Source organism: Pararge aegeria, chromosome 10 (assembly GCF_905163445.1).
Source record: "Pararge aegeria chromosome 10, ilParAegt1.1, whole genome shotgun sequence".
Lineage (NCBI taxonomy): Eukaryota > Metazoa > Arthropoda > Insecta > Lepidoptera > Nymphalidae > Pararge > Pararge aegeria.
The window spans coordinates 15849143-15921231 of record NC_053189.1 but is presented as its reverse complement, the minus strand read 5'-3'; the positions used below and the strand labels follow the sequence as shown (position 1 = coordinate 15921231).

Sequence of the window (72089 nt, the reverse complement as noted above, 5' to 3'; positions counted from 1 at the left end):
AAACAGTCATCGTAGAGTATTCCAAGTGAAAGGATTGGACCATGGGTTTAATACATAGTATCCAATAAGTTCTGTATTACTCCGACATGACAGTGCTTCAATCCTCGCAAACTATAAACGATTATTTAAATACAAATCTTATAAAAACACAGTGGCATAGAGATAATGCACAGGGTATGCAGATGATATAAAATGAAGAAAATCTCCAGTACGAGTTATAAAAAGTTTAAGACTAGGCATTGTAAGAGTTATAAAAAGCTACCCTTAAGTATTTATAACTCGTACGGGAGATTTTCGTATTTTTATACCATCCGCATACTCTGTGCATACCCTCTATGTATGCCTCTGTAAAAAGATAACATCATTAGCCTATATCACCACTGCTGGATTAAATGCCTCTCCTAATGGGAGACATTGTCCATAAACACCACGCTGAGCAGACGGGTTCATGATCGCAGCAGCTGGTAGAAGAAGCACAAAGCTCGCTGCGGCCCTTTATCCGTTCTATTCCCTTCGCCTTGAACGAAACCTGCTGTATAGTAAATATGTAAGCTTTATAAATAAATATATACTACGACAATACACAAATCGCCATCCAACCCTAAGGTAAGCGTAGATTGTGTTATGGGTACTAAGATGGCTGATGAATATCTTTATAAACAATACACATAAATACTTCTAATATATAGATAAACAACCAGACATTGTCATGTTCATCACACAAACATTCTCCAGTTGTGGAGAATCTAACCCACGGCCATGGACTCAAACAGGGTCGCTGCCCACTGCGACCGCTTTCGTCGGCGATTTTCGGATGGACACTTACCGATAACCACCTGAGGGGTTGCTACGGCGTCACCGGGTGAGTGGGGCGAGCGCGAAAGCTCGCCATGAGAAGAGCCCCTGGGCTCGACGACACGGTAACCCCGAATAAAAAAAGGCCTCGCTAAGGCGTCCATTCGTGTGAGTTTGCTGTTTTGCACGTTTGTTTGATTCCTATTTTTTAACCAACAAATAGTATTTGTGCAGCTAAAAACAGTTAGTTCGCTAATAGTAGCTTAGTTAGAGTTAGCGTTAATAGTAGCTCGCGAGCCTTGTACCGCCTCGACTGTAAAATGCAATATAATATTACACGTTTCATAATATACTATTGTGTGAATGAAATAACGACTCTCGACCGGAGTCGAGTCCAATGATGACTCACTCAATTTGACTGTGATATTTATTGAAATTTAGTTTAGTTATAGCTTGCAAGTTGCAACCAAGTAACATTATCTCCCCCTATATGAACATTTAACGATGTAGCCATTTGCCAGTGATAATGATAAGATCTGACTGCTATATTTACGAAGAGCAGAGAGAAACTAATTCCCTCTCTCATTTCTCTCCCCCTCATTGAGAGATGGGGCCAGTACCTAGCAGTAGGACATTAATACAACGACGATGATAATGATGTTTTTAACTGTTTATCCAGAACAGTGTTTGTTCGATAACTAATTGATTACCCCTAATATGTAACCTTTCATTTGCTACATCAAGAAATTTTATTCAGCAGCTCAGATCTTAAATACTTCGAAAGGGGGTCAGGTGTTGCTACTGGAAGGGCATCGATTCCACAGGGAATACGGAAGAGTGGGACGGAGTTACTGGCGCTGTACTAAGAGACTGATGTACTCTTGTAAGTGTACTGTGAGGATCATTAATGGACAAATCTTCCCTTTGGGTGAACACAGTCATGAATAAATATTTCTCTTAATCTTAAGTGTTGATAGATTTATAAATAAATATTTCTGCACAATTATGTAAATATTTATTTCTTTTATCTTATTAAATTTAATGTGATGTTATCTTATGTTGAAATTATTGTGTTGTATATTAATACAGATTGAAGTCATCAGCATTTAGATAACAGCAGTGGCTTGCACAGGGTATTAGGGGGTAGGGGTTGCTGCCATAAAGCTGGTACATGGCATAAAATGGAAAAAATCCACTCCAATACCGAGTTATATAAAATAATTTGGGTAGGCAGTGCTTTTGTGCATACATACCGTGCACGCCACTGGTTAACATTTAACGGTTTAGTGTATTAATTAAATTAAAATATGATATTCAATTTAAACTTTTACTCCGGTACATATAATTACTGTCAATTACATTTGATAAAATTATAACATTCCAAATATACATTATGTTTCTAGTGAAGTTTTTTTTTGCAAAGCTTTTAAATAAAGTTAAACTTAATTGAAAGGTTCTGCCAACATTAATCATTGTGATCTACGTCATCATCTTCACGCGATCCTCTTAAGCGCGACCTTCCATTTCTCTTGTAAGGTCTGATTTTAATAATGCTACTGTTTATATCTTGATATTATTCTACTAAAAGTAAGTTTGCTGGCAATCTCATTTGTTGGTTACTTATGATGCAGTTTGAGATGTTATCGAGCTAACCTTTTAAATGTACCTATAGCAGTTGCATTAAACCTAAACCCCTAATTCTACGTATTGCATCGTACCGGAACGCTACATCAATTTACGGCACGTCTTTGTGGGTAGGGTCACTGCATTTGCCATTTCACTAAGTCAGTGAGAATTCGAGTGATCAGCTTAGTCATCCATGCTTTAACATTAGGTTATATAACTGCACACGTTAATAAAAGGTAATTAAAATGTTTATATTATAGATTATATGTATTAGATTATAAGAAGTTGAAGATAGATTTACTGGTAAGTGAACCGCCAAGGGGTCCGTTCCTTTTCACCCTGATTGCTATATTGCTATATGGGTAATATACAAAAAGATTATCTTACGTCCTGGTAGTAAAGCATATGCCCCAATTTGCGCTTTTATAGCAAATCATATCACATCTATCTATTTTTAGAACCCTCCCATTAGCATTTCGGGTAAAGTCCAGTTTCGGGATCATTTGGATGGCAAGGCTTATTTAGCATCAAAACTTGAGGTGCTCAATATATCTTAGCGGTACTCTACGCCAAAGCACAAGCTGGGCTCCTCAATATCAACAACCTTATATACGATTGGTTACAAAATCTGGAAGCACATCTTGTCAATTCTGGACTAACCAGTAAGCTCTGGTCCATACGATGGTCTAGAGCTTGCTTGATGCTCTCTGCGTCTTCTATTGCCTATATAATGCCTATATAATAGGGCGAGTATTATGATCTTACCATGCGTCACCGAAAGAAATTTCATCCACAACCCCTGGATAGTTGGTATTTCTCGACAGTCCTGTGTTGTCTGCCCACATGTACGCTGGAGATCGCATTAACGCCTAAAGATCGTATTAGTCTGGTAATTAAAAAAAAAGTATAAATATCAAGTCCAAATAATGAAGCAAAGTTTCTTGCAGATTTAAAATCTACTGAAATATTTGTCGACGCATTAAGTGACGGAAGTTTGCCACCGAAGTCTAGGGAAAAATATGTTGCAGTTTACGAGAATTTCACTATCTGGAAAAACACAGAAGATATCAAAACGCTCTCTGAGCACGTATTTTTGGCATACTTCGAAGAACTTGCGAAAAAATATAAGCCTTCTACGCTATGGTGTATCTACTCCATGTTGAAGGCCACTGTTAAGGCGAGAGATGACGTTGACATTAAGAACTACACCAATTTGGTTGATTATTTGAAGAGATTATCAATAGGTTTTACGAAAGCTAAAGTCAAAGTTCTGTCGGCTGAACATATTCAACAGTTTCTACGTGAAGCTCCAGACATCCATTATTTAGTGACAAAGGTTAGTGATACTATGTATTGCTCTATTTTAAAAAAAATCCAGCGTTCTTTTTAATAAAAAATCAATGAATGTAAATTGCAACTTTGTTCTCAGGTCGTCCTAATATTCAGTATTGCTGGTGCGTGTAAAAGTCTAGAACTAACTGAAATTACTACAAAAGACATTGAAGATCACGGTGAAATGTTTCTCGTGAAAATTACTGATAAGAATAACAAAACTGTACGAACGTTTACAATACATGGCCAGTTATACAAAATAGTAAAAAAATATGAAGAACTACGTACGCCCAAGGCTAAACACGACCGATTCTTTCAAAATTACCAAAAAGGCAAATGTACATGTCAACCCATTGGTAGAAACAAATTCGGTTCTATGGCAGTGGATATCGCTACATACCTTGGACTGCCAGAACCGAGCTCTTACACAGGTCACAGCTTAAGAAGAACTTCCGCCACACTGCTGACAGATGATAAAAGAGCCCAAATATTGTATAATTGTTAAAAAGTATATTTTTATTATTAAACTACTACAAATTCTAGCAATTAATGTGTAAGAATTTATTTCGGACTAGCGTGTAACCGTGACTATTTATAGATTATTTTATTATTACAATTTTTTTATTTTAGAGCTTTGTTTGTTATAAAGCTCTAAAATAGGGACAAAAAATAATTGTAACATTATTTCAGATCAATAATCCATACTAATATTGATTTCGGTTTGTTTGTGATAACTTATTTTCAGCTTATAAGAGCATACATGTAAAGTCTGTGGTCTACATACACATATATGCCGTAAACCTTATCAACGCCATATAGTATTTCCATAAGTCTGTTAAACAAATAAAAGTAAACATAACAAGTTCCAATACTGAAGCAATGTTTGTTGCAGATTTACAATCGGAGGGAATCTTTGCTGAGGCTTTAAATGAGGGAAAGTTGCCACCAAAGTCTAGGGAGAGATATGTTACAGTTTACGAGAATTTCACTATCTGGAAAAACACAGCAAATATCAAATCATTCTCTGAGCACGTGTTTTTGGCATACTTCGAAGAACTTGCGAAAAAATATAAGGCGTCTACTCTCTGGTGCATATATTCAATGTTGAAGGCCACTGTTAAGGCAAGAGATGGCGTTGATATTAAAAACTACTCCATTTTGGTGAATTATATAAAGAAATTATCACTTGGATTTACAAAAACTAAAGTCAAAACTCTGTCGGTTGAGCAAATTCAAAAGTTTTTGCGTGAAGCTCCAGACCTTCAATATTTGGTGACAAAGGTTGGTTAAACTATAAATCCATTTTGCTCAAATTTTGCAAGTTTTCGTTTTAGTTCAGGAATCGATGAATATAAATTCGCATTTGATTTTCAGGTTGTTCTAATATTCATTATTACTGGTCGATGTAGAACTCTAGATCTAACTGAAATTACTACAAAGGACATTGAAGATCGCGGTGACCTGTTTCTTGTTAGAATTACTAACAAGGATAACAAAAATTTGCGAACATTTACAATACATGGTCTTTTATACAAAATAGTAAAAAAATATGAAGAACTACGTACACCCAAGGCTAAACACGATCGATTCTTTCAAAATTACCAAAAAGGCAAATGTACATGTCAACCCATTGGTATAAATAAATTTGGATCTATGGCAGTGGATATCGCTACCTACCTTGAATTGCCGGACCCTAGCTCCTACAAAGGGCACAGCTTAAGAAGAACTTCCGTCAGTCTGCTGACAGATTACAGAAGCGCCCAAATGCTTTATAATTGTTAAAAACTTCATCTTATTATCAAACTAACACAAATTCTAGCAATTAATGTGTGTTTTGTACTAGTGGGCAAAAGAGACGATCGTGTCTTGCTACTTGTAGACAATTATGAATATATTTATATTTATTTGAGAGGCTATGTAGCAATTATGCAAAAAATAATTGTAACCGAATTTCAGATCAATATCAATCAATAATCCATGCTACTATTTTAATAGCGAAGGTGTGTCTCTTTGTTGTTTATAGTCAGCACCGAGCTTGATCAAATTTGGCGGATATATAGCTGCATCCTGAGATGTACATGGTAGGTACTTTTATGAATGGATAATTAAATTAATTAATCAAAATAAACGGTTTGGTTAGATCATCGCTGAATTTTTATACTTTAAATGATTCTTCTTCACTTTGATTTATTTATGCTGAATGAGCTATGTGGATTAGGAGTATCAGACTCGTTGAAGTAAAGCAAGGCCTCATACATGTACAGTCATATATGCCATTCAACTTATTAAGACAACTATTTACTAACATAGGTCTGGTAGTTTAAAAAAAAGTAAACATATCAAGTTCAAATAATGAAACAGAGTTTCTTGCAGATTTACAAACTCCCGAAATCTTTGTTAAGACTTTAAGTGATGGAAATTTGCCACCGACATCTAAGGAAAGATATGTTAGAATTTACGACAATTTCACTAACTGGAAAAACTCCGAAGATATAAAATCACTCTCTGAGCACGTGTTTTTGGCATACTTCGAAGAACTCGCAAAAAAATATAAGCCTTCTACGCTCTGGTGTATCTACTCCATGTTGAAGGCCACCGTTAAGGCAAGACATGACGTTGACTTAAAAAGCTATAACAATTTGTTTAAATATTTAAAGAGATTATCAATCGGTTTTACACAAACTAAAGTCAAAATCTTATCGCCCGAGCACATTGAACAATTTTTGCATGAAGCTCCGGACCTTCATTATTTGGTGACAAAGGTTGGTTAAACTACTATATTCGACTCTAGTTATCAATTTTTCCATTTTTCCTTTTAATCAAGGAATCGATGAGTATAAAGTTGAACTTTGTTTCCAGGTTGTTCTAATATTCACTATTACTGGTGCAGTTAAAACTTTAGAACTGACTGAAATTACTACAAAGGATATTAAAGATCACGGTGATATGTATATTGTTAAAATTACTAATAGAAATAACAAAACTGTACGAACATTTACAATACATGGCCAGTTATACAAAATAGTAAAAAAATATGAATTACTACGTACTCCGAAAGCAAAGAACGACAGATTCTTTCAAAAGTATCAAAAAGGTAAATGTTCGTGTCAACCCATTGGTAAAAACAAATTTGGTTCTATGGCAGTGGACATTGCTACATACCTTGGCTTACCGGATCCTGGCTCTTACACTAGTCACAGCTTAAGAAGAAAGAAGACATTTAAATTTAGTGTACAATGATTATTGGTGTTTTATATTCGTGACTTGTAATTTCAACAAAGTAGGTATATACGTGTAACTGTAAGATTATTATTATTAACTAACTTAAATTCTTAAAATATACACTTGGTAACTATACTATAACTATAAATGTAAATACATAGCAAGGTAATCGAGTAGACAGTTTCAGTCTGTCATAAGCCGGGATTAAAAATATTAGAAAATAATCGCAACTCACTAGGTACAACGATCGCAAGCGCAACGAATAAACGACAATGCGATCAATTATTTATCAAATATCAATATTTAACAAATATTGACATTTGGCATAGAGTATGACACATTGTTAAACACGTAAACGTGTTCCGTTTTATGCATAATTCTTATTTTTATGAAGAGATAATTATATTTATTGTAAAGATATGAATAAAGACAGTTTCGTTAGGAATAAAATGTTCCTAATAAGAGTATTAGTGATCTATTTGCGTAGTATATTCGAGGAATTTTTCTCTATGGTCCAGTAATACTTTATCTTAAATCAGTAATATTTTAAAATATAAACACAATTTTAGAGAGGTTAAAAATAATTCATTTTACTATTTTTAACACATATTTTCTATGCTCCATGGCATAGAAAATATGTGTTAAAAAAATATAATATAATAAATGTACTTTTTGGACAGGTCCTTTCTCCACATTATTGGCTGATAATAAACGATCTCAAAAATAATTGTATGATGGTTAAAGATATTATTTGCAATTCAAAACCACATGTATACTAACCAAGCAATAAAGTATCTCTAACCAAACAGTCTTGTTAAAGAATTATAATTTATGTTAGATTTAATTAGGAAAATAATTTATTATTTTATTATAAAATTATTCGACTGGTTCTGATTATACGGATAGTATTAATGTATAAAATACATTTTCTTTGTGTTAATGATACAGTTTAATTAAATCAAGAGATAAATTATTAATAAAATGTTCTGGCATACGACCATTTACAATTGTTATGAAGGCAAATGTACAGTCAACCCATTAGTAGAAACAAATTTGCTTCTATCGCAGTGGATCTCACTGCATACCTTGGAATGCCGGACAAAAGGTGCCGGTTGCCGGACCTTGAGACGACCTTCCGCCACACTGCTGTCGGGAGAAAAAAGAGCCGTAGTGTTGCAGAATTGTTACAAACTTTATTTTTATTATTACACTTCTAAGAATTCTAACAATTAATGTGTAAGCATTCATTTCTTCGTGATCACGATTGTGTCTGCTTACTGTTTCTAGATGAAAATAAAATGTATCAAGGAGATTAAAAATTAAAAAATACAACAAACTGATAAATTAACATAATTTCAGATCAATACCAATCCATACTAAAATTGTTTATTTATTAGTATGTTACTGTTACACACACACATAGAAAGCTGCATCCTTGGGATGAACACAGGGTGGGCTCCCTAAATCAAGGCGTATAGATACCTTGTAGCTTTAGTTTTAAGTTTACAAACGTAATTATTGCTTGAACACAATTTGTATATAATGCACGAATAAAGAAATATTTAATTTTGACGTTGACTTTGACTTCGTTAAACTGGTTTTTAAAATTTACCGTTATTTCAAATCAGTGCTAGCGTAGATTTTGCCATATCCTGCTGATATACGATGGATATGTCGTTAAAGTTGTTTAGTGTACAATAAGTTTGTTACTCTTGAAAATCAAGTTACTAGTAATTTAGAAGACTTAATTACAGATTTACAGCACCCTTAAGTCATCGTTGAGGATGATTCTTTAAATGACCCTCTTACCATGCCAAAAAATAAATATTAGTTTACGATAACTATGCTAAATGGAAAATAGAGAAAATAACTGAAGGTGCTTTATTGGCATACTTCGAAGAAATGGCGAAAAAATATAAACGTTCCACGCTTAGGTCCCAATACTACATGTTAAAAGCCACTGTTAAAGCTAGAGATGTCATTGATATGAAAGACTACACGAATTTGGCGGATTATTTGAAGAGTGCAGCAATGAGTTTTACAAGTACTAAACCTAAAGAGCAGGAAACATTAAACTGTTTTGGACAAACCACCAGACGTTCATTATTTGGTAACAAAGGTAAGTTGCTTTTCTTTTTCTCTAGTTTTTAAAATACTCCAGTATCTTCAACTTTTTTACATAAGAATTAATTAATGTTGACCTATGTTTTAGGTCGTGCTGATATTCGGTGTTACTGGTGCATGTAGAGTACACGAACTAACGAAAATGACTGCAATTTTGTTTGAAGATCACGGTGAAATTTTTCTCGTAAGATTACTGTTAAAAAAAACAGAATCGTACGAACGTAGCCTTCTAATTCACGGCCAGTTATGCCAAATAGTGAAGAAATATGAAGATCCACGTACGCTGAAAGCAAAAAACAACCGCTTCTTTTTAACCTACAACAAAGGTAAATGTACGGGCCAACCCATTGGTAAAGACAAATTCGGTTCTATGGCAGTGGACATTGCCAAATACCTTCGCTTCCCGGACCCTGGCTCCTACACAAGTCACAGCTTAAGAAGAAATTTCTCCACATTGATGGCTGATGATAAAATTCTCAATTATTGTATGACGGTTAAAGATGTTTTTTTTATTATTAAACTACGTTTACTTCAACACAAAATAACGATAGATTTTTTCAAAATCATCAAAAGGGAAAATGTACAAGTCAACCCATTGGTGTTAACAAATTAGGTTCTATGGCAAAGGAAATTGCTACATACCTAAGACTGCTGGATCCTGACTGACACTGGTCAGAAGAAGAACTTCTTAAATTTATCCAATTACTGTATGATTTAAAAAAAAAAGGTTCCAATCATCATACAGTAATGATTTAAATTTGTATAACGAATGCTTGCTACATTTCCGGGCTAAACTGCAAAGCGAATGTTTGAATTATAAATAAGCCAGCTCTCTTATCAACTAAAAATACCTTAACGCATGTAATATCCATTTACCTTTATTTAGTGTGGATAAATTCGTAGTAAAGATACAGGAAATGTGAAGAAATATTAGCATATTAATAACTTAGATCTTCCTGAATTTACTAGATATTCATTATTTATTTTTAATTATTTAGACTAACTTCCTATTTTTTATTTATATTCAAGCCAAACCTATTTTTCAGTCCTCGATGTTTAAAGAAAATTGTATAATTTCAGATAACAATTTTCTGGACATGAAAGTTATTGTTGACCGCGATGCAGTCTTAGACAACGCGTCTGATGACGATGTAATTGAAGTCGTAAGAGATGAAGCACCAATTGAAATATTATCGGATGATGAAGAAATGGAAGTTGAAAAAGCGAGTAATCTGTGTTCAAATGATAAAACCTTTAATTTCACGGCACCTAATACACCGAACGAAGTTGACAAAGACCTATCGAATGAGCTAGAAGACCCTCTCAAAAGTTGTTTTGGTGAAATAGAGAATTTTTTTTCAATTTCCGAACAAGAACACGCAATTGCAGTGCCAACCATAATGCACACTATGTGTTTAGAGAGTGACCCCAAAATAGATGACAAAACCAACCACGACAGTAGTGGAGAAAATTGCTTTGTTAATGTTACTGATTTTGGAAATAGTTCCGAAAATGATGCAGAACAGTTAAAACAAAAGGTACAAGAAGAGAATGAGTCAAAAGGCGGAGGGGATTTAACTTTAAATTCTGTTAATGTTCCTAATGATAAAAAAATTGTAGATAATGAAGCGAACGCCGTAAATTTATCACAATAGTATAGAATAATTTTGGGTGGACTTTTATTCAAATAGTTTGTTAAACGAGAGTTGTCTTTTTGACAAAACTGAATGAAAAAAGATTTTAGTAAATTACAATATTTAAACCAAATGTAGTTGCAGTAGAAAAAGTTGCCTCTTTAGAGATGTATACATATTTGCACCACAACAAATGAGATTGAGCCTATTTTAGATCTTATTGTTAAAATCACGATAGGTCCATATAGGTCCTGGTCTTATTGCATTTTAAAACATTTTTATTTCTTAATTAGTTCATTTTTCTACCGTTTACTTAAGCACCTTTGGTCCTGATTATGTATGACATTAAAACCTTAAATATAGTTGTTACTGGGCCTTCTTAAAGTTCTTGTTGGTAGACCTGTCTAATTTGACATCGCGTCGCAAAGTCTAATAAGCCCAGCCACCATTGTTCGTGTATTCCAAGCGCGTGCAGTGCGTTGTATGTCAGATAAAGCAAATGCAATAATAGTCATATCTATTGACATACAATCTTTAACCTCTGCGATTTTAATGTAATAGAAAAAAGGGCCTAACACTAAAAGTCACTAAGATATTTGTAAGCTTATGTTATTTAGAACATTCTCAGCTTTGTCAAGCTAGCAGAATACTTATTTAGTTATCAATAAATTAAATTGTTTATTGGATTTGTTTGTTTGTTTTTATACTCTCGAGTACACTAATTTAACATTTTCATATATCAATCCTTACCAGCCCGCTACCAGGCACTGGTCTCCTCCCACAATGAGAAGGGGTTAAGGCCGTAGACCACCTCGCTGGCCCAGTGCGGATTGGTGGACAATTTTAACATCGTCTACTATTAAATTAAGAGTTATTAATGTTTTTAGATTTAAGGTAGTTTGTGATATATGAATGGTGATTTTACATATGATATATAAATACCAGTTTATGAAAATGTACTTTATTAGGTTACAACAGATAAGTCGTCTATAATCTAAATAAAGACATAGTGCTAAGAACCGTAGAAACGTAACTCAAAGGTTCTATATTTTAAGTATAAGATTTTTATAATAAATCTGAAACGTCAAAATAAAATGGAAATTAGGGACCTAGCTTTAAAACTCATATTCATAGACAAGCAAGCAAGCAAGCGTTCTTGGCAGAATAGTTAACCGGATTACAGAATTTGAACTCTCAAATGAGTAGCATTAGGTCATTTTGCTTTGACGTTACAGTGTTTCGTTAACTCCATGACGCAACGGTGTGCGCTGTGAATTTAGTTGTTGTCTACTAGGCGCCAGATGAGAGCAGTCGCAAACAGATCTTTGGAAAAAAAATTGCAAATTAAGCTATTAAACAAAAATACATGCAATTACAGGTGCTTATTCTACAAATGTATTGTAGAATAAGCACCTGCAATTAGTCAGAGAATGTACCAAAACTGCATCGGTCTATTGATTCTTTAACCTATGTGCCCTGTCCGTTATCACTCCAAATTTTAGACTCTGACTAGGGTTTTGACGGTAAAGCTTTTAACCAGTGTTACCGACAAAGCCCAACGTGTCTGATCTCATTTTATCACTTGATTAAGTAGAGATACTTCGAGCGTAGGTCTTTCTGTCGCTCGCTGAATAACTCCTGAGCTCTCAATTATATTTCGTGGAGCCATAATTCACCACTGGCAACATACTTTGTTCGAAAACTTTGTCATTCACGCACTTAGGGTTTCTTGAAGAAAAGATGTCACAAAGTTTTCCGAATGTGAATCTTAGTTTGATTCAGTGGTTCACCTCGTTCCCTTTCTAAGAATAGGTTTACTTATTATTATAGTGGCGGAATTAACGTTTTCCTAAATTTCAGCGGACATTGGGGCCCGCTACGCCACCATGAACGGTCGCAGGGTTTTGATGATCGGCAACTATCGGTTCATGAAGCATTACGACAGCAGGACTGGTAGAACAAGATGGCGGTGCTGCAAGGCCTTCAACAAGTGCAAAGCGATAGTCATCACCTACGGCGACGTCATCAGAAAACTTAAGAACTTGCACAATCATTGATCACCTTATGCGGTGCGGTTTAATTAGGACATGTAATAATTTACACCTTCTTAGTTTCCTTCTTCTTTTTAAGTTTAGAAAATTTAAAAAGAAGGAATTTGTCTATCATTTTTTACCTTTACTGGCGGATATTGATTCGTGATTCTATTAAGGTTTATTGCTTTATTAGAAAAAATTAACTTTGGGCATGCGTTTAAAGGGTTTTGTAAATACTAAATCAATAGGTATTTTACAATGACATAAATATTACAACAATGGATTATGGTTATTATATAGTTCTAGACTAGAAATTAACTTTTACTATTACTTATGTTTATGAATGCGGAATAGAGTAACTAAGTGATTTAAAACTATGGTTTATTCTTTTCTCAGTTACCTTCCAAGTTTGACAGTAATAAACCATAGTTTATATATGTTGCTATTCTGCAAGTAAAAGATTATTAAAGGTTATCCAAACTTGTATAACCTTTTTGTTAATTTTTTGAATACTATTAACTACTTATCTGTTACTAAAACTTAATTTTATCTACTAGTTATTGGAGACCATAGAGCAAAGTAATTCGAATAGTTATTAAGGCAAATAGAATAACACATAATATTTATACGTTAATAATATATGTAATTATTTAAATATTTAATGACTAAAATTATACTAACACTAAATTATAACATGAATATTAAAGTTGTAACTAAGAAACAATTCCGCTTTACTTACTTTATTTTTTGGCGTTTTTTGTTGTTCTAGTGACGCGCCCAAACTGCGGGCAGCGCAGGCGGTATTTAAAAATAACAATACGCAGAATTGTTTAAACTATAGTTCCCAATACGAAGTAGTTTTGTCTACTATTACGTAGTGTTGCTTTTATTGATAGTTAGCGTCTATGGTAAATAGATAGTTAAATGGTAAATAACTAGTTAGTTGGGCACTAAACAGACAAAAGCCGGGGCGGAATCTCCGGATCTTAAGCGGTCGTGAGCGTCTTCTAGGCTAGCTCCCGACGGTATTCGGTTTCATATGAAACTTAAATAGACAAAAAAAATCCGATGCCGGCTCCAGCGTGTATAGTGCTTTTCTAGTATACATTCACTAACCGTTAATACTTCTTGATGACTTTATTAAAGTTCATAATGAATGAGTTTTATTTGTTTACCACCTATTTATTTAAGGAATGCCCTTCCAGCTTCCATTTTCCCCAGTACTTCCAATATGAGTACCTTCAAATCAAGAGTGAATAGGTATCTAGGCAAGCACGCCTCAACTTAGGCTGCATCATCGCTTACCATCAGGTGTGATTGCAGTCAAGCGCTCGTCTATAAACATTAAAAAAAAAAAGTCCGTAAGAAACTTCTGATATCTGGTAAGATCGAAGGCGAGATTACCGGTCGTCGTGAAAAAAGCATTCGTTTTATATGCATGGCTTAGCCGCTTCTTGAAATTTTGTAATAAATAGTTGATATTTATCCCGGGAAACTAAACGGGATTTCTAAAACCCAAAACAAACGCAACAGCTAGTGTTTTATATGTTGTGTTTCTGTTCCAGAAATGGAAGTTATGCATACCAAGGGTGGCTACCCGAAGCTAATGTACTGCGGTTTCATGTACAGACCGCATAACGCTTACAGACACAGGAGACTGCAGCTCTGGTACTGTAAATACAGGAATACAAGGCAGTGCAGGGCGATCGTAAGGACAATGGACGGACAGATAATTCAGAACGCAGAGAATCTGTATCACACCTGCATGTTTCCTAAGCGTCGCAAATGACCGCCTAAATATGTTCTTAGATAATGTGCTGCGTTCTACACTCTACTTTTTCTAACTTGTCTAATAATGAGTACAAAGTCAAAGTCAAAGTCAAAAATATCTTTATTCAAGTAGGTCTATAGGTGGCACTTTTGATGCGTACATAAGAATTACACGGTAGTGAGATGACGGCAATAACCACAATTTTTTTTTATTACCAAACAAACTTTACTACTAAAAATTAGTAAAGTTTGTTTGAAAAAAACACATATCAACTCAAAACCGGTCCACTACAAGCAGTAGCACTGGATTTCTTACCAGGGTGTGCATACAGCAGAAAAATTGCATAAAACAGCAAAAAATCTCTTCCTATGTGAGTTATATATAGCAATTTTAGGGTAGGCAATGCTTTTGTGCATGTATGAAGTGCACGCCACTGACTACAGGACAGGGTTAAGGCCGTTGTCTACCACGCTGACCCAGTGTGGATTGGTGGAGAACAAATGTGGTAAAATAAATAAAAACGAACGAAAGACATTTTCTTTATGTTCATGTGTTTTTATTATTTTCTTGACAATTTGAAAGTAAACTAAGTAGTAACATAAAGATATTTTACATTATAAGACAGGTAAGAAGAAATAGACTATAGAGATGACGATAGGAAAGCTGTTGCGCTACGTTTTGCTTCGACAGAAAAAGTTATTGTGTGCCACCAATAATATAAGACCCACCCGTTTAGCAAAACGAAGCCCAGAACGCCGCGCCGCGTCTAACCTGCGTCCTTATGCGTCAGAGTTCGCGTCCTGCGACCGATCGATCACTCTTGCTCAAACTGACGCTTCTTGGCGCTTGTCATTGACTTAAATGAGGTGTCTTGGGTCAGCGAACGTAACACCTTGGCATCACTTTGGCGTCCAACCTATATCCATCTCATCGTTCAAGCGCACACTTCGAACGGTCTGCCTCGAACCTCGAACGTCCTGTGTGCGTCCAATTACTACACGCACAATTTGAGCAAGAGTTTTGATTTGGTTCGGTTAATATGGATTTCATTTTGCAAGCGATTTAGCGTTCTCGTACAATGTCGCGTAAAACAGATTGGAGTATGGGATTAATGTAACGAGTATAACTTAACAGGTTGGCCCGTTCCTATTTAAGACTGCATTATCACTTACCACCAGGTGAGATTTCAGTAAGCTAACTTGTAGTGGAACAAGTGTGGCCGGCAGCGCAGTGTGGCCTCCGCTTTAGTGAAATAAATAATTTTCTCCGGCACGGAATGCTTTGAACAGTGTAGCTTTTGCTTGTCTTTCTGACACTTATTTAGAAAGGAGAATGCCGGAACACGGTTTCGTTTGGTGCTTCATTCAAATTGGTATCAAAAATTAAGTTTTTATTTTTTTTAAAAACCTTTCAAATCCCAAGCCTTAACTTCGACGGTTTAAAAATCTTTTAATGAAATAGATTAGTGGTTCTAATATATTGTGAACAGTAGGTACAATAATAGCATGTGTCAAAAATAACCTTAATTCACGAACTTCATTTGCATGTAACTCTGAAATCCGGTGAACTAGAGTTTTAATGTTTTTGGTAATGTATTGTAATTATTAAACCCTTCAAAATGAGATAAATTCCAAGAACTATGCGAAACCAAGTCCCATACTACATCCGGCATTCTCCTTTCCTACAAATGTCATCATCATCATATCAACCCATATGGCCCACTACAGGGCACGGGTCTCCTCCACAATTAGAAGGGGTTAAGGCCGTAGTCCATCACGCTGGCCCAGTGCAGATTGTTGGACTCCCACACACCTTAGGGAGTATTATGTAGAACTCTCAGGCATGCAGGTTACCTCACGATGTTTTCCTTAAGCAAATGATATTTTAATTCCTTAAAAAAACCAACATAACTTAGAAAAGTTAGATGTGTGGGATTCGAACTCGGCCCCCGAATGTGTAGTCGAAGTCTTACCCACTGGGCTGTACCCGCTTATGTAGGTAATTCAAGTAATGAAATACATCAAACACACAACTGTTGTATTTGTGTATAGGTACGTACTTAGTTTAGGAATATTATTGCAATTGCGCAATATATCTTGCCATACTTATAATTTTGTTACCAAAATTATTCATCATTTCAATATTAGGGATGAAGATTAGTAGCAAGTTGTAGTAGAGTAGTAATTTTTTTTTTTTTTAATTCATTGTGCCATAATTTTTCTTCATTTTACCAAAATTATTAGAAGATGGATATCAATATACAATGTGTAACGGAATTACGTTATACTGTTGAAGGGTGCATAAGAATATTTCATAGAAGTCAAAGTCAAAAATATCTTTATTCAAGTACCCAAGTGGTGTGATGCGAGGACGATAGCGAGGTCCCTAAACGCGTCCTGGTCTAAGAAAAAGCCCACAAAAAACTTAGCCAGGTGTTTTTTTTTATCACCATCTCACATCGAAACATTCCAGTAAAAATATTAAATCAAAAGAAGCATATTCATTTTTCCATACAAACTAATTCAAAAATTCTCACTCTTTACTTATGACAACCCTATTGATGATAAAAGACCAACACATGCATAGCACCTACGCTACGCGACGCGTACCTTATAAAGTGACAGGAGACACTTGATGTCTTGTCTTGTGACAGTAAATAATGTAAGCCTCTGAAGTATTATTTCGGTTTTCATTTACACGTTGTATAAATGTGAATAATTATACTTATTTTCTTATGAATACATATAGATGACAGCTTTTCCACCACTACAGGGCATGGTGACCTGTGTGGCCCTTTTTTATATTAACAGCGGGAAAACGAGCAAGTGTGTCCTGATGTTAAGTGATCACCGCGACCCATCTGCGGCACCAGAAAACCGATGCGTTGCCAGCTGTTAAGGAAATTTGTTTATCCGCCCCTTGAATAACGAGAAGAGTTTAGGGCGCAGTCCACCACGCTGGCTTTATGCGGATCTGCTAAAGCAAGTGTTATTTAATTGCTTAAAAAGTTGAGGCCGAACTCGGTCCCCCTAAAGGGAAGTCGAAGTCCTAACCACTAGGCTATCACCGCTTCAGTTTAGTAAGTGTAGTTAACTAGAAATCACATCTTGCTGACAACTAACTAGGTAAAGCCTGGCAGATACATATATCTCGGAAAGCAATAAATACACACTTGTGATAAATTTAGACAATATTTATTTTAAACATATTTTAAACACTTAATCAAAATGCCTATGCGGAAACAAGTACAAATATATAAATTACAATATATTCGGGAGAATTACTTACAAAATACCCTTAATAACGAGTAAGTAAAAGGCACGTCAACGGTCACTATCAAACTCTCATACACCAAATAATCCATCAGTCCAGGGGATTAAAGTTAAGTGTATTTCTTTTAAATTTGAACCCCCTTAACCAAATTTCAAAGAGTACCTTCCGTACCTTATATTATGAGATTTACAAATCGTTTACATATTTTGGCTTCCGCTTCGTATGTTCGGGAAGCTATCCTAATATAAATCTGTATATAAGAAATTATCTCGGCATTAAAAATCAACATGATTTTTCATTTATCCCACTATACATTTGATTTGGTGAGATTTTACCGGAACCCCCGCCATTTTAAACTAACTTAATACATTTCATTCATGCACATTTCAGTTGGTTGTTTTTACCCTATTCCTTCGTAACCTTAGTAGTGCTCGAAATCCGTGTGTCACTTATCCTAACACTAACGTAAGGGTAAATGTATTTGTAGCTCTAGCGCCATCTAGTTACAATGTTATTATTGTAACGAGATGGCTTTCAATTCCATACAAATCGTAGTTAACTTTCACGCGATCGTATGCGTACACCTAGGTAAAAATCTTTCACTGGGTACCCTGTATTAAGTCGTTCGGAATGTACTACTTAAAGTAGACTTTGAACTATCGTGGGTACGGTTCATTTTTACTGTTTAATAGATGACTTTGAACGTCAATTTTCGTCTGAGATTGCCCGGCTAGTTTCGAACCCATTCGGGGCTGTTAGTCATAAGCTTGTTCGCGCGACATTGCTCGCCATACACTGAACTCAGCTGTCTATTAAACAACATTAATCATTTTTAATTTTGGAGACAGATACTTTAAAAGCCTCGTAACAAAAACAATGAAAGGTCTTTGTGTGACTGCCGCGGCTCAATACACATTATAATTTATTTTTTTTCTAATTGGCAGTTTTTCGCAGTTCACATTAAATACACACACGCAAACACACTAATAAGTAAGGTTAACGCGCATTTGTGAAATGCAAGTACTATATATATTTATAAAAGGCACTTGATAATTCATATACGTAAGGAATGGTTAAATTGTTAAAGTAAACTTAAAAGTAGTAACCTAGTTCCTAGTTAATGTATAAGTATAGTCGAATTAACTGAACACCTAGCTTGAAGACCTGTTTCACTTCCTACTTACTCCTTAAACTTTAAAAAGAAAAAAAGTTGGCGAATCCGGAAAAATTAAGGCACTTTTAATTAAGAGGATTGTCTTAAAACCAAAACCTTTCCTACTTAGCTACCAAGTTAAACACATACTCAATTCAAGGTGTATAATTAGTTCCTTAAAAATTAACAAAATATATCTAAGTCAAATCAATGTTACGGATGGTGCGAAATGCAAAAGCTTGAAATCCTTATTTCAAATATGTCATTAAAACACTTTAATGACAAAATTAACAAATAATAATTTAGCTGCCTAGTGATGATTTTCAGTAGCTCGTAGTTGGAATTAGCTTAGATGAGTTTAGCATTCGCAAAATATTCGCAGCATTTTATTTATACAAATATTTAAATACGATGCTAAAGCGAAAAGTCATATCATCCCCGATGTAAATCATTAACAAATATAATACAAAATTGATATTCCAACAAAAATCAGCCTAAACAGTATGAAAAATTTCTTAAAAAATAATAAAAATCCTTAAAACTATTGTGAAAATATTTTCCAAATATAGTTAGGGGGCGTTCATAAAGTACATGAGATTTTTAAGGGGGTCTAGTCAAATCTCCTCTAGCCTTACGTTGGAGAGAGGGGGGTCTCGGCAAATATCACGCAATTTTTTTTCCTGATTGAAACAAAAAAAAATTATACTATTTTGGTAGTATAATTTTTAGAATTAAAAATCAAACGCTTTAACCTAAGAAACCCACATTTTGAAAAATCTCACGTGAGATGGCTGGGGGAGGGGGTTGAATAAAATCTCACGACATCTCACCAGGGGGGGAGGGACGGACAGAAAATTTAAAAAAACACCTCACGTAATTTATGGACGGCCACAATACTTTGAATTATTATAGTTTATAATCTTCGATCAATAATGTCTTAATATAAAATTAAATCTGGCAAAAAGGTGTCCAGTTTTTTCTTTTGACTTATGGTTATAAGTTAAGTATTTAAAAATTTTGTTTGTAATCTCATACAAAATTTTTTTCACAAATTCTCAATACAAAAGTCCAAATAATCCAAAAATCAGTATCCATTTCTACTTAAAGTCTTAAAAAATAACTACTAGCCGACATAATATTGAAGTACAAAAATAAATTTTTTGAGATTCATATAAAAATATGTATTAAAAAATAAAATACTTATTCAATCTTATTATTATTTCCGTACTTAGATATACATTTTATACTTACCTACTTAAATATGGTTTTAATACCATAAAATCAGAATAATAATACGTACTTACTATAAAACAGTACAATAAAGCTACACCTTTAATTGGAATAAAGATAATATGATCATTGACCTAATTGGAAGGGATGGTTTGGGGTTTATGGGATTTTTATTATTTTTTACGCGATGACAACCATGAAATGAGTTAAAACTATAATTTGAGAAATAGAATACACTTACACAAATAAGTGCACGTGTTACGAAAGAGACACTTAAGAGGGTATAACTGATACATTTTATGGACGGTGTCCGAGTACCTTATTCAGTCAATCAACAATTTTCGTGACGCAATAATCACAGGTTACGCAATCGACTTACCGATTTACGAATTTCTCTGATTTTCATTTAAATCTTTGAATAAAGTTGTGTCGGTATTAATAAATCAAACAGTGAGTTCAAAACATCTTATTGCCTAGTGTGAGGTTTTCTACCTACATCTACTTTCTCTGGCATATACTAACAAGTTTCTGTGGCATCAAACTGCGCCACCTAGTTACAATACTGCGAAACATAAAACAGTATTGTCATTAGATGGCGCACTTTCATTTTGATTCAAACGAAAATCTCACACTTGGCACTCTGATACATAAAACGATAATCCAATGTTATGATGCGTGATTGTGATCCAAAAAACATCGCACAATAACACTGTTCTGCGTTGTAAGGCTCGCTCTGCATCCCAATTGGATGCGTTTGTTGCAAGTCCACCGAATCTTCTTTTTGTAGCACTCGTGCTTTATGAATTTGTAATCGCCGACGTGCACTACCATATGTCCACGTTTGGAGAGGCCGAAACGAACTATAACAATAAAAAAAAAACTTTAGCACATTCAATTATAAAGGTACAATCTTAGAATATAAATCATTTATATATATATATATATATATATATGTAGGTACGTGCCATGTTTATTATTATTTATATAGTGTTTGGGTAGTTAGCAATAATAGTCCTAAAGTTATCTATAATCTCGATATATCAAGACACATAGTGGCGTTAAACATTTAACCATTTATTTATTATATTATATACTGTAATGTTATTAGTCTAAATTATATCAGCTATGTATACAAGTAAATTAAACACATTTAAAATATTATATGCTGTTTTATTAATCATCACAAAATATTTAAGTACTCGTATTTATAAATGAAAATACACACATATACATCATAAAACCTTGTAGACTTTTAGATTTTTTTGATCTGTTTTTTAAAATCTGGGTTTAAAGTAACAATTGTTTGTTGACTAGAATTCACGACAAATAGGGCACAATATTGCACCCTAAACACCCTAGATGGCTACAGAAATCATATTTTGTATCCATTTCACTAATTAAGGGTCAACTGAATTAGTGCTCTATTTATCGTGTAGTCTAGTTGGCACATTACACGTGTCACCATCTACAGATTATTAAAACATTTGTACATTTCAGTTGGCTTGATCGGAACGGGAATCGACTGTTTCGCATCATATTGCCTCAGCAAGCAAGGGAAGATGGGCATCAACGTTGGAGGCTACAGGTTCAGATTCAACGGCTGCGCTAGAAACGGGAAGATCCGATGGAGGTGCTCCAGAGGTCCATGGTGTAAAGCCGCCCTTCATACTTACAGGGGCAGGATAGTGTACATACAGAGCACACATAATTGCGGCCCTAAGCCTCCTAGCTAAGGATCATATCATAAATCATAATCAAATAATATATTACGAATAAATATTCTTACAGTTTATATATCTATCACATGATAGAGTGGATGTATTTGAACTCGAAACATTTCTTCTTCACATCCAGATCTATCACAGACTCTGTTGATATATATAACATAATAACTACTTTTTTGTCAAGAGAGAGAGGAGTCCTGTTAAATTCCAATATAAACGGTGGCTTTATACGGCCACAGTTTATATTGGAATAGCACACACACGGTTGGCTTTTCATTCTTCGACTGTGTTGGGAATCAATTTAAATTTTCGGCTATGTCTCGGTTCTATTAGTGAGAAAGTAGATGCCAACATACAACGCATGATAAATTAATAACTATTACGTAATAATACTATATTAGCAGACGTTTATTTTAAATTTAACTTTTTTTCACCAAAATACACCGTCTCGAACCGGCGAAGGGATATTGTTAGGTACCAGGATATAATGACTAAATAGCGCACATATTTATTGTTCGGCTATGTATTTCACTATATCGAAACGTCACTAAAATACTTAATTGACTCTCGTGGTGATTTTAGTCCACAAGTGTTTTTTTTGTGATACTTCTTGTACAACAAGAGCTCACAACTGAAGGTTAAACCATGCTCTAGTATTTTTGTAACTACATAATATATCAATAGAAAATAAGTGTGTTACGTAGTATAGACGATGTGTATATGTTATATTTTAGAAATGTACGCTCGATGGGATATTTAGGAGTATTTTTGTAATATATTAAATCGATTAACCGACAAAGAAAATTGAAAATAACGCCAACCTTTTTTTTTCTTCAACCATCAACGATTAAATATCAACTTTATACTCTATTTGAAATAGTACAAAATAATGTAAAATCAATCATATTAATTATATTGTAAACATTATAAATTAAATAATTGTAGCATGTTAAGATAAATTATACCAAAATAACTTCGTAATTTAAAACGAATCATAATGTTTTAATTATTAATAATAATAATTATTTTGTGTCAAATACTACAGGGTTGTATCTAACTAAATACAAAACAAATAAAAACGATTTTCCTTTACTAAGACTATGAAAAAAAGAAATACTTGTATATTTAATTATTGTATTTATTGTATAAAAAAATCAATTTTTTATATTTTCTATGGTTTTTGTGTCGTCCCATAAAATTTGTTCAATAAATTAGTACCTATTATACATATATAATATTAACTGAAATATCTTCATGGTATTCGGATAATAATTCTAAGGAGAACCTACTTGGGAATGTGTACCGACAAATACCAAATTATTTTCCTTGTCCTCTTCGGGCCCTCTTCCCCTAGGTTATAAAACAAAAAGTTGTAATAATATTTTTTAATACATATTCATGGCACTTTATTTTATTCGACGACAGCAAATAATATTTGGATCATATACAGGGTTTTATTGCTGAACCAGCAATTTGCATATTTATTTTTAAGATTAATTATTTAAAATTTTATATATAAGGAAAAGTATATTATAATTAATAGTATCTAATCACACCTATACAATAATGTGTACCTGTAAATAATAATGGAAAGTCAACATTATTGTAAGATAAACTATCTTTGGAAAATAAGGTTTATTTTAAGCTGTTATATTTAATTTCACTAATCTGTACAAAGAGTGGTGATAATTTTATTGTACACAATCTAAACTTTATTTGATTGAAACATAGATAGCGTTAAACCGGGGGCTATACATTTAAGCCATGCATAGGTACAACCGAATTTTCACCACTAGTAGATATAAAATATTAAGGTACGAATATATTTACACAGTTTTAAGTTAGATCGAAGACATTCGCCCTGTCGGCATGGTCAGTTCACAACCAATCAGAAGATGCGCTCTTTTATCAAGTTTTGTGATTGGTCGCAAGTAGAACGCGTACTCGGGCTGAACGCATTAGTTTGGCCTTACCCTCAAACAACCTTTTAGGTATATTTACATAAACAACGATGTTATATGATATATTTACATAATCAACGATGTATTAAAATGTTCTTCCGGCACGGAGGTATATGTTCCGTCAAATGTTTTCAACAGAACTCTGGCACAATGGCTATGGCAGGTATACTGCTGGACCACTCGCAAACTGTCAAGCACCACAAACGCTTTGCACCTCGGGTAGGACACGCAGTTCCATCTGGAACTTTTGTTTTTGCTGTAATATAGATAGCGCCCATAGTAAAATCGCACCTTCATGTTATTCATTGTTACAAGTTCACCTGAAAAATATTTTCTCGTGAAAAAAAGTCTTTATTACCTATGGATTTAAAAAATAACGTAAAATTTCTTATAAGTAATATATATATATATATATATATATAGCATTAGGCTGCAATAACTGGATGTTAAATAATGAAGCAGCCAAATTCTAGCCTTGCCTTAAGAATGCCTAATCACTCTTGATTTCTCTTGGTAGGCAAAATGGAAGCCAGAAACAGCTGTTCGCAATCTTGGAGTCATTTTCGAATGTCGAAAACTGTTACGTCACTGCAAAATGTAGCTAATTTTGCTCGTTTCGTTTTTGCTAAAACGCTTACTGTAGAAGTGAGGACAAATTTGAGCTTTAAAACAAACTGCATAAATTCCACTTTGCTCGGACTTCTAAGAGTTTCGATACCCGAAATTCACCTTTGATTACGTGCGTATAAATTTAATACAAGATCATAACATATTTTTGATAGTTACCTAACTGGTTTAAAAAGATAAGATTTTTTAAACCTACGTCTGTTAGAGAATCTAGAATCCAGAATATATAATTAAGGCTGGGGTTTAAGATTAAATTACTAAAGCGAGGGCAAAAAAGGGCAGTCTGCAAATTGCTGTCTGGGTCTGGGCAGATTGCTGACAAAAACCTTGCTTGGTGCCTTACAGGACCGCAAATTTGAACTATGCGGAATAATATTCCTCCTGCACTTTATGCATACTATATACTATGTACATACTTTTTATTTAGTTTCACAAACTCTTTATGTGTTTATGTGATAAGGGACTGGAATGGTCTGTTAAACTGAACTTCTTATTTATCAGTTTCGTGTGTTACTTTGATACGGAAATATATTGGTGGCTATGGATTATTCTCCTTGCTGGGGTGAAAATGATAACGGCACACGAAATTCATTTTAAGACGTTATTGATGTCATCAGTATATAAACATTGTTAATGCGCAAGTTTGAATGGATGGATGTTTGTTAGTAAATAAAGCCATTGCGGCTGAAAGGATCTAGATGAAATTTCATGCTTCTTTTACTCTGGACAAATGAACGGTTCCCGTGGGGTTATTTGTTTTTGCTTTTTAGAGAGATCGACACTTTTTTTGTATAGTGATATATATAATTCAGGGGTCACAGAATACATAGACTTACACAACAAAATTTCCCACAACACAAAACAAAGTTTCATCTAATCATACAAAAAATAAACAAAACGACATAAACCTGCTTTAAAAGTGTGTTTCCATTGAAACCATGATTATTATCAGGACCTAAATAAATATCAAGTTTGCGCTTTACCACAGTTAAGAGTATTCATCAGTAGATTATTTCAACAAGTCGAGTAGATACAAAAGATATTCTCGTATCTACTTTTGAGTTTATACCGAAATCTGAAGAAATCACTTTGTGAAATAACCTTTCTTTTATTTACTTTTCAAAGTTAAGAATAATAATACCTAGGTACATTCAGAAAGAGCATAGCTATTATAATAAATGGTCACAAATACTTGAAACAATTATTTTCAATATTAGTCTTATACATGAAAGAGATTCAATACAATATCTTATACCTACTAGCGCTATTTTTCTATTGTACCTACCAAATGTACAAATTGCTTTAAGTGTTAAGACATAAGACTAAACAGAAGCGGTATGTGATATGATGTGGTAGGCGTACAAGTACAACTGCCATGTTTATTTCTGCCGCCAAGTCGCCGGTGTAATAATAGGCACATGAGGCGTAACACTTATATCAAGTGAGCCATCTGCTTGGTCCTATAATTATTAAGATTCAAAAAAAGGCGTCCCCTTTTTAATTCTCACCGGGACGTACTATCTTTATGATAGCGTAAACACTACTGGCAAACCCGCACGCTCGTATCGTACCGCAATAGCCGCTTGTGTGAAATAATGTGCTCGCGCGAGCAAACCGCTACCGCCTCTGTTTGGAGAACGCTTTATAAAAAACATATAAAAGCACTCCGATTTACACATAAAGCTTAATTTGCTATAATCCGCAAAAAGTTAGAAAAATCTGTACGGTGTAATTATATATTAGAAATTTTACAATGAATAATTGTTAAATAAAGATAAAATCTCCTGAGAATCCTCCGAGGTCGGAGCGTATCGTACGTAGAGTACATTTAGGACGATCTGTTTGGTGTGGGACGAAAGATTGAGAAACTATGAATTGTTCTTCTGTAAATTAAATCTGTTTTCCGAACGGTGGTAGTCGCTTCAAACAGACATACCTACTTGACGTATCAAAGAAGTTGCATTATATTAGTTGCAGATAAATGAATTTCGATTCGTACAGATGTTTTAATGGGATAGGTAACGCCTGCTTCTCCAACACTCCGGTATTTCAACTAAGTAAGACTTCTGTTTAACTTAATATAACGTCCACTCGCGGTCTTCATAATTTCCTTCTTGGGGTGGCAGTGTTCCGGGTTTATTTCGCGTATGAACATATGCTCGTCCACTTTCACATTCGCCCTGCAAGCCCCAGTGGCTGTGCACGCCCATTTGACCAGATTTCCGCATTTATTTTTCTTATAATACGTGTAACCGTCCACTAGAATCATTTTTCTTCCGGTTCCATAATGCATTGTTATTATTTCAGCTGCAATTATTTACATTAATTAAGTAACTCTTCAGTACTTGGTACGAAATTAGCATTCTATCAATGGTAGAGTCGTTTACGAATAAAATAGGTCATATAATATTCCTTGTTTTCGCCACTGAAGGTATTTATTAATTTTTTAAAACCTTAACCTAGAAGCGAAGCTTTTCACTTTCGAATCGACTTGGCCATTGTCAGAATGCAAATCTCTAGTAAAATGCACCGTAATAATTATATGTCGTCTTTTAATGTCGAACTAAAATAACTCGATGACATCTAAAGTAGATGCGTGTTAAAATATTCTGAAAACAATAGCAAATGGTACCTACTAAATAGCTAGTCGAACGTCACTTTTGCATACAATAAAAAAAAGTGATGTTTGACAGCAGTGATCGCGAAATTTACGCCTGTCGTAAGATACGTAATCACCCTGGCGATCGGTAATTACTCTCGCGTCTTCTGGCACGAACTCTTTAGTATATTCTTTGGATACAGTAAGAGTGATTTTATATACTTACTACTGTGTGACTCGTATTAATAATGAAGAAGAAATAATCCGTATGTAGAATGTGGGGCCATTGTCACCAATATTTTTTCATATTCAGGCGAAAAATAGAAACAATGTGGATAAACTGTTATTTATGGTCACTAGTTACATGCAAAACTCTTACGAGTACGTAATATGTCATGATCGTTGATTATGTAGACATTGATGTGGTTATAGAATAAGTCTTCAAAATTACATGTTGTTCTTGCGACGTCCTCGCGGCGAGAAATTTATCTTGTGGTTACGCCTTTGCATTCAAGGTATAATTTTCTTGGTAAACAGGTAACGTAGAGCAAATATATTGACCGAAATTATGCCTGCGGTAGGTCTCCGTACGCAGTGATCTGTCACCTCCAATCACTGGTGATTATTGCGTCCGCGGGATTCCCCAGATGCAATATATTCGCCGAGTTTTCAACCAATTAAAATGCGTCGTTAACACATGAATTAACTGTATGTTTAACTCTTGTCAGAGAGTGTTGATTATAGTCTAAACCGACCTTCGCTTGGAAGCGTAGGTACTCTTATTCTAAGGTACCTTCAGAAGGCCTAGTGTAAAACTCCTAGCTTTTGGATCGCATGAAATTTTACTACGATTCGTATGGAATAGTGTCGTGTAATGACAATACTTCCCTAATCAAATACGAGTATGGTAACTCGAAAAAGCGCCATTTAGTGACAAAACTGTTTCCCAGTATAGTAACGCTACATACAAATCGTAGCTAACTTTCACGAATCACGAATAGTTGAAAATCGCACTCTAGGCACTCGGGCTATTAGAAAAGGATAGTTACAACAAGATCGTAAAAAGACTAGGGCGTAACCGCAATGTAACGATAATGCTAATTATTCAGTTATAAAGCCTGAACACGAAAATAAAAAACCTGTATTTTTGTTGCCACTTTTACATTGCAATAGTATATTTGACAGAGTAAGTGTATGGAAAAAAATAGGTCCATTTTTGTCCGCAATATGGCGGGGTTATTTATTTTACTGATCAGGCTTTCTACATTTAAGTTGAAACTAATTGAACGTCATCCTTTTCACAATGCTCTCCTCTGTGCTTATAAGGATGGCACTAGTTATTAAATAATTGTGTACAAAATGGATTAGCACTAATGTATAATGGTACACTTATATATTATATTGTATACTTGATTGTGTTAGTGATATTGTTACCGATGTTAATTGTAAAAATAACCTCTCTACCTCTTAACAAAGTGACACTTTCATACGTCTCCTGTGGTTGTGTATAACATATTATAATATAAAGTACCTCTATTGTGGTAGTGATCAAATATATTGCCAAATTATATTATTCAAAAAATTATCTTTGTGTAATTGATGTTTGTAATAATAAAACTAGTCAAACAAAAATTTAGTAATTTAGTTTCATTTTAAGCACTACTAGCGGATACCGTTGTGTGCTACTATGCCAAAAGAATAAATTTAAAACAATTGGTGTATTTGTTGAAAAATGATTTTTGTAGTGAACACTTCTCTAGGCGCGTTAAGCACTTTTTGCGTGAACAAAAATCGTGGAACCCTCGTCATCATCGGCCGATTCGTGAACGCTTTCCATGAGCTATACATTTATTGCGTATATATGTGAATAGATTATTTCACTTCTATCGGCAGTCGCAAAATCTAAGCTACTGATTTCCATGGAACTTTGTATTCAAGGTAAGAAGAGAACTTTGCACAAGGAGCTTCATTCCTGGCTACCATGAATTCCGAAATGCAAATTATTATTGAAATAATAGCGTTATTTCATTATGTATTTTTCTGTGCAATAACATGGTTGGTATAGATCGAGCTTAGCGAAACATTAGGCTTCTCCATTAATGCTCATTTCAGCCTCAGATCGCATAGTGTTTAAACGAATTTATTTAACAGCTGATTGGCGCAGTTTCTCAGTGTCCGGGTGTTTATTTTAAGTATTTATGTATATTATTCATAAAAAATATCCATCAGTTTTCGAGACAGGTAAGAAAAAATAATTAATTATTTATGATGAAAAACAAGTCAAGGTGATCATTTTTATATTTTTGTGCAACATTATGTTTTAAATGATTGGTAGAAAAAAATGACTTAATTCACATAATTACACGTTTATGAGGCATAACTATGCCTGTATATAATACTCTGTATTATTTGCCATGGTTTTCTGTTTACCATCTGGTGGGCCATCTGCCTGGTGCATTAGCTGTTACCAAAAAAAAAACTGAAAATTAAGTAATAATAATGATACACAAGCAAAACAAACAATAAAACAATTTAAACAAAACTCCTTTTTACACTCTTATTTATTTATTTTTATTTATTTAAAATACTTTATTGCACAAACTTAGAAACAATACAAGAAACACACAAGAAAAGAAAAAACAATTAAAAAAAAAAAAAAAAATACAGTTGTGTGCAAAGGCAATCTCTTACAGACAACCCTTGGAAGTTCTCTACATTCAGTATCTTCAGTTTAACATAAGAAGATCTTGGAGGCTAAGTCCGTTCTGCAGCTGATTCTCCGAGTCCAAAGAAAATGTCACACTGCTAAATTATTCCAAAATAAAATATACAAATAGACTTAGAAGCTTATTTTGAAAAATAAAAAACTTGTTTTTGGGAACAGTATATTTATTGAGTTTCAATGATACAGTATGAAATTATTAGTTTTTCAATAACCCTATTTGAAGATTACAATGTCTCTAACTTTAAATACTTACGACAGGACTTTCCTCCATAGATCCATCGGTCTACCACATATAGCAAAGGCAGCAGAATGTGGAATGAATGTCTCCTAGCTAGCCGTAATAGCCTAGTAATTTGGTTTGGAAGTTGGTAAATCAGTTTGGTTACGCTATCCTTAACTTATTATAAATACGTAAATTTGTTTACCCTTCCTCCACACACTAGCTAACCAACCAAACAACTTGATTTTAACATGGAGTTAGGTTGAATGGAAGGAGAATAACATAGGCTACCTTTTTATCTCAGGACAACAAACAATTCCTACAGGATTTGTAAAAAACAGTAATAAAAGCAGATGAAGAATGCTAGTTATTTATATACAGGTAGAGTCTTGATTTCATTGGATGGAAGGTTTGCTTACATGTGACTCACTGAATGTAAAACTTAAAGGTCTACTTCAATGGGTCACAAGTATAAAATAAAAACATTTACTCTTTTGCTCTTTTTATTAGTTTTTTGCAGCCAAAGTTTAGGAAACATTGCAACTTTATATATTGTATTCAATTAAAAAATATCTAGAACATGGTTTTGAACTTTGACTAGACAATGCAAAGTAATAATAACAAAATTCTTTACATAAACATATTCATAAACACAAATAAAATAATTATGTAAGAGTAGTAAATAAATGATTTAATGACCGATTACAGGTATAGGTATAATATAACTAGTACAGATACCCCCCTCCCCCCACGCAGCACTCCCTAACAGGTTAGCAAGCTACCTACTTAGACTGCATTATCAACTTACTTTGATGAAATTGCATTCAAGGGTTAATGTGTAGTCAAACAAACAAAATGCTGCTTAGATTTATGTTGAGAGGTCTCTATATACTTCAATCCTACTAGATACAGTCAGCTACTATTTTAATATTTAGCTCTAATTTAGCTCTATTTTAATGAAATACTTCACCTTAATTGGCATAGTTGAGCCAGTATTTTACGTATGTATGTTTGAATAACTACTTTCATGCATTGTTGCAAATATTATAAACTATGATATTCGGTTATATGTATTTCTTCTTTATTGGTTGAGCATTATCAAGTTGGAAGACCTAACAGAGACCATTCATCTAAGAAACATCCTTTTGTTGTACATCACTATCACATAAAGTAATATGGCAAGTTTGATGCTACCCGCACATTTAATTTAACTGTTTTTGGAGATTAACCTGTCATTAGTGCCGAAACTGTGGTACAGCTAGCATGGCTGGAGATGAAAATTATATCCTTTGAGTATGTCCACTTACAGAGAATGATATTTAACTAACCACCTCTCATCCTCTCAAGACATGGCATCAGAAAAAAGAAGAAGTTTACCACAGTTTAATATTACACATAAATTAATAGGATATTATTTCCACCCATTGGTCCAATTTGTACTTTTACCATAGAAAAAAATGTTGCTGCCCACACTAGCCTAGCCTTTCTAAATATGGTGCTATCCATTGGACAATAGTGAAAAAGACAGCACTACTTTAATATCTGTCATGTTAGTTTACTTTAGAGATTGAATTGGCATTATTGAATGTTCTTTTAAACTTAAAACAGGATTTTCCTTGTGACAGATACATGCACAAATGCACAATCTTATGTTGGCCTGACTGAAGTAAGTTAAGACTGCAAATAGTTTTCAGTATTTTAAGGGGAAATTGCATTTCTGAGCAAATCCAAGCCAAGTAAATTTGTGTGATATAAATCTGCCTCTAATATGTTTTAATCAGTAAACATAGGTTTCTTATGATTATGAAAGTCTCTTACCACTTCAACACCGTATGTTTGCATGTTTATAACTGATATGCATCCAGTTTTCTGCCTGGAGGAACAACACCATTGCTCTGCACCACACTGTAGTCTGCTCTTGAACACATATGTGTATCCTTTATATAAAATATGATGCCCTTTCTTTGTTGGCACACACTGAACTAACTCATCACCTGCAAGATTTAAATTATCAATTGCATTGTAAACTTTTTGGAAGTTACTTGAATAAACTACAATTCAAAACACCATGTTTGTACACAATAATCTTTATTTCATATTCAAAATACAGGTTTTTAATACATTTTAAGTTGAAAACTATGTTACAAAATTAAATGTAATGAATATGAAATGCGACTAGAATAGACAGAACATTGTTTTTTCGACTTCCTAAAAGTTTAGGGAAACCGGAAAACAACAAATTGCTTTGGTACCTATTGGCAGAACTTGTCAATGAGACTTGTCATTTAAGACAGCTGCAGACATTTTAAGGATGCGTTCAGTAATTACACACCAAACAGTCCGATCATTGGGATCGGTGTGTAATTACCAGTCTAGTCAAAATAATTCTATTTATATTTTAAAGAATTTATGTTTTCCAGTTAAAAAAATATACAATCACTAAGCTCTTATTTCAAAACTATTTCACGTAGATAAGTAATTTGTCATACCCACAGATATTTTACGAATATTAATATTTAAGTTTTAAATACTGCACTCTTTTTCTAGGACCCATTTTTGGTCTATCGCAAAGAGGAAATCCTGTGATTAAAATGGAAGGATTTACTTTTCTCAAGCAAAGATCTCAAGGAAACAAAGTGAGATGGGGATGTCAATACGTAAACAAAGGATGTAAAGCAGCTATTTATACTCTAGATAATTTAATTATAAAAACAGTTGGCACACATAATACGTTTATTCATGAATCTTACCATACGCGTGGTATCATTTGAGTATAATTTTTTTTTTTTAATTACGCTGAAATTTTGAAATTCATAGAAATCAATCTAATTCTTGTATGGCTTTCATATTCTGTGCCAAACAGGGCACAAGGCTTGGTTGGTTTTTGGACGCAAAATTATTATAACTTGCTGTCAAATGTCAGATTGACAATTGACAATTGATATGTGAAATTGGTATTCCAAGTTTTGTTTGTTATTTTATCCAAAAACGAAATGTTTAGAAGTTTAAATTAGTAAAATTACTTGTTTTTAAGTGTATTTATAAGTTTTATTATACTTCAGTATGATATAATGTCTAAGAATACGATGTGTTGGGGTTATTTAAACAACATTGTCGAATGTGTTTTGGTTTGAAAAAAGGACTTTTGAAGTTTGAACGATGATTCTTATATTACAGTGTTTAGTCTCCTTTGCAGTTACAGGTCCTGAACAAAAGCAATCAAGTGCTTCAAGTTTTAGAACACTGAAAGAAGATTCCATAGTAGAACATCTACATAGTTACTAGCTGTTGATATAATTGTAAACATATGGTTTATTATGCTTTACAGCATATTTATACAATAATGTTCTACGATACATGTTAGAATGAAAATAACAATTACCATCCCTATTAATAATAAATAATATAAAAACTGCTTTGACTTAAACTTTTCCTTTATAGTAGATTAAAGTTATAAAATTACAAGGTGTATTTTATTTTTGAAGAACTCATAATTTTCCTTATGTTTTACCAAGTCATTTGGTATATGTAACAATTATCCCATTGGTGCTGAAATTACCACTATGATTTATATCCATGTTTTACATTTATTGTTGTGTCTAATGTGTATAATTTATTTTTATTAAAGTGAAGTTACTTAAATTGAATTACTTTTATTTTTATCCCAATCCTGCAGCAGGTAATGTTGTCTAAAGTGCTAAAAGTATGCTGTATAATATCAGATTAGTTGCTATTCAATTATTATAGTGTTTTAATGTTTTGCAGAACTACCAGAATGGATACCGATATACTATGTAAAGAACAACAATGAGGAATATAGGTGCAATATATGTGAAGACATCATCAGAGCAGATCACAACCCATCTGAACCTCTGCAACACATTCAAAATGTACATAAGGATATCTACGATTTACACAAGGATTGGCGTAAGGAGGAACAGGATGCAGCAATTGGATTCCAAATTGAATTCCTCCAGTTGAATGAAAAAGATGATCTAAAACCCCAGCCTGTGATGGTGGAACAGATTTGTGAGGTTACTGGTGATATGATAAAGGTTGAGCAGAAATCGGACAACGATGAAAACTTTATGCTGGTGCCGTCCAAAATGAAAAAGAACAAAATGAGCTGCGGTAAAAATTCTGTTTGTTGTTTATTTTATAGTGTCACTTAATTAAACTAAAAAATTTGATTAACTGAACATATTATGAGCACTTACGATTATATTGATTGTCTACAAATATCAACAAATGCAAAGCAGTTGATTTTAAAAGAGTGCACCCAATCAAGGCATTTGCTGTTATATTCAAATCTACAGTCACTTATGTGCAATAACAAATTTTACAGTTCTTTTCAAAAGGGTATCATAATCATTACAATAAGCATTATATGCATAGTTATTCTTATGATTTCAATGTAAAATAACCCACAATATCAATACTTATTTGTTTGTTTATTCAGTTAATCAGGTTTATTAGGGAGAATAAAGTATCATTTTATATAATATTTTTGATAAAAATATTTTTTTTATCTTTGTATAAAACTACAAGTCTTTAATTAATCACTGACATTTTTTTTCAACAATTGTTGCTCTAGCGAATAAAATCATTTACATTTTCTTACAATTTATAAATATTACAATGATTTTATTTACAGAGTTTGGTAGAAAACGCAGCTGGGTGTGGAAATACTTTGACAAACTGACCAATATAATCTATCGTTGCAACCTCTGCCATGTTGTTCTGTCCATAAAGGGATGTAATACTAATAACATGAATCGGCATGTCCGTACAAAGCACCCAAGTGTGTTTAAAGCAGAGGTGGAAAATAAGCACGAAGACAGTTCCAAATGTGACATGGATTGCTTAGTGGACGTGGGATGGAAAAAAGATGATAAGAATGCTTTACGTAAGTTTTAATTTTTTTTTATACAAATGCCCTTACCTAGTGGACCTGCAATGTATCCACAACAGCAGTGGACACCCTACGCTTGATATGAGGATGTGTCTAAGCTGGAAACTTTCTAATGTCACCATTGTAGTAAAATGATCTCAGAGGAGCAGTTTTGAAGAGATTGAACTCAATGTCATCTTAACTGCTACCAAAGCACTGTTACTGGCACTATCTATGGTTATAGTAAAAATGATGCTCAAAATTAAAACTACAAGTACTTGTTATTTTAAAACTAAAGCTATAACAACTGTTCCGAAGGCGTTCTGGTCTAACAAGAAGCCCTCGACATACAAGGTCTGGTTATTCTTTTAAAGAGAACCTTGCCCCATCATTGTGAATAAATAACAATTGACTGTATGTTCCCTATATTTATATTGTTTTAGGCTAACATTTTCATCTACACATAGTAGGTTTTTAAATGCAATCATTATCATCATCATTCTTCTTATTCTGAGGATAATAATAAGCCACAGAAGGATAAAGGCCTTCTCTCTCATAGAAGAGAAGGATTAGATCAAAATTCAAAATTCATTTATTTCAAGTAGGCCTAATACAAGCACTTTTGAAACGTCAAGTCTGTCCGTGTGTAGTGACTCTACCACCGGTTCGGAAGGCAGATTCTACCGAGAAGAAGCCGGCAAGAAACTCAGCAGTTGAAATAGAAGAGCAGGATTAGACAGTGCCATTTTCATGACTTCGGCGGAAAAGATTACCTATTCACCTTCTTTTGACATTTAGGTATTTCAAATTACCACGGTCTTTTTCCGCCTATGTCTAGAGGCGACCTGTGTGATGCTGTCCGTCCACCTATGTCTAGAGGCGACATGTGTGACGCCGTATGCCCACCTAGAGAGTTTTACCCAAGGCTGCTATTTCTGATGCGGGATCGCTATTCAAGCTACCAGCGTTCATCGGTTCTACGAACTATTGTAGCCCGCTAATTGCAGATATGAGGAAACGATAGCGCATTGGGTAGGAGCTCGACTTCACTTTCGGGGGCCCGAGTTCGAATCCCAGTGGGCCAGTAATGGGTTGATGTGATGATAAATTGCAGATATAATTAAACAACTTCGCAATCTGTTGGCAGATTTAATCAAGCAACGTCGCAGCTGGATATGGTCTTACTTCAAGCGCCTTTCGAGCACTCTGGCACAGTGCAAGCTCTGCCACCGAAACATCTGCCACGGCGGTAACGCCACAGGGAACATGAACCGACATCTCAAGATGGTGCACAATAAAACTGCGGGTAGGTTAATTTTTTTTTGAGTGTTCAATTATACACAAAGAGTGTATTTTTTTCGGTGTAAGTAAAGAGAGCTCGGTTAAAATATAATGGGCATATTCAGAGCGCCACCTAGTAGAAATACTGTAATACTGCAACATTTTCTCTCCATTTCATACGAATAGGAATTTACTTTCTCGCGTTTAACTAGGTGGAAAATATCACATAAGGCACCCCGTTATTTTCAGTATGTGACGACCCTGACTGAGCTCTGGTAAGGTCTAAGTTGGAGCGTGCTTGCCTACAAAATGTCTATTCAGTCATGACGGCCTTAACCCTTCTCATTCTGAGAGGAGACCCATGCTCTGTAGTGGACCGATAATGGGTTGTTGATGATGATGATGATGACTTTCTAACAGGTTATCCCGCTACCATCTTAGACTGCATCATCACTTATCACCGGGTGGGATTGCAGTCAAGGGCTAACTTTAAGTGGAAAGAAAAAAAATATATATACGCTACTTTTTACGATACTAAGCTGTTACTTTTTTTTGCATAGGTCCAGATGACCACAACTGGATATGGAAAGTGTTTGAGAACGAGGAGGATCAGATCGCCTGCAAGATATGCCAATTCAAATGCGTCAAATTCGACGACACCGAAAATAGTATTAAATGTATCCTGCACCATCTTAAAACTGAACACGGTGTGGTATCGAGCGATCAGATCATAACAGAGACGGAGTATGAGATAGAAAATGTTGAATGATTTTGATAATCCATCATTAAATAATAAAATATAAACAGACTTTTAATTACTTTTCAGCCGTAAATATATTTTAAGTATATTAAAATATATAATTATTAATATATAATTTATTAATATATTAAAATATTTAATTGTTTATTTTAAAACGTCTTTCGAAATAAAAAGTAATTAAAAGCTCGTTTACACCTTAAGATAGGTAAGAAAACATGTACTATATGTGATCGAATCAGAAATGAAGACGTCTGTAGAAGGATCTACCGACAGACTCAGTTGGCTGACTGTGAGGCTGAAGTGGCTAGTGATGGAATTTTGGTATCCCAAGGTTGTGTAAAGCTTAGTTTATACGAAGCCAGCATGGATGGCAGTCTCACTAGCCAATGCTGGCTAGCTATTGGCCTCATATAAACAGTTTTTCAAGCCGAGCGAGAATAGAGTGCTTACCTTCTATTCAAGACAGTGGCCAGTGGTGTCTTGAAAATAAGGTAAATTTACCATCCATCGCTGTCGTGCTGTGTATAAAGTAAATTTTATGACATTTTGCTAAAAAAAACAGGAAGAAAACGTGAGAGATACGTGGGGCAGGTAAAGTCATTTCTTTAACAAATTGTCAAAAAGTCGACTTTTTCTATTGGCACGGCAGATCGGTTGACGTGGTTATGTTGATAATGGAGAAAATTTATTCCACAGATTTTATCTCATCGTATGAAAAAAAAAAACTATTTTATTTTATGTTTTTAATTTAAGTTTTTGAAGTTAGGTCTATGTTTAAACAGTAGAGGCTTTTGCACATGGCATATCAGGTTAACTGCGCTTATGTAAAAAATTACTTTTGTCATTTAAACGTTGCTGTCAGTTGGGTGTGTGTAAAACACTGAATAATGGGCCTATGTATTTATAGTTAAGACTGCACCGCGTTTGAAAATGTCGTCATGTGTAAAGGCTCTTAGAGTTTGTTCGTTTTAAGAAAATAGTGAAAAATTTGACACGTATAATAATATCAGTAATTACACTCAATGTTTCTAACTTGTCTTATGTAAACACCCTTTTCATTAGGTACCTTGGCGTAAAATAAGTTTTAAAAACATACAAAAAAAAACAAGTGAGATAAAAAAATGAAAAACAAATAAAATAAAAGATTGTTTACACCTTAACATAGCTAAGAAAAAATAAACTATTTGTAATCAAATAAGAAAAGAAGACATCTTTAGAAGGATTTGAGTTACAGACAGCTAAGTGGGTTCACAACCCAGGCTGAAATGGCACGTGATGGAAATTGGGTATCCCAAAGGCTGTATATGTAAAGCTTAGTTAACACGAGGTCATCATGGATGGCAGTCTCACTGGCTGCCAATGCTGGCAATACCTAGCCAGCATTGGCTGCCAGTCCTCGAAACATAATTTAAAAAAATCTATGTACGTAATTGCGTTTTTATTATTTTTTTAACAATTCAATATAAAATTTAAACTAAAAAGTAACGAAAAGATAAGCAGGCGTTACTTTGCGAAAATCCATGATATTTTATGAAAATTAAGCTTAATTTGCGAAAAGCAGGAAAATCTGTATGGTGTAATTCATAATTTCTTCAATCCTTATACTCCACACCAAACAGATCTTCGTCAATGTACCCTCAATGCACGTTTCGTTCCGAAACCGGAGCATCCTCAGGAGATGTTGACTTTACAATGAATAATTGTTAACATTTATAGTATAGTAACTTAAGCTTAATTTTCATAACGAAAAGATTGTTTACATTATAAGATAGGTAAGTAAAAATAGACTTTACATGTACGGTCGAAGTGTCGAGTAGTTAACAGAATTAGTACCAATATTTTCTTAATGCGAATAAACAGTTACGTTTTTATTAATTAATAAATTAATGTGGGTATTTATCAATTTTACAGTTTTATAAAATGGATTTGGTGGGGTTCGTTTAATTTAGTTTCTTTCCTTAATTTAAGATCTTATTGTAGTTTTTAAGCAAGAAAACGTGACGTTTACGTTTATCTGTCATTTTGGATAGTCAACCAATCTACCAAGCGTCATGAATTGACAGACGTTATATTTGTTAACTTGATATTTTCTTAGGGACTTGGTAAAGTGTATAGTTTATGAGCAATAATAAGTTAAATATTAGTTAAATCATATATATCTATAAAGGCGTGCACACACGAGCAACTTTTTGCCTTGCCACGTCGAGTTCAAAGAATCTCCTGCATTTATTACCTTTTCAGTCAGGTTGACGTTTGTTTCAAATGTCGTTTTCATATAAAATACATAATTGAAATAATCATACTTATGTGTATAACTTTTTAGGGATCTGCATACGAAGTTATATCATTATCTCTTCCTTGCGGAAAGTTTGTAAAGCAAAAATGAATAGTAAAGAATTTGCGATTCTAAATCGAGTAACATATTGTTTATTTTACTTTATCATTATATGTTTTAAGTTAGTGGTATTTATTCCTATTCAGAAATTTTCTTAATGTTGCTAACCGACAGCGACCGTGAACAGTCATTCAAATTTAACAACTGTTGCTGGCAAATTTTGTGTTTTGTATAAAGTCGACTGATTGGCTACTTATTGAAAAAGTAAATGAACCAGTTAGCGGGGTCTTTCGGAGAAGAAAGTTTCTCGTGTGCGCATGCCTTTAATTTTATTGAAATGCAGGGCACATAGTAATTTTTGTGTTATAGCAAGTGTCGGGGATGTGTATAGAGAATTTTAATAAAATAAAATATGTTTAATATAGGTATTTAAAACTTTTGAATTTTATCCATCAACCCAAAACATGAGTTTTGTATTTTGGCATAGTACGGACGAACGATGGACAGACTTAAAGTGGCTCTTGCCAATCAAACCTCAACGCAAAAGTTATGGGTAAATTATTCTATTAACTTTTATATAATCGTAGGCAATGATAGACGAATGGTTAGGGCTTCGCTTTCATTTTCTGGAGGCCCGAGTTCGAACTTCGGTACGCATGTCAACTTTTCTAAGTTATCCGCTCTTTACGCAATTATATATTAGCTTCTTTAACGGTAAAGGAATCAAACATGTGAAAACCTACATGGCTGAGTGTTCTCCATAATGTTATCAAAGGTAAATAAATAATAAATAAATATACGACGACAATACACAAACCGCCATCTAGCCCCAAAGTAAGCGTAGCTTGTGTTATGGGTACTAAGATGACTGATGAATATTTTTATGAATAATATACACTAATACTCAGAATATACATATAAACACCAAGACACTGAAAAACATTCAAGCTCATCACACAAACATTTTCCAGTAGTGGGAATCGAACCCAAGGCCTTGGGCTCAGTAATACGGGTTGCTGCCAATCGGCCGTCAAAGGTGTGTGTAGGCCAACAATCCACACTTGACCAGCGTGGTGGTGTACGGGCCAAACCCGTCTTAATCTGAGAGAAGATCCGTTCCTAGCGTTAGCCGGTAATTTTTTGCTTTGAAGTGAGTGTTATATTTATTGTTTTCGAAATTATTCCTTACAGCTGAACTAGTTACGATTGTCAACGGGAAGCAAGTAATACTGCTTGATGGTCACACGTATTACAAGAAAAACAAATGCGGGTCCTTATTCCGTAGGGCGTGCACCGTAGACGCGAACTGCAAGGGTTGCGTGAAAGTTGACGAACAGCTTTACATCTACGACGCTAACCCGGAGCATTGTCATCCGAAAAGGAGTTTCGTCAGGACACCCACTGGGCGTTATATCTTTGCTCGTAAAGTAACCTAGATAACTGGGCGACTACTAATACAATAGTATGTCAGTGGTTGAGCAATGATTAAAAGTTATGATGAAAAAATATTTTCTAATCTCTAATTTAAAAACGTTTATTGAAATTAAACAATTTGAAAATGAATTAAACTTCCGTTGTTTCCCCTAAAAATACTCATATTCATCTAAAATTTATAAAAACTTTAAAACTATTGTACCGGGCACAGATCACCATGACCAGGAGAATAAAAAAAAAGTCATTGACATATTAAGTGCTTGCGCAAAAATGGAGATGAGCGGATGATTCATACCGAAATCGAAAAAAAAACAATCGAGTAAAGTAGTCACAACTGGTATCTAACGGATTGAAAAGATACAGAGGACAAAATGAAACAGCGCAGAACCCAAGTGGCGCGGAGAAGAACACTTACTCTAGAATAAGTTTGCCTTTTCTCCTGCGGATGTCGTCAAAGGCGACAAAGGATATGATGAAGAATGTACAGCAACGTCTTCTTTGCAACTACTATCATCTACTGTACTAACCAACCTGTCTGCCTTGAGTGGTCATTCTGGGCATAGCCCGTTAGGAGAAGCCCTTAGTTAAGCAGTGGTCTGTTAGGTTATTGATGACTGTAACAAAGTTCATTAGGTATTCAAAGTTAATAACTAAGAGTTAAATAAATTATTTAAAAAATGATCGAAAAATAGTTTGGAAATACAGGTAATTCTTTCTTTATTAACACAAAGTAGGGGATACAATAGAATATTCGAGAAGGCTCTATTATTTTGAACTCTGGCATATTATGTTCATTTCTTAATCACCATGTCCTAGACCTTTTTCCAAACTGTTGACGATAGTGGATTTAGATTACTTATACATACATAACTGATTTACAGATCCATATATGAGAATACGCCATAAAGTTTCAAGGGAAGAAATGCTGGTAAAAAGACGAGCGGCACAAAAAGCAAGGCGAGATAAAATAAAGATGAATGCCGAAGCTCATGCACTTTATAAAAAAAAAGAGAGACAAAGATACCAGGAGAGAAAGAATGGTAAAAAGCTTCTACAAATAACAGATATGTCACCCAGGCAACAAAGTATTCAAAGAATGAAGTGGAGAAAAAACGCTAAAAGTGTCAGGGAGAGGAAACGTCAAAGAATTAAGTTGGAACGACGGCTATCCGAGAGTCCCTCTCCAGATAACTCCAGTCTACCGTACAGGGCATTTACAAGGAGTATCAGGGGAAAAGTGTTTCCTGAAAATGATATGCCTGGGACGATTTGAGAATGCGATACTTCTAATACTCAGTAATGTATCATCAATTAAACTTCGGATTTTTGTGGGCCTCTTCGAGTTAGATTATGCCTTCAAAGCCGGTAGTAAAGTCGCTATAAACAGACAGACTTGACGTTTCAAAAGTGCTTTATAAAGTGACTGAGTAAGGAAATACTTTAAATAAATGACTTTGGTCTTTGAATTTTATTAAAGCTGTAAAATCAAATTTAGAAGAAGTTTTAATTTCTGTAAAAAGTCGGTTATCTTGTAGATGAAATAAGCTTATAAGTGGAATCAAATGTTGTAAACTTCATAGATCCGAATGTTTTATGGCTACGTACCATTTAGGATTAGCAAAGTAACTACTTTGTACAAACCCTATTTAGTTTCGACTGTGGCGCTGATACATATCTGAAATTCAATACTCATACTTAACTGCTAGAGATTCGAGTCGGCATCTCATCTGGAAATGCAGCAGCATCGTCTGGACTCGTTTGTTATCTCACTTCCTAATGATGCAGACTTCTTCAAACTACATATTTATAAACAGGATATAATGCTTATTATGTGATAAACGACTAAGACACCGGGTGCTATCTTTGCATCGTTCGACTTCATGTAGGACTGCGGTGCATCGATAATGCATGTCTGGCAAATATGAATTTATAGTTATCAAAAGTTTAATTATTTACCCACTTTATAAATTAACTGTAGCATTTGCGAACCGGAATGTGCCAGTGGGTATGCCAGATGCAGAACATGCATAATACCCAACAAAAACCTGAATTATCATCAGGTTTTTGTTGGGTATGAACCCAAATTAATTCAATTCGCTTTGTATGTTCAGATACAGCTCCTGATGAAGTTAAATTATCGGCCGGCATTATACCAGGAGAAGAAAGTGATAAATCGCAAAAAATCGAGGAGAACTGTCCGCCTCTTTCGCTAACCGTTAGCTTAGATTCCAAGAAAATTGTAAAACTGGCGCAGCACGAGGCCATCAAAATTGGATGTTGGGTCATAATCTCTTACCGTGTTAAAAAATCAACAAAAAGCTATCTTGGCCAGATCATCAACAACAATGGTGATGGTACTTTCGTTGCGAAGTTTTTAAGGAGACTGAAAGAGACTACTAATACCTTTACATGGCCAGACAATGACGATGAGGACTGTATTCCTGAAGATTCGATTATAAGAATACTTAATGAACCCAATATAAATCGAAGGGGTCAGCTTTTATTTAATGACATCCAAGACATTGCTCTTGAATAAGATTGCAATTTATTTAGAAGTAAGTTAAAGTTTAAACAATCTGAATGTACCTACGACAATTTTTGTTATGTTTTCAATTGATCTCAATAATCTTAACAATTGTTTAACTTTATTGCACTATTGGCTTTTTTCTACGTGTTGCACTTGCCATGTTTCAATTTCTGTTTAACTGTAATTACTGCGTAGGAATTTGTTTTTTTATAATTTTGGAGATCTATCAAATATATAATTTTGAGGGAGAAGGTCTTACGTTTAATTTACATCAATTTATTTCGTACTTTCATTTGAAGCGGATTTTTTAAAATTTATTAAGAAATAATTTTTTCTTCCACACGTCCTTTACTATTCAGCCGGTAAAGCTTTTGGATATCTTGCTGTTCAATTATTAAAGAGGCTTCCTTTTCTGTACTTTTCACGCAATTTTATGAAATGAAATTTGGTTCGCCGTATAATATAAGTGCATTCAGGCATTTAAAAATTCTAGTGAAATTCTGTTTCAATAAATACCGTTGATGTTTGATAAAAAAAAAATTGGTATTTTATTTAGTGAAATATAAAAAAATTCAAATGCATGTACATAATTCGGAGATGCGAGCACTCATGCTTTGCCAATCAAGCCACGGTTCTTATACCACCGGACTTTTATTAGTTTTACAGCGATACTTTTATTGCACACCACAAAAAGTACATAAAAAAGAAAAGTGTAACAAAACAACGCATACAATTTGGCGGCCTTATCACTTCATAGCGATTTCTAGTATTTCGTTATCTAGTAGGTCTTGCAGTTTCGATCCACTTTTCACAGATCCTTATTACAGTGAGAGACTTAACAATGTGTCCCACATTGTTTTTTTAATTTTAAATTTTCCTTCCGGATGCACTATAAAATGCATTCAGGGTGTTGATGAAGCTGCCCCGCTTTTTTAGCGCATCAGAAAGGAGTTTGAGGGAGTTGATTGCTTTTACGCCACAATTATCGCGATCATTGCTGTCAAACGTCACTTTTGCATACAAAAAGAATAAAAAATGACGTTCGACTATATTGTAGTAATGTGTTTTTTTACTAACAGTAGTATGCTTGAAATAAAGATATATAATTATTATTATCGTAATGTAAATATCTTCTGGATAATTCTAATTGTAGCCTCAGTAAACGTTGTAAAGTATAGAGAAAATACTGTATCAGTATATAGGTCAAGGTTAAACTGCCCCGTTCTTTGTTATTTGTACCCATGGTATCTAGCTTGCGCAGCGTATGACGTCACAGTCAAAAGGTCGCCCGTGATAACACAATGAACGGCCTTGTCGCAAAGCTTCATATCTCTGAGTGCCTATCTTGATATCTGTGGGGCCTACGTATGGATGCGCATGCCGCATATTTAAATAGAGCTTACTGTTCTCCGCGTACTTTTTCTTATGAATACCTATACTACTTAGAATTGTCAAAAAGGGTTAACGAGTCTACCGGATCCTAGAGCTGGCAGTTACTTTACCTGGCAATGCTGCCAGCATCTTAGGCACTATGCTCGGTGAAATTTCTAAAACGTTTTAGATTTCATTTACTTCTATTTTAGTATATAGGTAATTTTTTGTTAATAAATATTTTAACCTATATATAAACAATGAAATATATATGAAAATGATTATGCAGTCTTAAGATTGTAGCGGGTTAACCTGTTTAGGGGTTAGGCAGTTAGTTATATTTAAACCCATACACCAAATGGTATCTACGCCAAAACTTACCAGAACGCTAAATGGCTTGGGTCTACCTACCCAAACGATTTAGCGGCACACGGACTAAGCCTCCTAGTCATATATATTTTCCTATACAATCATCCGCTATCCGCAACCCAACTCACCGCGTCGCATCTCCTCATTTTCGCTTAGCTTTTTTTTCGACTGCTCTACCAAACTGTGTAGTGTGGTTTTTTGCGATGCTACTTTATCGGGAAGGCAACGTCTGCCCGTGGCTCAGACCCTGGCAAATTAATTTGGGGAAGCGTTTTCCCCGTGCCCAAAGGGCGTCTTACAATAGAGGCTCCGCACTGGTGCCTTTTAGGATATACCGGAGTCTCCGATCACGTGAGAAGGGCGGCCACCGAGGTTGTTTCAGTGAGTAGAAATGAGACCCAATTTCTCCCCTAAGAAGTCGGGTATCGACGTCTGACGGGTCAGGCTAGTTTTATATATACATATTTGTTATACTTCATAGTTAATAATTCATATATGTTTTTCCTTAGCCGAACTCATAACAATGGTCAACGGGAAGAAAGTGATCCTGCGCGACGGATTTACATACTATAAAAAAAACAAGTGTGGGAAGCTGTACAAGTGGGCGTGCACCGCGTCCGCGTCTTGCAAGGCGTGCTTGAGAGTGGACGACGACCTCTACATTTACCACAGCGACCCGATCCACAGTCATCCTATGAAATCTTACGTGCAGACTTCGTGTGGACGATACCTTAGATTGTAATTACATGCTTATTTCGGCCGCCAAACAGCCACGCTGTGTTACGGTCTGAAGTGCTTGGTTCCTGGTTTATTTACAGCACGGCTAACATGGGCAGGAGACAACTATCTCCCCGGGAAAGGATAAATAAATATACTACGACAATACACACATCGCCAATAGCCCCAAAGTAAGCGTAGCTTGTGTTATGGGTACTAAGATAACTGATGAATTATTTTATGAATAATATACATAAATACTTGAAATATACACGCCCAGCCACTGTAAAACCTTTATCTTATAAAATTTATATCAAAAATATCTTCTCCCACACCTTTATCAACTCTCAGAGCACTGGCGCACAAGTGAAAATAATATTCCAATAATATATGTGTAATAATAAACGTTGGTAAACTTCTCCTATTCCATGTTTGTCATATATGGATATAATCGGGGGATATCATTTTTGTCTCCTGTCTGTGCTAATCCTGCAGACACATGAGGCTTGTCACATACCTACTACTTAGGTTGATGGACACAGGGCGGTTCTTTACAGGTGTTCCATTCATACCAAGCGAACTACCTTGTGGTTTTGACTAGTTTCCTTTATTTATAATAATTGGTAATAAATAATTAAAAGTATAATAATTTTAACTGTGTATTTATTTTAAGTTTTCATAAAAATGAAGGTGTGCTCTTTTGGAGAATAGTCTTTAAACCTTTAATTTTTTTTAGTGGAGAAATCCACATGCTTTCTTTTTTATATCAACATACTTTTTCATCACCGCGCCGCATCACCCGCCAGCGCTGTTACTTCGAATCCTAATGATCGTAGCATACAATCTAGTGACAATACTGTTTCCCATTATTATAACTAGATGGCGCTCTTTCCTATTAAACATTCACGCCATCGCATAAGTAAATGTAGTTCAAAAATATCACACTAGGATATCGTGGTCCTGGTCGATTTCTACATCGGATCAAACATTATTGAGTATTAAGATTTCTCAGTACCTGCTCGGAGTGGGAATATTGACTTTGTCTATCCTCAGGCCCCAGAGAGCAAGTTATTGCCCCTTCCCAACCACAATATCAACTCTACTCAAATTAAAGCATCGAAATTTGTAATGTAAAATAAAATGTTACATAAAGTTATGTTTGTGTATGAGGGCAACGAGAGGTCTATTCATAGTATACTCGCACTAAAGTATTGAAACGTTTGCTTTATGCCCCATAACATAAAGCTCACACTCCCAGTGCCTTTATTTCAGTAGTTGTTTAGCCGATCGCGAAGGACTTACGAGTATATGCGTCACTCCTTATTGACTTGTCACCAGTGCCGGATTAACCACGTAGCAAAAGTAGCAATTGCTACGGGCCGCGCGCGAAGGAGGGCCCCGCATAAATAATACCACTCATTTCTGCCTGACTGACTAACTGACTGACAGACGCACACGCACACAGACATCACCTATAGTAATTTACTACACTATTTTATACGATATATTTATAACAATATCGTATTTGTAAGACAACATATTGGTCTATATAAACAAAAAGTGGATATAAACAGTCGACTTACAAGAAATGGTCATAAATTAGTGACATCTGCGTATCGTCTGCGAAAGGTGATTCCTTAGGTAATTTTAGACCTACCAATGCATAAGTTGAAAGAATGTGTTAAAACACATTTATTACAGCGAGGTTATTATACAATTGATGAATTCCTTAATGACAAGGTTGCTTGGAAGCATTCGGCTCCGCTTTCAACTCTCACATGATAGAAATATGATTTTTAAAATGTAAAATGTAAATTGTTGATATTGGAAAAGAGCAACTGCTGAATTTCTTGCCGGCTTCTTCTCGGTAGAATCTGCCTTCCGAACTGGTGGTAGAGTCACTACACACAGACAGACTGGACGTTTTAAAAGTGCTGAATATTGTATTAGGAATTACCCACAAAATTGTAACCTACAGATAGCAAATACGTATTGTATTTAAGATACGTTTATACGTATTTAAGATACGTATTGAGTATTGAATTTTATTTTTACCAGTTTATACTTAAGAACCCATAGCAGATCAAGGGCTCTTATAAAGAATTTGCTACGGGCCCCGCGCTTGCTTAATCAGGCACTGCATGTCACCAACTCCATTCAACTAACTTCTATAAGAGATGAGTCCAATACTCAACTCAAGGCAATGTCCCGTACACAAGTAGGCTGAGAGCACTAATCGGCGTCATCAGTATCATCATATCAACCCATTACCTGCCCACTGCGGGGCGCGAGTCTCGATCAGCCAAGTACCGATTAGTGGACTTCACACGCATTTAAGAACACTATGGAGGACTGTCAGGCATGCAGGTTTCCTAACGATGTTATGCTGCACCGTTAAAGCGTAATTAATCGCTTAAAACGCACATAACTTAGAAGTGCGTGCCGAGGTTCGAACTCGGCTCCCCCGAAAGTGAATCCGAACGCCTAACCACTGTGCTTTCACCGCTTAGTCAGCATCGGTAGTGATATAATTATTAATCTGAAAGTTATGTATAGGTAAATAAGATAAAACTACGTCACATATCAGATAATACTGATTTATCATTAGGTATTTACCTACTCAAAACCTATCTAGCTACTTATTCAAGCATTTATGAAATCTCATTCGTTTTTGAATGACTTTAGTCTGTTATCTTATCGAAATTAATCAAATTTTTAACGATAGTATCTTTATTAAATTATTTACTATAATTATAAATTACCTAATCTATAATTAAAATAGTTGATAAACTTAACATATGTATATGATTTTATATTTACAAAAATATCCTTATAAGACATGAAAACCAGTTCATAAAACTGCCACAAACTGCAAAACCTGATTTTTATGAACTGATATTCAATTTGACGTCATAAAACGATTACCATCCGTGCATTACGATATCAAGAAAAAAGCTTGAAATTTAAAAAAAACAATCCAGATTATGAAGTTATGAGTTTGGTTTAAAAAGGTTTGGTTGAAGTTAGGATTTCCCGTTCTGTTCCCTCATAACTCATTTTTTAATAAAAGATGTGGCATTCTCTTCCAGCTAATGTACCGTTATGAAAAATCCAGCATGGCGGACATGAAAAGCAAATAAAATAAATTATTTACACAATATGCCCTACTCGTACTTACGTCTTCCTTATCGGGCATAAAAAAGTTTTACTTTGAAGATTGACCGTGCTTCCGAGGTGATATTTTAATTAGCGAAGATTAGTTGATATTAAGTACCTACTTAAAAGTTTAAACAAGACGGATCTGCAGGGGAAATACACCCATGCATAAATCTTGGCATTAAAAGTATATCAGCTAAACCGAAAGTCTTTTTTTTTTAAATCCACTAAAAGTTAGTCCTTGACTGCAATCTCACCTGGTAGTAAGTGATGATGCAGTCTAAGATGTTAGCGGGCTAACCTGTTAGGTATAGTATGGTAGTCATACCTCGATTTCTACGCGACATAGCACCGCAACACTATATCGCTTAGTGGCACGTCTTTGTCGGTAGGTTAACTAGCTACGGCCTACTACTTATAAATTCCCAAGTTGGATCAGTCGGGAGTCGAACCCATAACCTCCTACTTAAATTCACAGCGCTCACGTTTGCGCAAGGGAGGTCGTTATAATAGATAAATTATTTAATAAAATAAGGTAAAAAACAACTTCAGTTATATTTTGTTAAAAAAAATATATTTGGTTTTCAATTGATAAGGCACTTTAAATATTATCTTATTATTATTATAATAGGAAACATAATTTGAATTATATTATTTTAGTAACAAATAATAAATGAGCTATCGATGGTTAAAATTTCAGTTTTCCTAACTTAGAAAATTTTGGTACATAAGTAGTTACTTTGAATCAGTGAGACATTACTACCTCTAGAGCTATAAACCCATAGCACCGAAAACGGGGACTCTCCTATTGATTCAAAAGACGCATAATATAGATCTAATTTATTAAGTAACTTTATTATAAAATATAATAACAATAACAAAATAAATAGATTATTTTGTTATTGTTACATTACCGTAAGCGTTTTAACACGCAAGGCGCTTGGTCGTAGCGTACATACTGTGGCACGCGCTTTTTAAGCCCGTCAAGTACGCCTTTGGATATTATATTCTCTTGAAAATTATCAATGCGCGTTATTATAAGGAGTTAACGCAATTCTTGGGGCATCATACCCGGCATACCTTGACTTATTTTTAAGATAAAAATAAGAATTACAATTCTTAAACAACAACAACAACAGTATTAAAATAATACTGCTTTAAGCGATGGTTATACGTCCCCTGGTCAAAAAATATGACTATTATAAACTGATCTCTATTATGAAGCAAGCTTAAATTTTGTCCTCATTTGAAGCGCTACACGGGACGTTTGAGTGTCTCAGGAACTAATGTTATAGCTCTTTTAGTTATTTACAGTTTATTTCCTTTGACATTTCGTATTATAGCGTCACACTTACAGCTCCAAAATGGCGCCATCAGTGGGGTGTACGGTAACAACGGCGGCTCCGTGACGCAGTCTGTACTAGCAAAGTTCGTTATTTGAAATAAATATAAACACCTGCCGACGCCTGCGCTTAAAGCAATATATTAATACATATCAAGACAGTATAGACTCTATAGGTGATAACGTCTCATTGCTTAGAATTATATTATGTACAAAAAATAACATGATAAATGTTATTTATATATTAATTTGGCAGTATCCATTTATTTGTATATTATACTACGAACTATTCAAATACAATTCGTTAATTACATTTATCTTGTTAAAAATTAATAACAAAGTTGAAATGCAATTCAAGATTGGCTCGCTCGCAATCGACGAGTTGTTTTCGAGGATGTAAATAATTTAACATCGGATTAATATGGACCTTAGATTGGTTTAGATCTCACATTTGCCTATAATTCTTAAGCTCGGGCTTTTTAAAGAACGTTTTGTAACACACAAATCAAAAGTACGCGATTTGTGACTCTAAAAATAGTTGCATTAGGTTCATTTTTCTTTGACGATACAGAAACAGATACTCGTTAACTGCATAAATAGCTAATTTGGATGTACTATCTTAGGAGTGATGTGCAATAATCTACTCTTAGGTCTAACATTGTCACAATAAGATTCAAATCTATATATGTATATTAAAAGACTTGTTACAAATAAAACTAACCATTCATAAGCCAAAAGAATTCATTCATTTGGCAAATACTGATTTAGTTACAGTTAATGCAGTGTTTATAAAACACAATTATTATTATAAATATATCTTACATTCTAAATATGCCTCTAATTTTATAGAATTAGAATATAAACCTATTGTTTCTTATGTTGCTATGGAAAAATGCATTTACTTAGCTGATAATAATTAGTCGCAAGAATGCATTCTTATTTGAATACTTTTACTTGAATTCAGTGATAAAGTACAGTCGCATTGACTTGTTTAGCCCTGATTTATTATTAAAATGACAAAAAAATTGACACATGAAATAAACAGTGGGATTTTTTACCTGTGATATATACTTGTATGTAATCGAAGCAGCCCCATCTGGTTATAATATTGGGAAACAGTATTGTCACTAGATGATGCACTTTCGATTACCATAATGTAGTTAACTTTCTTGCAATCAAATGGTAAAAGGTAGGTTTAAAATTTCACATATTGCACCAGGATGTCAAAATCCATGTCACTAAAATTATCAGGCACCCTATAAGTCACATTAGTAGTGTGGTGCTAACTTGGTTGAACACAAATCAAAACTAAACTTAACTATCCTATTCAAACATGAAGTGAAAATAATGGCACTCGTTCTACACCTGTCAGTTTAGTTCATGGACAACTGTCACCAAATAATCATTTATCAGTGATACAGTGAGATTTGTACACATTTACAGTATAGAAAATTTTTAATATTGTAAACAAAATATTAGTACTAAAATTCTGACAAAAATTTGAGTAACCTTGACAGATAAATTACACACTGACTATCCCAAGTATGCTATTTTAATTGTCTCAGTGGATTGTAAATCAATGAAAAAAATCATAAAGAGAATTTCAATCTACAAGTTTTCCAGATTTCTTTATCCAATAACCAGTGCATGTTTACCTTAAACAATGAATTGATGAAAAACTTATGTTAACCAAGCAAAAAGAAAACAATTTAAGTAGGCACCAAACACACGCTCATCTAGTCTACTGCAATAAGAGGTACCAATGGAATTTTAATAATTTACTTTTTCTTATCTTCACTCACTGACACATAATTGTAACAGGAGATTTAAATTGCCTACAACATAATTGCCATGAGAATACATGCAAAATTAATACGCTTAGAGCATGATAGGATTTTTTTATATTTTTAAAATGTTTATATTAAGAGAAATCTCATTAATATGTAATTTGTATAACTGTTATTTTTTATAATAATCACTGAAAGGCATTTTAAATGTTTGTTCCTTTATTATACATGGCTGTTGTTTTAAACTCTTGTATCCTGCTGACCCAAATATATATTGCACAAGGTTTATGAAAATGCACACTGTCCAGACAGATAAAATTTTAAGTAGACCTTTCAGGAAGTGGTGGCAAGCTGTAAGACTTGCCATCTGGGGTCATCCAGCAAGTGGGCGGGTCATGGTTATGTCTTCCGATACATTCTGTAACTTTACCAGCATTGTTTATCCTAAGTTTAGCAGGACAGGATCGGCTGAAGAAGTACCAACAATACCATAGCTGACTTCCATATGCTTTCTTGTACATAAATCTGAATGTATGGTTTTGATAAATAAACAGTTTTGAATTGCCTCTTGTGTTGATAAAAATACCTGAAAATAAAACAGTATTTAGACAGATTTTAAAGCTGAATTTCTTAGTTAAAACTTAAATTTATAAGAATGAGAAAATAAAACAAATAATGAAAAATTCATTTATTTAATTTTCAAAAATGTCTAGAATCTGTTTACACCATACACTACTCCAATCAGGCAATGTTTTCAGGTGAGAATGTATTTCTCTTTATATTCAACAGTAAGATTATTTTATATATTTTACCAATGGTAAAATAATTATATTATGACAGTTAACTTAAACTAGGAGTATTAATGCTACTACTCCACAATTATAAATTGCTAGCAGACATTTAGTAACAAATGTGAGCAAATGATTTCAAGTTTTGTAAACATTATTAGTGGGAACATTGAAACGTGTTAGTCGTTACTCGGATGTTAAAGTTTTTGTAAATTTTGTAAATGCAGGGTAGCAGCATGATTAGAAAATATACTTGTTGTAATAATTAGAGTTAATATCGAGTAGTAATAATTTTTGTAAAGGAAAACTATGCTTACTATCACCAACCACAGAAATTATTTATTTAATATAATAAAAAAAACAGATACATGGTTACAAAACAAGACACAAACATTTTTACATCTTTTAACATTATAACAAAACACATTACAAATTTAAAGTTAAGAAACTATTCCCTAATGGTTAACATAGATGAGCTTAAAGTTAAAATGATGAAGTTAAGTGTTAGAACTAGAAGTTTACGAATTTATTCACATTAATTACAAAATGTAGACTTGCACATGTTTGACAATATTGACATTTGTGATTTGTTGTCACTTTGGCAAAACAGTAAATCATAATCAGAAATAATATAGTTCATACGTTCCGTTTCAGACACTGACCTCTATTATTACCATTGATTATTATCACTGGACTGGCTATGCTAACAGAATTTAATCTCATAGTCAATTAAAAAAAACGCGACTAATAAAATGAAATAAATTACCAAAAGAGTACTGATTAGTATTTTTGATATCATTAAATTATAGGTACAGCACAGATTGAGCGAGAACAGCACTCAAAACATTTCAGGCTCTATGGTATAGAGGGCTGGAGCCCAATGCCGTCTAATGAAACAAGTAATAAAAAATAAATGTGGTGTCACTTCACTGACGTTGCAGTTCAGAATTCCAGACTTTTAGTCTGTGGTTTGTAGTTAGTGTTTGTGCGTGCGTGATTTTTTATTACCTAGGTGCCTGGTTTAAGATATTCATAAATAAAAATGTACTCACTGATATGATGATATACATTTATCGAGACGTGTGGTATCTATATTGTAAGACTTTAATCCATCGAGTGTATTCAGAACTGTAAATCAAAGATATAAAAAGCTTGCGATTGTTTGTTGTTTGTTGTGATTAGGTTAGGACGACGCGTAGCATCTGATATTTTCCATTATGTATAGGTTTCTAAGTACATGTTTTGGTAATTGTGCAATAAATGAGAGATAATAAAAAAGTTATAAACTAATGATATTGTTTTAATGCTACCTAATTATATGTATGTTTCACCTAATTTTGGTAAAAAATTAATTCACAGAAGCTGTGTTTTTGTTTATAAACTTTATTTATAATTAAAAAGCTAATAAATTATGGGTTATAATAGGAGTATGATAAAACAAGATATTACAAGATGGTGTTACCTCATATTGGCTAATACTCTTATTCTTATTAATTTACAGAATTGTAGTCACATTTGTTAATATTTCTTGTTTATTTCAGAAGCAAACTTTATTCCAACTAGAAAAGGGAGTACTCTATTGGTGCACGAGGGCTATGCATTCAGGTTAAAGAATAAATTGGCTTATGGAAAGAAGCAATGGTATTGCACATCTCGCACTAAGACAGGATGCTATGCGGACGTGACTACTGTGTACCATCAGCTTCGCACTGTTGTCAACAGGGTGAGAAACAAGCACAATCATCCTCCACCAGGCTTTTACAGGCGCAATGATGGATCTTTTAGAATTGTGTAAGTTCTCCGTCATCATCACAATTCATTTCTGCCTCTAATTAGTGCAAATGATATAGAACATAGACCCACCGTACTACAAAAGATTGGCGGGCAAATTTAATTAGTAATGGAATCTGATAGATTTAAATTTGACTTATTGCCACAAAAATTTTTTAAAAGACTGACTTTGATTTTCTACCTCTAAAATTAAGATGACATATGCTAGGAAATAACAAATAATATGTGCTCAAATAAAAATGTATTTTTGTAATAGATTTTAAATGTATGTGTAATGCTTAAGATTAATATATAATATTAAAAAAAAATCATATAGATTTAACCTAAGATGAAAATAAATTATTGTTTCATCTTGTTGGGTGTGAATTTTAAAAAATCCTATAAATATAAAAAATGTACAACTTGTATGACTGACTGATTTTAAGACTGATTTATTTTCTACCTCGTGGTCATGTTTACCTCAAAGATTTTAATGCATTATTTTACTTTCATAATCAAAATTAGGCTAAGTTAGTAAGTGAAGCAAGTCTATTTTTTAATAAAAATATTTTTGTAATTATAAGCAATGGAGAATAAATAATTCAATGTACCAATTTCACCTTGCTTTTTTTCCAAGATAATGTTCCTTACCTATTTTTATAAGCCAGTCATGCTGTATCTCATACTAAATAAAGTAAATTATCACATTTACAACATGGATGCAATATTGCAGACTTGGCTTAATAAGCTAAGATGTATTCAAGGTGTCCAAGATGTGCATTGTGCAAAATTTTAAGCCATTTTAATCAAATGTAGCAAAGGTAATTAATTTTGCTTCAATATAAGAATACACATTAATACCTTGGCATCTCTAGTAGTAAAAATGCTCAATTTATTTTAAATAAGTCATTTATTTTGTAACTCTTAGTATCAAATTTATATTGATTTAGCTCACAATCTGAATGGGCGTAGTTAAGCTGAAAGGACTCAACCTACAAAATTCACAAAAGTGAAGTTATTGGTAGATATTATAAATGGTAAGAAAATCATATAGGGGTTTTTTTTAGTAGAGAAGACCCAAACTCGCAAACTTTGATTAGGTTGAGTTCTAACTGCTAAACTATAATTATGTAATTGATATTTAAATAAGTAACAGTATAATAAAATTGTAAATACAAAACACTTTCTTCTATTTCATTTATATTGTCTGACCTTTAGTTTGTGAATTAGACTTACTCTACCATGGTTAAATTAACCTAAAACCCTCATGGGTGTCTACACGGCATCTTACCGTTAGGTAAGCTGGTCCTATTGTTAGTACGTCTTTGGTGGTAAGAAGTAACGGCGGAAACGTATCAGAGCCAGTAAAGAAATTCCCAAACTGTCCCGGGAATCGAATTCGAGACCATGGGCATATCTGGCATGGTGGTTAGGTGATACAGTATATCTGTTACCTTATAATCACTTAATATGATATGTAAAAAAAAAAATAGATACTAGTGTTAGGACATTCACTAGGAAAGTTCAAAATATATAAATAAATATACTGCGACAATACACACATCGCTGTAAAGTACCTAAGCGTAGCTTGTGTTATGGGTTCTATGATAAGTGATGAAATTTTTTATGAATACTTTTTATGAAAAACAAAAATACTTATAGCATGCGGATAAATACGTAGACACTAAAACATTCATGTTCATCACACAAACATTTTCCAGATGTAGGCCACCAATCGGCCATCATTTATACAGATATATGTTTTGATAAATTGTAATATAATGTTATATGTTAAAATTAAAGTTGGTAGCACATTAAACAGTATATACAAAATATATTACCTATCTACAATAATATAAGAGCTATTCTGTAAAATTTCTTTAGTTACACTTAGTCGGATCAAAATAATTCAAAGATTTTAACAATATGTACACTATGCCACTCGAGCCTCAAATCGTTGAAAACTATAGCTACACATTACAGCACCTAAGTTTTGCTAAGTCGTTCAAATAAAGGATAGTGCGAACCGTCACGCGATTCATGGTTATGTAACTCCATAGCATCTTTTATGATATAATCTTCGATGCCGGTGACTATGTAAGCCTTGCACAGTTTCGATCTGTGTGAGGAGCAGAGCCACCTGTGTCCATGTTTAGTGGGGAAGCCGGATGATTGGGAATACGTGAAGCGTCGATACAGGAGCAGCGGACGACCCCGCCTAGAGCGCAGAATGTGAACTGTAGCAATTTAGAAAATAACTATCTTTTTTAATGCATATTTAAACACTGCCAAAGTCCTTTTGTTGATCAGAGTGCCAAGTGTGAGACTCTCGACCTTATATCGAATCGAAAAAGCGCCATCTGACAGCACGGTTTTCAAGTATTGCAAGTAGATGGCGTTGCTTCGATACGATATAAAACTTAGTCATACACGCAATAGGATAAGTAAACGTAGGTAGGAAATCTTACATTAGACACTGGTGAGATTGTCGCATTAAAAAGTTACGACTGATGTAGCAATAATATACATGTAGTTATTTATTTAACCTTAAAGAATAAATGGATTCCAATTTCCAATGAATACAATATACCGCAAAAAAAAACAAAATTAAAAACCTTGCTCTTGTTTTTAAAGGTAGAAGCACCTACTTAGGTAGTAACTATATAAATTGTGGGATTCGATCGGAAGTTAAGTAAGAAATTGTAAAAGTTTGTATATTTTTTATTTTTACTCTAGCTTTATAACACACAATAATTAAAACATAATAAAATTTTCATACAAGACCTTATACCTACCTAATAATAAATAAAATCTATTTATTTTGGTTTCAATTTTCTAACTGACTATTAAGGTTTTCTTAGGGCTCTATAACAATGCATATCTTTCCACCTGGAAAACCGGATATAAAGTGTTTTACACAAATAATCTGTATAAAAATCTTACTCTAGCGGCCCTAGAGCTTATAGGAATCTCTATTGAAAAATGAAATAAAATCTTTATTGTAACCTATTTACTTGTAGCTCTTTATACCAAGTATTGTTAGGCATTCATTGTTTGTCGGTATTTCTAAATAACAACCGTTTGTGGACCAAGAAGGAATTTAGATTTTTTTTGTGAGAGTACCATTTCTTCAGTATTCAAACATTTTGCTTTACGTACTGGCCACGGGAGTGGGACATTCCGAAGCGTCTTATGCGTAGATAGTAATGACTGAGCTAAATGCGCGAAATATCGCGCAGCGTGTTGCCAGCAGATTTCCAAATTTTGGAATGGATTTTAGGCTAGGGCTTTGTAAGTTTATATTAATTATTAGTAATAGTATTTTGTGAATACACAAACACACCCTTATATTACAAAAGTAGATTAAAAAGATATTCCCTGAAGAATTCATAAATCCTTCAGGCTTACGTTTCATACAGGTCGCCACCCAAGCTGCTGATTATGGTTTATAGGCAGATGTCCATGACTACCAGTTACCGCCAGTACTGTATTATTATCGGATGTAAGCAGGTACGCCTTGCAGTTCTTCACCTTAGAGCAGTACCAACGCCAGCCGTATTTGAGGGGGTACGGGTATTTTGAGTACGTGTAGTCTTTGTATAGCAGTAATGGTCGCCCTCTCTTCGACTTTAATTCGACCGCCACTGGAAAATTAAAAAAATGGTTATTTCTTATCCTCAACCGGATTTTGATACCCTAAGCGACTAGTAATTAGTATGGCTCTTATTTTTTTTTTTATGAATTCATGAGCGTACCTTATGACAACCATGAGTCAGTCGATTTGAATTTTGCATGTGTTTAGGGCTGTATCCGATTTTTTCAATAAAAACTATGACTGTTTTGGTTTTACAGATAAGTCTCAGAGACTACATAATGTAACGGTATGTCATATCCTCCAAAGCCTGTGAAGTATTATTTCGGTTTTCATTTACACGTCGCATTGTATAGTACAAGCTCTCCAATACACATTGGAGCAGCGTAGAGGGTATTACCTTCTAAACCCTCCCTTCCATGTGAGAAAAAAAACAAAAAGGACGACGAATAGGGAGCCAGTTAAGCTTTAGTCTAAATTCAGATACATGATCATATTAGCAGGGTATGCAAGGAGCACATCCTGCAGAGTTTCACAGTGTCCATAATTCTGAGGCGTTCAAGTGTTAAGCCTCATGTTTCTGTAACTACGCCGGAAACCACAGACCCTCAGACCGGGACACAGAAATACAATATGGCGACAGCATTGCTCCTTTGCCGTCAGAACTGACGTTTCTTAAAAGTGCTTATAAACAAGTAATTCATCATCATCACTTAAAACGATTCTTTATACCTATGCCTGTGGAATTTAATAGGGAGGGGATAACTTCGTTTAAAGAAACAAAATACTTAATAAGAAAAGGCATACTTTATTCTATTATTTCTATTGATTTCTTTATTCTATATCAACAGAAGTGTTTAACATTATACTTTAAATTAATAACTGGTTAAGCATAATTAACACGTTGATTTAGGGTCTTTTTCCTGTGATGCGGTTTACTGCCCGCGTCTACTTGCGTGAAAATAGCATCGAGAAGTGCTTGTAGTTAATCCCACAGAATTAAGACATACAGAACCCTCATTCAGCCATAATTGCATGCAATGCTTTGTTTCCAAGAATGGTGAAAACGCCCAACTCTCTCTTCACACCCGATGAATGTTGCTAGCTCACAAACTTTTACCATATTCCACATTTTATGGTAAACGTTTAATACATTACAGATAAAATTACTGTCAACTGCTAAATGAAATGAAGTGACTAACCAGCTGTTTTTTTACATTCACGTCACTTTTTGAGGAAATGCGTTTATAAAAATATTCAGACTACCTACGAGTATCATGGTTCTTTAAACGCCATCGGCTTTATAAATTATCGTTAAGAAAGTGTGATTGTGTGATATATACAAACAGAAAACCCCTAAATTGCGTACCACATAATTGCAGCCCGCGCTATGGAAAAAAGTATATATCATGTTTTAAATAATAGAATATGGGTTGAACGCATGCGAAACCGATCCTCAGGAAAGGGTCTTACTAGCTCACAACACGTAAAGTGTAAACGCATATATCAGGAATAGCACGACATTTAGGTGTAGGTTTGAGGAACATTTTTTTTATGAATTTATTATTCAGCGTGTACTATGCTTTGGACGTGTGGATACGAAAGTGCCGTGTGGTGACAGCAGAAAACAATTTTTCCCCACAACTTTTCCCGCGGGTGTCGTTTGAGGCGATTAAGAGAATATATCGGTGAACGGTCAGCGTCCTTTTTGGTACTACTAGCATCTTCTGCGATCACCAATACGTCTGCCTAGCGTGGTCATTATGGAAAAATCGGGAAATCCGGAGAAGCCATTGGTCCTGCAGTGGACTCTGATAGGCTATGATATAGAAATTAATCTTAAATAACTGCACTATTTTATATGGTGTAAGCGTAAAAAAATATGTATCGATTTTTTGTTCGTTTAAACCATTGGTTTTTACCTATGGAAAGTAGACTTGACGTTCTGTTTCTGATGGTTTAATCATGTACTTAAACATGTTCCCATGTTAAGTTTATGTTCGTTTTTGATATTCGATTTCGGTCTCTACTCGTAAGGTTACTTTATAAAGTTTTTAAATAAATTACCACACAAAGATAACTGTTAATTTTATTGCAATTCATTAGTTTCTCATGCGTATGGTTATTTAGCAAAAAGGGTTTACATTTCTTAACAGCTATATCAACAAGAAGACTTTTTAGATACTGCTCAAATTTTTTAAGCATAAAGTATTATTAGGTAGGTACAAAAAACTAATATTTATCTAAAGTATTATTTTATCAATACAGCGTTGTTACCATACTTACTGCACTAGGTTCTCATAAGTTTAGCGTTCACTAACTACGGACTTATCTAATTAACTTAAAGGTGTTGGTCGTGTAGTACACCTAAGTATATTTTTTATAACATACTTAAAAATTTGATTATACAAACACATTATTTAAAACAAAAACTTTACCACTATACAAAATACCGTCAACCCGTTAAATTTAGAGATTTGACTTAATCTAACTACTTAATTAAATAAAAGAACTTACCTAAATAAGGTTAAAAACGAGTCATAAAAGTTGACGAAACATGAATATGGGATGTGATATTTCTTGAACCAGAAGGTTGATTGTCGTATAACAACGGAAAAGTGACGATCGTAATGCTTTTTCATAGATGGCACTTTTTTACTATTGGTTGCAGAATTTTTTTTGGCAAAACAAAATACAATGAATAGATAGATATTAGAGTAAGTAATTACCATAAATTATTGCATAACCGCAATTGCGGTTATCACAAATGTCGTAATCACCATCAGATCCTTTCAAAACTTAATTTCAGGTGCCATTTGAGATCAATGCAACAGTTATCCTACTATCCTACTAATATTCTAAATGTGAAAGTGTGGATGTTTGTTACTCAATCACGCAAAAACGGCTGAACATATTTGGAAGAAATTTGGCATGCATGTAGCCTTTGACATGGAAAAGAACATAGGCTACTTTTTATTCCGATTCTCGATTAAATAGTTCCCGAGGGAAAATTGAAAATTGTTTACGAGCTAAGCCGCGGGCAGACAGCTTCGAAATTTGGTATGCATGTCACCTATGCTATGAAAAAGGACATGTACTTTCCATACCGATCTCTCAAATAGTTCCCGTGGTAAGATTGAAAATTGGTAAGTAGCGAAGCTTTAGACCTAATTCTGAAGTCCACGCAGACGAATTCGCAGACAGAAGCTAGTATCTATAAGTAATGATATAAAAAAAGATATGATGAAAGCTGAAATGATGATGAGGTAATATCTGGTTATTCAGATTCAAAAAGTAAAGGTTGCCTGATGGCTTCTAACAGGTTGTTAGGTTTTAGATAGTATTTCGGAGGATCATGATTATGTGCCTCTAAAGCGGATGTTATAATGTTGGTGGAGTTTGTGAATACTACTGCGTGACAATTCTTCTTGGTCGAGCACACCCATCTTGTCTTGCCGCCCGTGGCGTACTGTTTGCGGTAGGTATACTTATGGAACAGTAGCATCTCTTTGCCTTTGCGAGAGGTGATGACGACTGCTGTGTCTGTGAAACAAATTAAGATAAAATCAATAGTCCTAATTTGATTATACGCAAATCTCAAACGTTTTTGACAATTTTCTTATTAATCTGATTCTAAATCTTCAGATGATAGATTGTCACTTAGTAGTGCTACCCTTTTCATTTTCTTTGCCTTAAGACAAGGATGGCGCTACTAAATTTATTCTGCCTTTAATTGAAGATTTTGGTTTAGATTAATTATTAACATCGAGAGTTACCACATTTACTGAGACCAGTAGCCTTAGTACAATTTGCTCGAGTATGGAAATTCTTCAATACCGGAGTGAAATGGATTCGCATTGTATTACACATTGAATTCGTCTACAAAACTTTCTCTCTCGGGCTTTTGACTTAACGTTTGTTAAACAACAATCAGAAGTACAGGATTTGCGAATTCAAAACGAGAATGAAAACCTCGATTGCGAGCGAGCAATTCTTGTAATAAGGCTACATGATTGATGATGATGATGTAATCTGTTTACAAGTAATGTGGGAAAAGGTTTATTAGGGCGAGAAAACGAATGCAAAATAAAATTAAATTTTCAAACCTTAAAACAAGTGACCTTGATAAGACTCGTGTAATTTTTAGATGTATAGAAAACATCCAACACGGATTTTACTGATGGTAGGATTGTTCGGCTAATCTGCTTTCTGTTTAAATAAACTAAGGGCAAAATAAGACGTTTGCCTCACGTAACCTCACTTTACAATTTAACTAACCGTGTGACTGTTAGCAATCTCGATTTCGAGGCAAATCGAAAAATTACACGCCATGAATGTGGGTCGGATGTATTAGCCTTTAACTAATTTAGGTGGTTACGTATAAAAACGCGATAAAACAAAAGTAAAAGGAAGTGTTAGGTCGGACTTACCATCTGGATTTTCCTCCCTTTGAATATGTTCCAATTGGGAATTTGGTGGAGAATGATTATGATGCCTGGAGGTCATCAGAATTTCGTCCTCATCGTTTAAGTAAATAAAAGCTGAACAGTTCTTCTTCGAAGAGCAACTCCAACGTATCCCATTTTTGGTCTGGTAGGCTCTTCGGTATCGGTAGCCGTTATATTGCAGTAGGGTTTTACCTTTCTTTGACTCTATAAATACAGCTTCGTGGGCATCATCTTCGAGTGCTTCATAATATTCGTACTCTACATCTGCAAACAATAACCAAAACAAATACATAAATGGAATATGCGCACTTCTTAGGTAGGAGTGCGCAAATTCTAGCACTAAACCATATATTATTTTAAAATATACCCACCACCTTTATAAATAAAACTCGGAAATAAAAGTCTGTACAGTAGTAAAATATTTTTTTAATAGAACCATTTACTTATTTCTATGTTACACAAATAGGCACCTATGCTGCGTTGGAATACTTTTTCAATAAAACAATAATTTATATATACATTTTATGTTAGTATTTACCATTGACCATTTAGTTCTTCCTATCTTCTATGACAGAGGGCTGTGCCCAGTGGCCTTCACAGTTCGTCCAGCGTCAGTGTTCGTAAGCTCAAAACAACAAGATGGCACTCCTTCTATACGATTTATAAAAGAACAATTCATTTTTATAAATTTAAAATGCATATAAAAATTCTCGGAACCGACAGGTTTTGAACCTGCTACTCTCTGGCTATCGTTGCCTGAGCGCTTTACCAATTAAGCTTCGGCTCTCCTACCGTGCACAGTGCCAAAATTAGTATATGTCTTTTACATCAGTCTTATAGCGACTGTTACTTAAAAAAATATATATATGCATTTTAAATTTATAAGTGTAGTTAAAAACACTAATACAAATTATAAAAAAAGAACAATTCATACCTTCCAGAGGCATGAATTGTGTACATGTACATCGTATTAACAGCCTTAAGTTTTCTTATAATTCGTATTGGAAAAGGATTCTACCATTGAGGTATCATGCCCACCCTGTTGGATAAACCCTATGCACCCTATTGTCTCCGACCAGCTGTGGGATATGGGGAAGTAAGTCTGATAATCGTATTAATCAAAATATTTAGAGTTGGCACTTTTAACTTTAACGTATTCTCCATTCCGATTAACATACAACCCGGGCGGGTCGTGACTGTGAGTCCCTGAGAAAAAAGTTATATTATGCGATTTGTCGAAACGGATTCTCGCTTTACATTTACGCATTGATGTTCTCGCGGAGCACATCCAGTTGTTGTACGCGCCGTTCTGGTAAAAAGTGTAGCCATCAATCATTAAAAGCTTTTTACCTTTAACAGTAATGAATTTGTAATCGTTACCTGAAACAAAGGAGTTTCTGAATTTGCGTCCATGTTACTGTTACGAAGATGATACGAACCTTTTTTATGGCTGAGATCATATATCTAATACGCTATTATGAATTTTGTTTAAAATTTGAAATTAATTACAGGTGTAGAAAATGTTTAAAATGCATATAAAAATGGTAAATTTTAAGTTTTCGAGGTGGGCGTGATCACTGTTACGCAGTTTCATACTTTTACAGTGATCATCGTTTCATTCATTAGTGGTTAAGATATGTTATTGTTCACAAAATAAAATAAAATAAATAAAATAAATAAATAAATAAGTTTGGCCTTAACGTTGATCAGATAAGCTAAATTATAGAAACAACTATTTTATTTGATTAAATGTATTATATAACTCTAAAATTAATGGCGCTAGTATTCAGTAATTAAAATTACATGACATTTAATTTTAAAATTGATATAGGTATTTTAATATTAAATGTCATAAATGTATGGTATCGGCAAACCACTTTAAATTAGGTAGGTATTTATGTAGGTCCCATACCAGTGAGATAAGTTCTTGCCCCGCACTAACTGAACGCTTGTTCTGGCAAGAAAACTTCGTCGGACCTCGTTATAAAGATATACAGTAGTTTGACACTTCTGATTTTGGTCACGGTCATGTTCACCTTTGGTTTGGACATGGTCTATAGAGTGCGTATGCTTCTTTGTATAAGGCCTTTATTACCCAGGGCAGTCAGGGTCCTCCCTCGCCCCCCACTTACCATAATTGCTCTATCTAGACTGCTTAGTTGAACCTCGGTCACAGATTTAAGAACATACAGAAACCAAAATGGCTAATATTGAAGCATCTAAAACCACTCCACTTTAGAAGTGTTTCTCGAACAGGTGGTTAGGCACTCCATTCCATTTAGCAGTTGACTTTAATTATGTTATCCCTAATTATGTTCTAACGCTGGTGTGAAGTGAGACGTGCGCGGGGCGTTTTCACTGTTTTTAGACACAATGCAATGCATCTAATAATAGCGGAATGAGGGTTCTTTATATTCTGAACTCTGTGACCTCGGTATGACAAACAGTACAAAGAAGAGATACAGTAGTTCTACGACTTTTAGCTAGTGGTAAATAGTTAAATACCGCCAGGGTTGCGACAGAACTTAGAAGCTATACAGATCCTTTTCTATCCGTGTCACATATACAGTCGTCCTCACCACACTTACCGTACGATTGTCAAGACAGTTCTGTTGGACCTCGGTATGACCGCTGTATAAAGAAGAGATACAGTACTTTGAAGGTTTTGAGCTAGTAAACTAGACAACGCGTACGGGGTAAAAAGTAGCCTATATTAAATCCTGGGGATAATCTATATCCAGTCCGAATTTAAATAAAATCCGTTCAGTAGTGTTAAGTAGAGTAACAAGCTCCATACAACAATACATTCTGACAAACTTTCACGTTTATAATCATCTTCATATCCACCCATTACCGGCCGACTACAGAGCCCGGGTCTTCTCCCACAATGAGAAGGGGTTAAGGCCGAAGTCCACCACGCTGGCTGCGGATTTGTGGACGCCACACACCTTTGAGAATATTATGTAGAACTCTCAGGCATGTTTCCTCACAATGTTCTCCTTCACCGTTGAAGCAAGTGACATTTTAATTACCTAAAACGCACATAACTTAAAAAAGTTAGAGGTGCGTGCTGGGATTCGTACTCGGGCCCCCGAAAGTTAAGTCGAGCTTCTTCCCAATGCGCTATCACTGCTTTATAATATTAGTAGGACAATATAATGGTTAGGGTAGGATTTTGTGCAACCGCAATCCTAGTTTGACCGAAAGAGATATATAAAAATGCATTTCAATAAAACAATTTATTTATTCAAGTTTCTTATTTCTACAAATAACTGCGTTGAAAAATAGTGCATTGCACTTTATCAAAAATACCTATTACTAGATAAAAAACAAAATGGCTTCTCCAGCCTTAACCTAGTCTAACAACTTACTTACTGACGAATATAATGTAAAACTTACTATTTAATATTTTGACAGATAAAAAAAGAGCAAGATACAGATTTCAAAGTTAAGAACTCGACCCGAGGTATTGGAATCCGTACCTTATTACCACTAATTACGTATAATAAAGATAAAAAAGCTCTGTCCTGCGGTACCCGGTGTCCGCCAGCAATAATACCTAAAGTATTGAACCAATAATCTACGGTGCGTTCTAGAATAGATCGCGCAAACGCGCAAGTCATTTTGGGGTCCAAGTCTAACGATAATTCTATTATGTAATATTTTGACAGATAACCGTCGTAACAGATATATTCCATACCATAATAGGTGCGTTCTAGAGATGACATTGATAAGGCTTTCGAAGTCCACTCAGCGAAGGGTTGATGCAATTTTTTTTTTAATTCTACTATGTGTTAGCTTTTAATTACATACGCATCTTATGATGAGTGATGATATCTAAGGTAATTAAGCTGTCTAGCCTGTAAGGGGTTATTATACTAAACAGTAGGGGCAGTTATACTAAACCTATACCTCTACGGATTTTACGCGGCATCGTACCGTAACCCTGAACGCTTGGCGGCACGTCGTTGTTAGGGTGGTAACTAACCACGGCCAAAGCCTCCCACCCGACAAACAAATGATTTATTTAAAAAAAATACTGTACAATTCACTAAAGATAAAACATATAAAGCAGTTTTCTATGACATTACTACATAATATTACAGCAACTCAAAGGTTTAGAATTAAAGAAATATTTATACAAAACTTGCAAACACTGAAAAGATTTTTTGAATGATATTATTCTTTTGCAATATGGTCATTTAAAAATGTCTTTACCTAACTACATACAAACTATTGTACAAAATTGTAAAACTCTAAGGCAAGTGTCTATATGAACTAAACTAGTCACAGTAAAATTGCTTATACATATTATTATTATAGAATAATAGAAAAATACCACAAGGTAATAACAGTAATAGCTTAGTCTATTAATATATTTAAAAAATGCATTATTTACTGACATAACTATTATTGCTCTTCTAACCTTTTCAAGGGATTACTGGAGTATTCTAAATTTCCGGAAAAAATCTGCCATTATGAATAAGTAAAAGGTTAATACTTTCTGTTCAAGAACTCAGTTTCACCAAAAACAATTGAAATCCCAGCCACAACAACAACAATTCTTCTAAAGTTCATATGATAGATAATATGAACTTAGACAACCAGTGATTTCTCGACGGGTTAGAGCATTTAAACAACTGTCTGTTTATAATAATAATATAAAATGAATGAAACAATAAAACATTCATTGTCTGGGCTACACATACATTAGTAAGTTTAAGCACCATTACGTCACAAGAAAGCAGAATGTATAAATTTATCATAAGAGGCCCATTTGAAAATGAAATGTTGATCTTTACAAAATAGTACCCACGCACTAAGATATAAGGTAAAATCCTAACTTTTCAGTATGAACTAGTGGCTCCTTCCTCACAATCTCCTTTATTATGTTTTATATATCTAGAGCTAAGCAAAAGCTGAGACATCGACGCAGTTTACAGCAGCGCATGGCAGGGCGAATTTTACGATTTACTTATTCACGTGAGACCAACTACATATTTGAATCGCATATAGGTATATTTGTCCTGATAATAAATAAACGAAAGTTTTTAACTGTTAATATGAATGTATATGAAACGATATTGATATCCACTAGATCGTGTACTTAGTCCAGTCGCGTGTATATGTTATTATACACAAACTAGCTGTACATATACCCGCGACTTCGTTCGCGTGGATTAAGGTTTTTGTTTCCGCGGGAACTCTTTTATTTCCCGGGATAAAGGGTAGCATATTTTCTTCTCAATATCAAAGGCTACATGCATGCCAAATTTCATCCAAATTCGTTCAGCCGTTTTTGGGTGATTGAGTCAAACATCCACACCTTAACATTTATAATTTTAGTAGGATAGTGAACAAACGGCGAATAAGTCACCTTAAGTTAGTTCAGCAATTACTACCGCTCATGAACATTTAAAGTACCAAAGAAACTGCTAATGCGTTACCGAATTTTGAAGGCTTTGTTTAACTGGCCCTTTAATAGCCCCTGCATACTGATATTCACAAGAACAACGAAAAACGAAACTGGAAACTAAATATATTCGCCACACGTAATAACGTAGTAGCCTAACCGTTTAAACGATATGTAACAATAATACGCAGAATTTAAACAGGCATTTATATACACGTCACTTAAAATATAAACTTATTTTAAGTAACGTTTCTTGTTAAACCAAGCGTGAAAAACACAGCAGCCTACTGGACTGCAATGCGTTGCGCAACAACTTCCTTTGCGACGTCATATCTAGTACGCAGTACATTACTTAGCACTTTAGCTCTCTAAGTCTTTTTTTAAACCACACCACAGGCAAAGTGCCAATATTTAAAAAAAACAAAATTTAATATAATTTTTTATACTCTTGCAGTTTTTTCCATAAGGATGTAATGCCTCTTCAGTATGTTGAAGTTAATTCCGTGCCAAATTTCGTCAAGATTAGTACAGTGGCTGAGTATACATAGGTAACAAATAATAAATAAACAAACATAATCCCTATTGCATTTATTATAATAGTACGTACTATATACCTGAAGAGCAAAGCAAAGCTGGCTTCGAAAACGCATAGGTAGCTAACGTGTTAAGCTCGCAACACACGCGACGTCATAAGACTGCGCGCCTTTGCAATGCCCTGCCATATCTGTTATGATGCATTCTATGGTAACCTGTTAAGGGGTATGCCAGTTATATAAGCCTTTACCCCTTACTAGTATCTACGCGGTGTCGTACCGGAAAACTAAATTGCTTTGCAGCACATCTTTGCCAATATGGTGGTAAGGGCCTTAATACATTCGCTTTATTTAGTAATATCTGAAAATTACAGATTATTTAATATACCTTGACGTCCTAAAATAAGGATTATAATTCTGTGACAAAACCTAATTTTAAATTTTTATTACTGCTTTAAATGATGATAGTAACCAAAGAAAATTCAGTAATTATCAATTCCCAAATCGCCCCTGCCATGGATCAAATAAAGGCTGATAACACTGATTAACCTAACTCTTGCGTTACGTTTGTCAACTTAAAACAAAAGGTTTTACCTAAAAATACTTATACGAAAGGTAGGATAATTTAAGTAAAAGAATTATTTACTCAAATTATCCTGCCCTGTAACATTCTGCAGAGTATAGGATCGTGGTTGTGCTTGTTCACGATTAAAACCAGCTCGTATTTATCGTTGACGTGGGCGTAAACATCGCACTTAGCTTCCGTCGGCTCGTTGCAGCACCACCTGGTGGTAGCCCCGTTCCCGCAGTCCTCCTTTCTGAACGTGTGCCCGTTTATTATCAGGAAAGCGTTACCCGACGACAGCGTGACTACTGTAACTAAAAAACACAAAACTATTGCAATAACACGGATAAAACAGAACTTTTGTGTAAGGTCTATTTATTTAAGCTGGATATTAAGTGACGTGTCGCAGGTTTTTAAAAATGCGCAAGCAACGTGATTTGCATAGCGCTAACACGTACCGTTCAACAGATAATAAAAAGTTTCATAAATAAATTCAAGAAAATAACGCAAAACGTACTGTGAGTAATAATAATAATTTAATACGTATTAGGACGGCATTGCAAAGCAAGTTCAAGCGCTATGTTTTAAGTTCGGTATACACGGTGCGTTGCAGCAGCGGCGCGGCGTCAGAGCGGTGTCCCTGCGGCGGTCTAAATAGAAAAGTGCATGGTTTGCCACACATTGCAGTACAGCGCAGTGTAGGGGTCTAAGAAGAGGGTCGTCCTTTGTGAAGTCGCAGCGGCACGCACCTTCGCCGTGCCGCGTTCATTTATTGGCGCCGTAGCAACATTGCGGTTGCGACAACGCTATGCGCCGTGTGGACCGGCCGTTACGGCAACAACTTGTTGTAAACAAATACACTGACTCTGACACAGCCTACAAGTGTCAAAGTCAGTGTCTATTTGTTGACATTTAAACGAACGAATCACAAAATCAGTTCCTGTTCACTCAAAGAAAAAATCATTTACGACTCTAGTACGTATTAAATATTTATTTTAATTACAATATACGCCCCTGAAACGAGGTCTTTGTGATTAGCTTCGAAAAAAAAAAACAACAAAATATAATTCATCAAATATATTTGACTTAGTTCAGAAAGCCTTAATGATAGTAATAGTAGAGTTTCAAATGTAATTATGGAAATAAAAGGTGTAAAATGAAATATAATCCAAATCTTTTTATTTTGAATATTGGCCAGTATCGCCGCATAAGTAAGTAATAAATTCGACAATCATCTATTATTGCGAAGGAAATACGGCAAAAAAGTTTCATGTTTATGGTCAGATAAAGTATATAAATAATAATAATTTATTATTTCACTAAAATAAATAATTATAACGAAAAATAATTCGATAGCTTTTCTTAAAAATAACTGCTAAATAAACTTTAAAACATACCTTCTATATATTTATGCTTTATATATTTATAATTTTGCATTATTTATTTTGGTCTGTATATTTACCAATCTCGCTTATTTGGTAAGAACTAGTTTATGTCACCACTTAAACCAGTTTTATACTTTGTACATAAAGAAAAAGAAAGAGAGAGAGAGAGAGTAAAAGAAATAAAGCTAAACTAAAATAATTCTCTTAATTAACTTATGAAGTAATTACCCACTAATCCTTTAGATCATAGAACCACAACTCTGTTCCAATGCGGGTTGGTGGTGGTTTGAACGAAGATTACTAACACTTTTTAGTGACAATAACGATCGATGTGTTAACTAATTATGTACCTACGTTCATTAATAGGTTTTACTTCGACTATCTCACTCATATTTCAATAACGAGATCAAAATATATTTGGCAACTTTTTTCTTATCGTAAGGGGCCGTTCATAAAATACGTGATATATGTTATGTTGGAGGGGGGGGGGGGGGGGTCCCGACAAAAATCACGAATGTCAATTGTTTATAGCAACGATAATATCTATCAAACAAATAAAATTAAAATTTTCTTTTGAAAAATGCAACCATTCCATCAGTATTTTCTTACGACGTTGTCACGTTCAACTATCGTCAGTAAGCCGCCTTTATAGACAACTAATTTTTTTTTTATTAATTTTTATCACACTTAAAATTAAACTCTCAGCAATATTAATTACTAGTCTTAACTTATCTCCCGACATCTCACCAGGGGGGGGGTGAAAGGTACAGAAATTTTAAAAAAACACCTCACGTAATTTATGGACGCTCCCTATTATGTGTAGTATAAAGCACTAATGCCCCTTTTCACTAGCGACGAACAAGGCTATGCCTTAATAAGTAACGCCTAATCTCAGGAGATTCCTAGGCATACATCAACCGTTCACCAATAGTTATCACCTAACAGTTGGTGAAACGTTTTTTCTATAGACATCGCCTTAATAATTACGCATTCGATTTAGGCGATGCTTAGGTTTACTGAAAACGGGCTGAAGTGTCAGAGCACCGCTAGCATTGGTGAAGGTACATGTTTCGTCGGGGAAAGCAGAAAATTTTATATTCTCTTATAACTATATCAACACTCCTTGTTCGAGAAACACTACTAAAGTGGAGTGGTTTGTACCTATACGGTCTCTGTATTTTCTTAATTCTGTGGGAGGAACTACTTTTTGTCTCCTGCTTATACTAGCCGGGCTGCGGTGAAAATGCGATTCAATACTTGCCCTGCGTCTCTTAGGTTACATTTCGGGCTTTAATGTTATTGTGAATTACATGTTATACACATATTCAAACAAATAAATACTATTTATATTTATAAGCTACTACAACAAATCGGTGACTTTCTCCTTATCTCCAGGATGCACCTTTTGACCACCAAAATTCAAAAAATTCAAATTCAAAATTCATTTATTTCAAGTAGGCCTCATTAATAAGCACTTATGAAACGTCAAGTCTGTTTGTAGTGACTCTACCACCTCCTCAATAAGTTGGATGCCCGGCGGTTAGGGAATTTATAGCTTCTGAATTTACTGTTGTCT

The 72089-nt window shown here is 34.3% G+C and overlaps 6 protein-coding genes and 1 long non-coding RNA gene across 7 annotated transcripts; 5 read left to right on the top strand and 2 right to left on the bottom strand.

The window, feature by feature from the left end:
• Positions 1 to 3380: 3380 nt before the first annotated feature.
• Positions 3381 to 4289, top strand: LOC120626950. The gene is made up of 2 exons (XM_039894764.1): positions 3381 to 3757; positions 3851 to 4289. The coding sequence occupies exons 1-2, from the start codon at positions 3578 to 3580 to the stop codon at positions 4256 to 4258; spliced, it is 588 nt and encodes a 195-aa protein (XP_039750698.1). The 5' UTR covers positions 3381 to 3577; the 3' UTR covers positions 4259 to 4289.
• Positions 4290 to 4632: 343 nt separating this feature from the next.
• LOC120627070 lies at positions 4633 to 7487 on the top strand. Its single transcript, XM_039894915.1, has 4 exons — positions 4633 to 5034; positions 5128 to 5209; positions 6127 to 6515; positions 6613 to 7487. Exons 1-4 carry the CDS (start codon positions 4633 to 4635, stop codon positions 6991 to 6993), a joined length of 1254 nt encoding a protein of 417 aa, XP_039750849.1. The 3' UTR covers positions 6994 to 7487.
• A 1848-nt stretch (positions 7488 to 9335) lies between these two features.
• LOC120626859 lies at positions 9336 to 11419 on the top strand. The gene is made up of 2 exons (XM_039894636.1): positions 9336 to 9425; positions 10180 to 11419. The coding sequence occupies exon 2, from the start codon at positions 10197 to 10199 to the stop codon at positions 10752 to 10754; it is 558 nt and encodes a 185-aa protein (XP_039750570.1). The 5' UTR covers positions 9336 to 9425; positions 10180 to 10196; the 3' UTR covers positions 10755 to 11419.
• A 9446-nt stretch (positions 11420 to 20865) lies between these two features.
• On the top strand, positions 20866 to 22768 carry LOC120627069 (the record flags this gene model as incomplete). The annotated part of the gene is made up of 2 exons (XM_039894914.1): positions 20866 to 21061; positions 21637 to 22768. Coding segments are annotated over 2 exons (486 nt in total), but the record flags the coding sequence as incomplete, so codon positions are not given.
• A 1260-nt stretch (positions 22769 to 24028) lies between these two features.
• On the top strand, positions 24029 to 37041 carry LOC120627068. The gene is made up of 6 exons (XM_039894913.1): positions 24029 to 24041; positions 33678 to 33728; positions 33815 to 34180; positions 34704 to 34955; positions 36088 to 36246; positions 36782 to 37041. Exons 1-6 carry the CDS (start codon positions 24029 to 24031, stop codon positions 36988 to 36990), a joined length of 1050 nt encoding a protein of 349 aa, XP_039750847.1. The 3' UTR covers positions 36991 to 37041.
• A 14141-nt stretch (positions 37042 to 51182) lies between these two features.
• On the bottom strand, positions 51183 to 53527 carry LOC120626803. Its single transcript, XR_005658876.1, has 2 exons — positions 53342 to 53527; positions 51183 to 52605 (listed from the first exon to the last, which is right to left on the bottom strand). It is a non-coding gene; the product is annotated as an uncharacterized LOC120626803 (long non-coding RNA).
• A 7772-nt stretch (positions 53528 to 61299) lies between these two features.
• On the bottom strand, positions 61300 to 62877 carry LOC120626909. Its single transcript, XM_039894699.1, has 2 exons — positions 62600 to 62877; positions 61300 to 61712 (listed from the first exon to the last, which is right to left on the bottom strand). The coding sequence occupies exons 1-2, from the start codon at positions 62673 to 62675 to the stop codon at positions 61447 to 61449; spliced, it is 342 nt and encodes a 113-aa protein (XP_039750633.1). The 5' UTR covers positions 62676 to 62877; the 3' UTR covers positions 61300 to 61446.
• Between the last annotated feature and the right edge of the window lie 9212 nt (positions 62878 to 72089).

What these genes read in the sequence shown, in the direction of transcription:
- LOC120626950 (XM_039894764.1), top strand. Translation starts at nt 3,578, where the DNA reads ATGTTGAAGGCCACTGTTAAGGCGAGAGATGACGTTGACATTAAGAAC. An exon ending in TCCATTATTTAGTGACAAAG is followed by an intron (nt 3,758 to 3,850) that starts GTTAGTGATACT and finishes CTTTGTTCTCAG; the next exon opens with GTCGTCCTAATATTCAGTAT.
- LOC120626909 (XM_039894699.1), bottom strand. Translation starts at nt 62,675, where the DNA reads ATGACCTCCAGGCATCATAATCATTCTCCACCAAATTCCCAATTGGAA. An exon ending in AAGGGAGGAAAATCCAGATG is followed by an intron (nt 61,713 to 62,599) that starts GTAAGTCCGACC and finishes TTTGTTTCACAG; the next exon opens with ACACAGCAGTCGTCATCACC.
- LOC120627070 (XM_039894915.1), top strand. Translation starts at nt 4,633, where the DNA reads ATGTTTGTTGCAGATTTACAATCGGAGGGAATCTTTGCTGAGGCTTTA. An exon ending in TTCAATATTTGGTGACAAAG is followed by an intron (nt 5,035 to 5,127) that starts GTTGGTTAAACT and finishes TTTGATTTTCAG; the next exon opens with GTTGTTCTAATATTCATTAT. An exon ending in TTCATTATTTGGTGACAAAG is followed by an intron (nt 6,516 to 6,612) that starts GTTGGTTAAACT and finishes CTTTGTTTCCAG; the next exon opens with GTTGTTCTAATATTCACTAT.
- LOC120626859 (XM_039894636.1), top strand. Translation starts at nt 10,197, where the DNA reads ATGAAAGTTATTGTTGACCGCGATGCAGTCTTAGACAACGCGTCTGAT.
- LOC120627068 (XM_039894913.1), top strand. An exon ending in TTATCCCAATCCTGCAGCAG is followed by an intron (nt 33,729 to 33,814) that starts GTAATGTTGTCT and finishes AATGTTTTGCAG; the next exon opens with AACTACCAGAATGGATACCG. An exon ending in AAAGAACAAAATGAGCTGCG is followed by an intron (nt 34,181 to 34,703) that starts GTAAAAATTCTG and finishes TTTTATTTACAG; the next exon opens with AGTTTGGTAGAAAACGCAGC.